This window comes from Pteronotus mesoamericanus, unplaced genomic scaffold, assembly GCF_021234165.1.
Source record: "Pteronotus mesoamericanus isolate MK-2021 breed Mesoamerican mustached bat unplaced genomic scaffold, CSHL_Meso_final contig_48, whole genome shotgun sequence".
NCBI lineage: Eukaryota > Metazoa > Chordata > Mammalia > Chiroptera > Mormoopidae > Pteronotus > Pteronotus mesoamericanus.
The window spans coordinates 2,901,464-2,973,552 of NW_026555180.1; the positions used below are offsets into that span (position 1 = coordinate 2,901,464).

At 40.0% G+C, this 72,089-nt stretch overlaps 1 pseudogene; it reads right to left on the minus strand.

Annotated features, from left to right (window-relative positions):
- Nucleotides 1-4,837: 4,837 nt before the first annotated feature.
- Nucleotides 4,838-6,050, minus strand: LOC129074242 (ribonucleoside-diphosphate reductase subunit M2-like; annotated as a pseudogene).
- Nucleotides 6,051-72,089: the final 66,039 nt, after the last annotated feature.

The following is a 72,089-nucleotide window of genomic DNA, read 5'->3' on the forward strand; positions in this document are numbered from 1 at the left end:
AATTCTTGCCTTGAGTATTATGAAATGTCTTTCTGTGTCTCTCTTTATAGCCTTTGTTTTGATATTTTTTTTTGTCTAATATAATTATTTCTACCTCAGCTTTTCTTTCCTATCCATTTGTTTGGAATATTTTTTCCAGCCTTTCCCTTGCAGTCTGTGTAGGTATTTTATTTTGAGATGGGTCTCTTGTATGCAGCATATGTGCAGGTCATGTTTTCTTATCCATTCAGCTATCCTATGTCTTTTGATTGGAGCATTTAATCTATTTACATTTAAGGTTATTATTGATAGACATATTCATTGCCATTTTTCCCCTTTGCACCTGTGTTCCTCTCTCTCTCACTCTTTTTCTTCATCTTCTTAAAGTAGTCCCTTTAGCATATCTTGCAATGTTGGTTTGGTGGACGTATATTCTTTTAGCGTTTTCTCTGGGAAACTCCTTATTTTGTCTTCCTTTTTAAATGAGAGCTCTGCCAGGTTGAGTAGTCTTGGGTGTAGGGTTTTGCCTTTCATTATTTGGACTATTTCTTGCTATTCCCTTCTGGCTTACAGTATTTCTGTTGAGAAGTCAGCTGCTAGTCTTATCAGAGCTCCCTTGTATATTTCCTCTTTCTCACTTGCTGCCTTTAAGATTTTCTCTTTGTCTTTGATATTTGTCATTTTAAGTATAATGTGTCTCAGAGTGGGCCTCTTAGGGTTCATCTTGATTTTTGGACCCTCATCCTTCCTGGACTTGTGTAACTTTTTCCCTCATCAAATTAGGGAAGTTTTCCATCATTACTTTTTCAAACAAGTTTTCTACCCCTTTCTACTCTTCTTCTCTTTCTGGTATCCCTAGTATATGGATATTATTACATTTCATGTTGTCCTTCAGTTCACTTAGCCCCTCTTCATTCTTTTTTGACTCTTTTCTCCTTTTCTTGCTCTTTCTGGGAATTTTTTTTCTACCTTGTCCTCCAGCTCATTGATTCAATCTTATTCTTCTTCCAGCCTGCTTTTGATTCCTTCTACTGTGTTCTTCAGTTCAGAAATCGTATTCTTCATTTCCTCCTGGCTCTCATGGATAGTTTCTATGTCCTTTTTCACGCTGATGTAGTTTGCAGGAAGTTCCTTGTAGTTTCCCTATAGTTCTTGGTAATTCTCACTGAGCTCATTGAGCTTCCTTTTAACCATTGTTTTGAATTCAATGTCTGATAGTTTACTTGCCTCTTTTTCATTTAGCACTCTTTCTGGGACTTCTTCCTTTCTTTTTAATTGGGGGTCATTTCTTTGTCTTCCTATTTCTTGGGGGACTTTTTTGTTTGTTTCTGCTTCTTAAATTGATCTGTTTTGACTCCCTGTATTTGTGGTATGAACTTATATGGTAGGAGCCCTGTATTATTTAGTGTTGCAGCCTCCTTGAGCTCCCAAAGTTGATGCTCTTGGGATGCCTTTTATGACATTTATGTTGGCTTCCTGAATGTAATTGGTTTTTTATTGTTGTGGGGTCATTCTTTGGTGGGTCTTTCCCTCCAACTGGGTGACTGAGGGTCACTCCACCCACGACATCTTATATGCTGTTGTGCAGGTGCTGCCAGAACAAAACTACAAGGCCCAGGGAGCAAACTCACACCCACAAAAATAACTCCCTTCTGCAATCCTACTATTAATAGCAAATGAACCAGTATTAATAAATACTGGTTAATGTAAAGAGACTAAGACTATTACAAGAAAGGAGAGCAAATATGAGATGACATACTGAAAGAAAAATTATTTTGAGAGGGTAGATGGAGGATTCCCTACACTAATAAGAGTAGAAAATTGTAGCAATGTGAAGAAAGTAAAATTTCCATCATAAATTAAAAAGGGTATGAAGAAGGTAGAATGGAGTAAGAGAAGGGAAACATATCGTATTAGGTTTGAACAGAAATTAAAAGAAAAGAAAATAAAGTGAGAGAGAGAAAGGAAAAATAAATTAATAAAAAAATAGGAACCAAAATGGAGAGAAAGACCCAACACAGCACTATCAACAACAAATGAGCTAAAATTAATATATGTGGGATGGGAATAAGGTGGGGGGAGAAAGAAAGAAAAGCTTAAGGGATATCTAAAGGAAAGAAGAGTGATTCTGAGATGACAGAGGGAGAAGGAATACTAAGAGTGAGGAACAAAAGCTGGGCTAAGACTAGGAAAAAGTAAAATTTGATATGAAAGGAAAAAGGAAAAAGGAGAAAAAAGAAGAAAGGGGGAAGAATGAATGAGAAAAAAGTAGACTGACAGGGCAAAATTAAAATGAGACAGAAAGAAAAAAAAAGTAGAGAAAGGCAGAATGAAAGAAAAAATAAAAAAACAGACTAACACAGGGTAAAATTAAAATTTGAGATAAAAAATAGTAGGAGAGGGGAACAGTAAAATTTGAGTTTTGAAATACAAAATTAGTGAAGATCTAGAGATAAAGTTGAAAAATGCAACAACTACCCTATCCACAACTAACGAGAAAAGATTGCTAAAGGTAGAAAGAGAATGTGGTTATTTTAAGAGCAGGAAAAAGAATGTGAGATGACCATTTACAGGAAAATTTGTTTTGGAGTCTGGATGGAAGAGAAATAGTAAAGCGCGGAATAGAAACAAGTTGTAGCAAGAGAGAAAATAAAATTTAAAATGAAAATAGTAAGAGGAAAGACAAAAGTAAAATGGGGTAAGGGAAGGGAAGGACAAAATATGTGAATTGAAATAAACCATAGTATAAAGTCTGGTGACCTAATGTGCATAAACTTGAACAACAAGAAAAGAATGTTAAAAAATCTATGCAGGAAAGAAAATATCACAAATCATGAAGACTATAGTGGACTTTGTCTAATATTTACTACTGATTTTTCTTTGTGGATCTGCCTCTGGTGATGTCAGATGGTGACCCCGTGCCACCTTAAGCTACCTGTCAAGACTACCAGGGATCTACTATCTGTGGGTAACTCCTTCAGTTGTTAATCTAGTCCCTCTGCACTCAGCAGTTAGGCTTAAGCATCACAGGGTGGGGCAGAGTCCTCCCAGGGGTCAGAGCTATTGCTTTCCCTCATGCTGCTGCTGCTCAGGGAAGTGGTTTGCCTGAACTAGATGGCTGGTACCATATGGGGGATGACTCAGCACAAGGATTCCTGCAGCTATTCTCTCATTCTTCTCCCCAAAGCCTCTGTCCCCAGTCTCTCCTCAAGCTTCTCTCATCCACTCTGCCCCCCATCACCCCATTGCCAGAGCCCAGAGTAAGTGGCAGCAAATGAAAATTTATGTGTCGGCCCTTTAAATGGTTCTTTGCATCTCTAGCAGTCCATCTCTGGCAGAGAGCAACCCTGCCTTTTTTCACAGCTGGATGTTATCTGTGTATTTTCAGGCTCTCATGCTCTTGGCTGAGGATCCCAGATTAGGGTTTAGACACCACACTTCTCAGGGGCACCCAACCAACTGCTTAAATATCGCTCCAGCACTTCAGCTGCTGTCTGTTGGCACCCACCAGCCCTCTCTCATCTCCACTTCACTCCAGTCACGTTGTGCTGAAGATGATTCTTCTGTCTGTCCATGGTTATAAGGCCTCTCTCTCACTATTGTTTAATTGTTTGTTCTAGGTGATTTCTCCACAATTTAATTGTAATTCCAGAATGGTCCTGGGAGGAGGTTAGTGTAACTTCCATTCATTCCTCCATCACCTTGGATCCCCTCTTTAAAGTATTTTTAATTTTTTTTTATGAATTACAAGCTAAGACTGGGTAATTATTTCAAAGTATAAACTACAGATAGAACATAAAAGGACAGACAGAGTTAAAAATATCTTCTAATGTAAAAAAGTGCATTAAATAGAAATGAAGTCCATGTAACCTATTGACACACAAATTAAACAAAATCAGAATAAACACAATTCTGGCCAATTTCAGCCCTGGTTTCACCCCTTAACAGAAGCAAGATCTTAGCTGGGTCATTTCTTTCAGATGATTTGAAAACCAGTTTACCATCCTACCCTAGATCCCAGCTATTAAGAATCTTCAAGGATCTTTCACACTAACTGAAGTTGGGGAAAACGCAGTCTGAAAGATGACACCCATGCAGGTCACCAGCAGGCAGCACAGACCACACTTCAGTGCCTGAAGATTGCAATCAGAAGTACCTTCCCCTTTATCCCATCCCGTGATACCCAACCCAGGCTCCAGAATACAAAACACAGCCCACCTGTGTAGCAGCAGCTACTACTTAGGTATGCACAGGATTGACCTTAAAGTTGATGGAAAGGCACTTCAATTCATGAAAGAAAAATAAAGAATAGAAGTGGCATGTTTAGATTACACAAATTAACTTATCTGGGTCACCTGGTAAATTCTGAGCTGGGTCGCATTAGTAGTTAACTGAATACTTTGTATTTGGCATACAAACTACCCAAGCAAGTTTCATTCAATATGGCCCTTATGTTGACAATACAAACTATGAAGTACCAGTTTTATACACAAGTAAACTTTAAAATGTACTTTGAAGGAGTGAGGCTGGCGTCTTCCAATGGCCTTGTGGTAGTGTCTGAATGCTTAACTCTGCCCAAGCAGACTGGCCTGAGCTGCCGCCCACCTGCTTGGAAGAACCAAAGTGGAACAAGATCTTTCATAAGAATCCAAGTAGCTTTCTGCTATGCTTTCATCCCAGGTGACACCAGAGCACCATTAACAATGAGGACGAACATCGTGGTAGCTACACAGAATTAAAAAGGTCATTAAAAAACATTAGGGACAATTTGCTGCATAGCTGGTTGAGACACTTCAAGTAGCTGATTTTTCTTTTGAGAAGGAAAAAAAAATCAGCAAAGAGCAGACATTCAGTTCATTTAGAAGTTAGCATCCAAGGTGAAAGAGTTCTCTTTGGGACTGGACATCACTCCCATCCTCTGATACTCACCTACTCTTCTCTTTCAAACAAAAGGATGTTTGTCTTCCTTTCCAGTGAAGTGTTCTCCATCAAGTCAAATGGGTTTTAGATTTGGAAAGCCTTGTTACAACCCAGCTCCAGCAGGAGCCTGTTGGCCACAAATTCAATGTACTGCTTCACCAAAGTACAATTCATCCCATTGAGCTTCACTGGCAAGGCCTCTGTGAGGAACTTCTGTTCTATCTTAACCGCATTGATAATGATTTCATTTACTCTCTGATCCAAATGTTTGTGTAGCAGGTGTTTGAACATCAGGCAGGCAAAGTCACAGTGCAACCCTCATCTCTGTTAATAAGCTCATTGGAGAATGTGAGGCCAGGCATCAGCCCTTGCTTCTTGAGCCCGAATATCAATGTGGAAGACCCAGAAAAGAAGATTCCTTCCATGGCAGCAAAGGTCACCACACGATCTCCATAGGGGGCCTCTTTGTCCCCAATCCAATGCAAGGCTCAGTCTGTCTTCTTCTTGACACAAGGCATCATTTCAATGACGTTAAAGAGGCACTTCCTCTTCTTGGGGTCCTTGAATGTAAGTGTCTATGAGGAAGCTATACACCTCAGAATGTATGTTTTCCATGGCAACCTGGAAGCCGTGGAAGCAGCAGGCTTTTGTGATCTGAACTTCCTGGCTAAACCGCTCCACCAAGTTTGCATTCATGATGCCATCACTCACTGCAAAGAACGCCAGGACGTGGGAAATGAAGTACCTCTTGTCGTGCTTCATGGTCTCCCAGTGCAGCAGGTTCTTGGAAAGGTCTACCTCCTCAGCTGTCCAAAAGGAAACCTCGGCCTTCTTGTACATCCTCCAGATATCATGGTACTCGATGGGGAAGACAACAAAGCGGCGGCGGTTCTCTCTCTCACCAGTGGTTCGTTCTGCACGCTGAGGGCTGGTACCTTCGCTTTAGGCTCTCCCGGCTCCTGGAAGATCCTGCAGGCGGTCTTGCTGGCCAGGACGCGGGTGCCGCTGCGGGCCAGCGGCATGTTCTCCCTGTCTGCCAGATTGAGCCCCTTGACAGCTGAACAAGGTGACAGCTGCCGCTGCCGCTGCGGGCCCAGGAGGGTAGCGAGCGCCCTGCGGGAGGAGAGCATGGTTGCGGCGGGAGGCCGGTCCTGTAGGTGAAGCTGTGACGGCTCAAGGGTCCCCCAGGTGAGGCTGTGCGCGGGTCCAGTGAGGTATTTTTTATATCTATATTCTCATAGATTTCATGACCAAAAAGAAAATTTATTTTCAAGTTTACTGCATATGTCTTTTAAGTTATAGAAATCACAAAAATAAAAAGGTCTAAATGTACATATTGGTTAACAAAAGTCTTGTGGGACTGTACTCAACTCTTCACTCAGTTTCAAATCTTATCATTCTTTTTTGTGACAGAGTCCTCCTTAAAAAATAGGTTCAATTTCATTACTTCATCTCCTATTCCCTAAATGTGGAAGAATCCTAACTAATCATGATCCCTAAAGGTATTCTAAGTAATCCTTGTTTTTAAATTATTCTTACTGATTTCTAAATACCCCTCTGAGAAATCTGAGTCATTATTGCTTAAATGGATGATTCTTAACAAGGTATTCTCTTTATATGCTACCTTATCTATTGCCAAGAGAGAGGACCTTACCTGCTTGAGATCTAAGTTTTAACTATTGTTCAGCTCCCGATGGTTATGAGATTTCAACAAGTTTCCTTTCCCCACACCTCAGTACCCTCTTCCATAAAAGCAAGGCACAAGGTGAAATGACCCATAAGAAGTTCCAAGCCAAGAAACAGTGGCAAAATTGTGGGTCAGAGACTGTGAGTCATTTACTTCCCAGGCCTATGCTTTGGGCTTGAGCTTAGTCTTCTGAAGCCAGGTTTTACAGTCAAACAGTCCTGCATTACCTCTTACCATTTGTGTTGTCCTGAGCAAGTTTCTTAACATATCTGTGCCTTGGTTTGTGACCTATAAAATGACACAATATTTATAATTACTTCATGTGTTACATAGAATTTTAAGTGATATAACATGTGTAAAATAAAACAGTGCCTCGTGTATACAATTAACATTAGTTGTTATCTATAAATCTCTCTGTTCTCTTTTTTAAAAATAATGTAGTATATAAACACAGTGAAAACAAATTTTTTCTTTGAGACATTTGACTCAATGAACATTCCCTCTCTACCCTGGTTTTCCTCCTACGCCTCTGAGGACTTCTTCTTTATTCTGAATTCTCTTCCCCCTCCTAACTTTTAGCCTCTAAGACTCCCCAAGAATCAGAGCTGCCAAACTGGGCTGTTCACCCGCTCATCACTTCAACCCTCACTATGTGAGAGACTAAGTATTTAGACTATCTCCAGCCTGAGCTACTGTCCTGATTCAGGAAGAATACCCAACACTTGACTGTTCAACACTCGTCTGTAGTAGTTCCCCCACCTTATCTATCATGTTACTTTATGAAGTTGTCCAAGATCAACTGCAGTCTGAAAATATTAAATGAAAAATTTCAGAAATAAACAGTTCTTAAATTTTACATCCATGCTTTTCTGAGTAGTATGGTGGCATCTCGCTTCATCCTTCCTGAGATATGACTCATCACTTTTTCCAGTCTCTCCACCCTATACGTGCTTTCTGCTCATTGGTCACTTAACCTTTTTGGTGATCAGATCCACTGTTGCCATATGACAGTGCTTGTGTTCAATCCTTATTTTATTTAACCATGGCCCCAAAGCACAGAATAGTGAAGCTGGCAATTCAGATATGCCAAAAAGAAGCCATAAAGTACCTCCTTTCAGTAAACAAAATATGTATGCATGTATATGAAAAAAACATAGCATATATAGGGCTCCATACTGTTACAAGACAGGGGGCCTGCTCCTGGCTGGGTCTACCTAGGGCCAGCCAGTAGTATGTGGGTTCTTGACTTTGTGCAGCAAAGATTTCACAACATAAGTCCCGGTGATTATGAAGGTATGTTTCTTAAAGCTGGAGACAGTGAAACAAGGAAGGACTTAGGATAGAAACAACAGGGGAGCCCAGGTGGGATTTTTTCAAGCTCACTGGAGAGTCAGAGAAAAAGAGTTCTTGGGGACAGAGTCAGTGATTAGCCTGGGACGAACTGCTGCTGCCCACTGTTTCCCTGGTTGCAAGTCTCATTGGAACCTTTAGAGTTTGGGAAATATGTGCCTGTCAGGGAAGAAGAAGGGGAAGACACAGGTGTGCTCTGCAGAAGGTCCTTTGTCTTGAGGCTTTTATATCTGTCTTGCAGGCAGTAATCTTAAGGGAGATCTCAGGAAAGGGTTTCAGCAGAATATTTATCAGTTTTCCAGGTGAGTTCTTTCACTGTCATGGTCTTCACTGATTTGTCAGAGCCAGTGTAAGGGGTCATGAGTCATTGCATCTGGTCCTGGTGCCCACCTGGTTTTGTTGCTTTTGGGGGCCTGAAGTTGAAATACAACTGAAGCCTAGAAGTTATCTCTAGGGAGGTGACCTTCTTCATTTGCCTGTAAACTACTCAGCCAGTTTGTTTAACTATCTGTCTCAGTTTCCTTATTCTACTTGTTCTAGCTTACTGGTCTGTCTCAGTACTATCTGCTGGTTTGGTCATCCAGTACGGGTCTTGGAACATATCCCTCAGAGATAAAGGGGGACTACCATCTTGCAAACTTGTGTCAAGTGCTACACTAGCCCCAATTTTTAGAACCCTGTAGTCAAAGTCAGCAGGATGTGAGCCCAGATTTGTATCCTGAGGCTGTGAGAGATGTGTAATCACTGTTAGCAAGCAGTTGGCTAACTGAGCTTCTGCCTTTGGCTCCTTGAAAAAATGACTCCATACCTTGATTTCCCTTTAACTCTCAACAACAGGCACAATTATTAATTCGCCCTTAACTTGCTTATCCTGTTCCCCCTCACCCCATACCTATAGTCATCATAACTTTGTTACTTTTGTTATTTCTTTACATTTGATTCTTTAAATAACCAATGAATATTTCCTCTGTGAACTAAATTTTATTTTAAAAATCTTTTTTTAAATGCTGGAAACAGCCTAAGTGCCCATCAGTAAATGAGTGGATAAAAAAACTGTGGTACATTTACACAGTTGAATACTATGCAGCAGAAAAAAAGAAAGAAGGAACTCCTACCCTTTGTGACAGCATGGATGGGACTGGGGAGTATTATGTTAAGTGAAATAAGACAGGCAGTGAAAAACAAATACTGTGTGATCTCACCTATAAGTGGAATGTAAACAACAAAACAAACAAGTGAGCAAAATAGAATCAGAGACAAGGAAATAAAGAATAAACTGACAATAACCAGAGGGAGGGAGGAAAATGAGACAAAGAAGGAGGTGTGTCATCAAAAAATATGTATAAAAGACCCATGAACAAAGACAACAGGGAGGGGAGGATTGAATATGGGAGGTGAGGGTAAGTAGTACAGGTGAGAGTAATGACAGGGGAAATGAGGACAACTGTAACTGAACAACATTAAAAAATGTACAAAAAAGAAAAAATTTTCCTCTAGAGATATGTGAAGAAAAAAAAAATTTGTTCATTCATCATTAACTTTTTATATTATAGAAGGGTGAAATTATATACATATATATTCAAATATTGATGTATTTAATGGTTTATATAAAAAGTCAATGATCAGTTCTTTCCACCAGCTGGCCTCAGGAGCCCATTTACTAATGGATTGAAGACAAAGCTCTAAACCACACAGCATGAAGAGTATGATTAAAAATATGTCACACATAAAAGTAGAACTCAGAAAAGATTAAAACTTTCTAGATGAACTAGAAAAAATCCCCAAATGCAAATAGCAGAGAAAAATGGTTATCCCCACCTTATCTCTACGTTCAGGCTGACAAAGCAATCTCCCATGACAGTACACAGCTCCTGGTGTACCTCATGTGGGTTTGGTATGCTCTGAAAAGTCATAAGCCAATTAAAGTAGGCCTAAGACTCCAGGCTGAGGGAGATATAAGCATGCCCTGAAGAAAAACACTCTCAGAAATGTTCAAACAAACATGACTTCATAAAACTTTAAAATACACAAGGACATCAATTATGAAACATACACCAGAGGGCTGGGAGAGGGATGCAAAACTAAGAAAACAGGGCTGGTAAAAAATAAATAAAATATTGAATAATCAAATATAGACTACAAAACAGATATGTATATGTTTCAAAATTTGAAAGAGAATCAAAAAACAGTAAGAGGCAAAACAACATAAAAAAATACTTAAGCAGATTTTTCTTAAAAACACAAAACTATAAGTTTAGGACAAAGTTCTGTATCAAATACAGACCTTATTTTCTTTTTTTTACTATAATTCAATTAGAAAAAATAACAAGGTAGCACATTATTTGGAAAAGTAAACATACATTTAGAAATTAGAATATACTATATATTGTTTTGGAATGCAAACTTAAACACTAAAACTATAGAAATTCTAAATTCAGGAGAGTAAAATTGTATCAGGGGAAAGCAAGAAGGTGAGAAGGGGTCATGCAGAAAACCATCAAAATGGTGATAAAACTCTATTTCCCAGATTACTTGGTGGGTTCATGGGTGAATGTTTGTTAACTTCAGATCTTATACATTACATTTCTCTTTGTAAACTTGAAGTATTTTGCATTTTAAAAATTAAAAAGTAATCAATACCCTTCTTTGTCTTGTTTTTAAGGAAAAAGAAAACTATTTTGTAGTGAAACTTGATCAGAGAAAAGTTTATGAACAATTGGAATTTATATTTCTAATAGTTTTATTTTTTTCTTTCTGCATTCTTTATCATCACTTCAGATACTCTTTTCACAGCAGAAATTGGGTTGGGTATTTTTTCCTCATAATTAATACCAAAAAAAATGACATCATCATTACTGCCATGCAAGAATTATGTATATGTGATTCTCAGAGGCAATGTCTAGTTCATGATGTGGCAATAAAGAGGAACTGTGGAGGAGGATAAAGCTAAAGGTTCCTGAGTTTTCAGGAAACAGTGGCAAAGTGAAAATTTTGTTACATTTTTGACATGTGTAAATCTGTGAAATAATCACCACCGTCACAATAATGAATATATCTACAATCTCTAAAATTTTCTTATGTCCTTTTGTAATTCATCCCTCCTGCCCCTCTCCAGGCCACCACTGACCTGCTTTTTTGTCACTACTGATTAATTTACACTTTCTCAAATTTTATGTGAATGGAGCCATACTGTATACATTCTTTTTTTCTGTCTTTTTTCACTCTACATTATTTTGATTCATTTTCAGTTGTCCATATGTATGTATCTCTATTTTTGTACTCTCTATTCTGTTTTATTGATCTATTTGTCTGTCTTTATACCAGTACCACATTGTGTTGATTACTGTAGTTTTATAATAAATCTTAAAAATGAGCAGTTCATTACATGGCAATAAGAAAAGGCTCTGATAAGAGGAGAGGTGGTAAAGGGCAAAGGTTAAATTCTTGGGAAAGGCTGTTTTTTGTTCCGTGTGTGTGTGTGTGTGTGTGTGTGTGTGTGTGTGTGTGTGTGTGTGAGAGAGAGAGAGAGAGAGAGAGAGAGAGTTAGAAAGAGAAACTGTCATCACTTTGAATAATAAAATATTTCTCCTAGAAAATATCTTTTTACATTTCTGCTCTGTTAAGCATCAATAGCTTTATTTTAATCAACAAGTATAAATGTCATTTATGTATTTCATTTTGTTAAATATAAGTGCAGCATTTCCTCTCATACAAATGAGTACATTCATATAGCCAAATAATATATTCTTTTCTCCGAATATAGTAATGTATGCAGTTACTTTCTAGATTCACTATCCAATAACAAGGAATTTGCTGAACTTTGGCAGGAAGAAGTTAATAGCTTTTTCAAGGTAACTGTGACAAACCTGGAGGCCTATTTTAGCAAGTGTTCTAGGCATACAGCATACATTATCTTCCACAAGGGTGTTTGTTTGTTTTATTCAGTTGTGTTTATTTCTTCACAAGGGTTGTACAGGGTTTTGTGAGCTTTCTCTATGAGTTAGATTGATGGGATTTTGTTTTCTGTCCCTTAAAATGACTGCTCTTTTTTCCTTTTTCCCCTCCCTCACCATCTTTAACACCTTGGGATGTTTGGCCACTGGAACTTAAATCCACATAAAGGTTCTACATTGAGTTACTTCAATCACAAACAAGTCCATCAAAGCAAAACTATTTTCTCATCAGCCTATTAGCAAACAAAAGGTTGAAGCCAAAGAGTAGTCATCCCCTTATTCCAAAATGGCTTATATTCATCACATAAACATATCTATACTTAGCTTTAGTTCAGGTAAAGTTATCTCTCCCCTTCTGTCCTCTAAGTTTTCTAAGTGCTTCTTTAAAGAATTTCACTCGATACTCAGTAAATTCCTATTGACAAAATACTCTACTCTTTGTCTGCAAAAAAAAAAAAAAAAATCAGTCCTGGAACTAGAGAGTGGAAAAACATCTTGCATTGGAACCACTCCACCTCCCTTTTCTCCAGCATTAATTTGACTTCAGCCTCTTCTTTCTTCCCTTTTATCCACCCTGTTATGCTAATAAATCCCAGATCTAATAAGCAAAAGCTCCATTTCCAGACGAGCTAAAATTGCAAACATGCTTCTTTGTGCCCTGTTCTCTGAGTTCATATATGGTATGCAAAGTAGAATTTTTAATGTTATTTTTAGAACAGGCCAAAATGTTATTTAACTAATTAATTAGGAAATGAATAAGGAAGAAAAAAAAGTTGCCATAAATAACACTGTGGAACATGGGTTCATATTAGGAGCTGGGAATGAGTATCAAGATAAAATTGTCAAGAACTTCTGCTCCTGGGAAGGATGTAACTACACAAAAGATATATTAGATTTTGCTACGATAATTGGAAAAATAAATGGATAAATTTAAGACACTATATTTTAAATGTATCAGAGAGCTGTGAAAACAGCAAGGAGTAGGAAAACTTTTTTTATAGAAGAGCGAATAATTAGAATGTGAGCTGATGTCTTTCTCTGAAGACATTTACCAATTCTGGCTACAAGCTGAGGATTGAGCTTAGCCCAGGCAGAGGACCTTTCTGAGAAGAGAGAAACCAACAAAGCAACTAGTGGTCATATGGGAGTACTCTGACAGATTACACACATGAGAGATCTCTAACACATGACAAGTTTGCAAAATGGGATGTCTCTTGAGGCCTGGATAGGACACACAGCTGGGGAACAAGGCTGAAAGTCTTTTAAATGTGGGGTAGGGCAAAAGTAGGTTTATAGTTGTTTGTATGGAAAATACTAAATAATTAATAAATAAGAATATAAGAATAAACTGTGTTCCATGTACTCACAACTGTAAACCTGCTTTTGCCCCACCCTGTACAGAGCGAAATCTTCTAAAGTCTTGAAGTGATTACAAATCAAAACCTCCTAGAAAGAGAGGTCCTGCCTCAGGCACATAACCGGATTTTCAATCTATGTGGACTGAACACTAGAGAACAAGGCTATGGATCTACAGAGAGCATATGGAGATATCTCACAATATTTCAAGACCGAGGAAACAGACTCACAAACCTCTCTATGAAAAGTCCAGAAAAGCCCCAGCCATGACACAGGGGTAGAGCAAGGGCTAATGTGTCTCTTTAAAAGTATAAATACTGTTTGAATTGATTTTATCAACATCTCATTTCATCTACCTAACAGGGAAAAAAACACTCTCTGATAAAGGATAATATTATCTGAAGCATGTATGCTCTTCTTATGCATATTGTCTGGCAAATAACAAATATATGAAGAGGCAAGAAAACATGGACAATAACCAAGAGGAAAAGAGCAGACAATAGAATCAATTCATATATCATTGTGAGAAATTATGACTAGCAGACAAGGATTGTAGTGCGCTAATAAACAACAAAAAAGATAAAAAATATAATGAAGGGGACTCTTTGAAAAGTAACCCATTAGATTAAAACTAAAAACTTTACTATTTAAAATAAAAACTCAATCAATGTGTTAACAACTGCTTGTATGCCACAGAGGATAGGGTTAGTGAATTGGAAGATAATTCAACAAAAAATATCTAAATTAAAAAATAGTAAAACTAAAGCATAAGAGACACATGAGATATATTCAAAAAGTCTAATATATGAATAATTAATCTTAGAAGGAGAAGGAGAGAGAGAGCAAGTCAGAAGCAATATTTGAGAAAGTAATGGCCAAAAATTTTCCAAAACTGATGAAGCACATATTCATGGAGCTTAGCAAGCCCCAAGTTGACAGGAAAATAATATTTGGTCTAATGGACTAGTTTGTTACTAAGCACCTCAAAGTAGAACCTTTATAAGAATTTAGGTTCCTATGACCAAAACTCCTCATGGTAAGTGGCAGTGAAGGATGGGAAGAAAGGGTAAACGATCATGTTTTCTTTAAAAAGTATAAACCAAAGACAACCATATATGGACCCATCAAAGATCAAAAAGGAAAAGAAAAACATAAATGTAAAGTCTACTAGAGCAAAAAAAGACATATGACCTTCAAAGGAAAACTTACAGCTCTCTTAGGAAGCCTAAAAAATATAAGACAATGATATAATATATTTAAAGTGTTAAAAGATCATAATTGGAAAAGTAGAATTTTATGCTCTGCAAATATTTTTCAAGACTAGCTCCAGATATTGAATACAACAAGAAATCCAATCAACTATTTCAACAGGTTCAAAGAAATAAAACAAATATAATCAAATAATTTTTAAGTTATTGATGAATAAACAGATATGGAAATCAGAAATTATGGAAAGTTTAAAAACAGATTAAAAGAACAGTAGTTGAAATTTTCAACCTTTTCAGGTACCCCTCGCCCCCAAGCAGATTAGTAATGGGATGAGAAGAAATCCATAAGAATGTAGAGAAAAAAATATAGAAAAATGAGCAAAGCCCCAGGAACCCATCAGATAATACCAAGTTGCCAATATACATGTAACTAAAATCCCAGGAAAGGAAGAGGAAAGGGGTAGAAAAATATTTGGGGAAATCATGGCCAACAGCTTGCTTATCAAATGTAATGAAAAATATTAATTTACTGATTCAACAAGTTCAACAACTCCACACAGAACAAACACAAAGAAAACCACACTTAATGACGTCATAGTCACCCTACCAAAAGTGAACAAAATATGATACATTACATACAGGGAGATAAATGATAGATTAACAACTGACTTCTCCTCAGAAAGTATAGAGGCCAAGGACATTGGAATAACATGTTCTAAGTGTTGAAAGAAAAATAAACTGTCCCCTAGGAATTCTATGTCCATTGAAACCACTCTTCATAAATAAATGCCATTATTTTTAGTTAACAATTTCTTGTGCTTAGAATATGCAAAAGCCCCAACAAAATAGAAATAGTACATGAATTTAGCAAGGTTATTGGATATGTGGGCAATATAAAAATCAATTTTATTTCTATCAACAATAAATAAAAAATTTTAATGATAACACATAAAAGTGTTCTCTAAAGTATGGAAATAAGTCAGTGTATGAAGCTTACCCTCCTCATGCAGCAGCCAAATGTCTTGAAGTTCAGAGTAGGGCTAGGTGTCCTCAGAAACCAGTTAGCATTTGCTCCTGTGTGCTAAGTCATGCGCTTGTCCTACAGAGCTTACAGCCCCATAGGAGTTGGCCCTCCTAGACCTCATGAGGCTTCTGACATCATTCCTGTTCTCTCATAAACTGGCACAAGTCCAAAATCCAGCCTTGACTACAGTTTCTGGGAGGAAGTTGTCCACTTCCAAAGCTTCACTTTCACCACATGATTAGTTATTAGAAAACATTGAAAAACTCTAACAATCTATGAGGGTAGCCAGCTAGACAATATAATAACCTGAGCTATTAGTTCTCACATTTATTGACCATAGAACTATCTTCAACATCTCCCAGCACTAAATCTCTCTCTGAAGACAGACTCATTGATGGTATGCTCACTTAAAGCATTTAAAGAGAGAGGAATAGTTTCTGTGACTTCACAAAGAAGGATAGGACTCTGTCATTTTGTCAGAACAAGTTAAACAGGGAAAAATCAGGAAAACCAGCACCTCTGTTATCACCTGCCTTGGGCTAAGAGTATGGAATAGTCATGGCATCATTTCCAAGAAATAACTTTTAGTCTACTCTGATTCCTAAGTGTTTATATCAAGTAAATCAATATTGTCTAAAAATGAAATTTTTTTTGATCCATAGCATTCTAAGATGCACTACACAACTTTGACTTCAAGATAAACAAGACAGCCCTGGTCAGGTTGCTCAGTTGGTTAAAGCATTGTCCTGAACACCAAAAGGTTGGGGGTTTGATTCTGTTCAGGGCACATGCCTAGGCTGTGGGTTCAAGCCCCAGCTAGGGAGTGTATGGGAGGCAATTGAATGATGTTTCCCTCTCACATTGATGTTCCTCTCTTTCCCTCCTTCTCTCTCTAAAATCAATGAAAAGTATCCTTGGGTGAAAATTTTTAAAAAAAGACAACAAGAAAATCATTTTTGAGAAGATGAAATTAATACTTTCTTCTCTTGTCTTTTCTAGAAAAATAAATGAAGCAGGGAAAAAATCCAGAAATAACACTTAAAGATAAGCTTAAAATGTCATGTGCATCACAATGCACAAATGGGAAACAAAGATAATTATAAATCCAAAAAGAAATGAAGGAAAATTTGGAGAAGAAAAAGAAGGGAGAGGAAGAAAATACATGAGTGAATTGCAAGGTGGTGGGATGTCTGATCCACATGTACTGATTCAGAAACTAGCAATCTGTGTAGTCCAATGATACTGAGGTAGGTTGAGGTTTGAAAACCACTGAATTGAAACACTCCATGACTCATAATTCAACTTCTTTAAAGATGGGACTGCATCTTCTCTGTTTTGTACACTCCCAAAATGTCACTTACAAATGGGTCATTAATAATGATGAGTGCCTAACTGTACATTGAGATAACCAAGAGAAGAGACCCTGGAACTGCCCTTGGTCAGTGAGCCCAAATTCCCTAGCAATCTGAGGCCCTTACAACCGCCAGGCTAGCAATTCCCTGCAACACAAATGCTCCCGCATGTTCACTGTGATTTGCACATGAGAATCAAATTATCATTCATGTCTAATTCGTCTGGATTTCTCATCAGATGTGGCAAGATCTCTGGTTTCCTTCCTTGACTGGAACCTAGATTATTCACTGGAAGCTGAGGTCCCTCAGTACCATGAGTACCTCAATACTCATTCTTATTCTGTTATGAAAATGCAGCACTGGCTGAAACGATTATGGATAATGTTGCTAGGAACATGGGTGAACAGGTTTTAGGTTTTTGTTGGTTGGGGGAATTGCTGAGTCATAGGGTAACTCTATGTTGAACGTTTTGAAAAACTGTTTTACAAAACGGTTGCATCATTTTATTTTCTTGCCAGCAATGAATGAATGTGCCAATTTCTCCACATTCTCATCAGCATTTATTATAACCTGTGGTTTTTCCTTTTAGTTATTCTAGTATATGTGAGACAGTTTCTCATTGTATTATGATTTATATACCTTAATAACTAAAGTTGAATTTCATTTTTATGTATTTATTGATCACAACTATTTGGAGAAATAGTTGTTCAAATCCTGATCCCATTGTTTAATTGGGTTATTTATTTTCTCTTCATAGTTTCTGAAGGTTAAAAAAAATAGGCTATTTGGGGGGGATCTTTTAAAATATAGTCATTCGCATCTCTAAATTTTCACCTAAGTACTGCTTTAGTTACATTTCATTAGTTTGTGATATATTTTTTGTTGTTTTTGTTGCTGGGAGAGCCGCACATGGCGCTCCTGGATCTGAGGGTTACTGTCAGGGGTCAGCTGAGGAGGGACCAGGGCTCTGAATCCTGCAGAGCCCATCCTGGGGTTGTCATGGATGGGAGGAATAAACACAAGTCGTTGCAAACACTTCTCTGTTTGCCAGGAGAGGGTACATGGCTCACCTCTCTAGTGGAGAAGGCCCCAAACCATGCCCCCCCAACCCCCCAACCCTGTCCAAAGGCTTTTATTGAGAACCAAGTGCACAGGAGTATGGATGCAAAACTCATCAACCAATGTCAAAAAGCTATGTTTACAGAAAACAAATAGAAATCATAGATAACAATTGGAGGAACACAAGAGATCTGCCTCAGGTCAGGATCTATGAATAGTGTAAATCTCCTTCCCATTTTGAGTGGGTTATCAAAGCTTTTAAGGAAAGAACAAAACATACTTAGAGGAACTTACTTCTAGGCCTGATTGTCCCTGGGAACCTCCCAATCTAGTTTAGAGCAGTATTTGCCTTTAGTATTGTTTCAAGCCTGAGCCAGGTGGGTGGGGCAGAGCCACCAATAGATAAGGAGACTTCTTTCAGATAGAATGAGGACTCCGGCCGTGTCCAAGCCGAGCTGAGGGGTGCAGGCACTTTTACCCTTTCTCCATGTCCCCTCAAGTCCTTGTCTCACTACCCATAACGGCCGATATCTGTCAGGTCATCTCTTTTCATGAGAGAACTTAGCCATCATCAACAACTAACCATCACAGGGCCAAGCAGGGTTTCATCTCTTCAGTGACCTGTTTTCCCGAGGCATCCTTGATTATTTCCAGCCTTACAGACCTCTTGCCTGTTGGCAGGGTTACAGTCCCTGAAACCAGATGGGACATTTCCCACCATTTTTTATTTTCTTTCATCTTATTTTCTAATTTATCTTTTTATCTCTTCTTTGATTCATGTGTTACTTAGGAGTATATGTTTAATTTCTGTACATTCATGAACTTCCTAAATTTCTTTCTCTTACTGATCTTTAATTTAATTCCATTGTGGTTGGAAAACAAACTTTATATGACTTTAATCCTTTTAAATGTATTGAGGATTATTTTATGGCCTAACATATGGTATATTCTGGATAATATTCCATATGCAGTTGAGAAGAATGTATACTTTGCTGTTGTTGGGTAGAGTGTTTTGTGCATATCTGTTAGGTCTAACCCATCAATGTAAAATTCACAATGTCTACCATCCAATCAAAAACTATTAAGAAATCAAGGAAACAGGAGAACATAACCCACAATGAGAAAAAAATCAGTCAATCAAAACTGACCCAAAAATAACACAGATCATAGAATTAATAAAGAGGGATCTCAAAAACAGTTATTTTGATTATTTTTCATATGTTCAAAATGCTAAAGTTCATACATATTTAGTAGAGACATAAAATAAAATTTTTTAAGATTCAAATCACAGTTAATGAGATGAAAACTAGTATGCTTGAGATTTTAAAACACACACACACACACATACATTGAATGGGATTAATGGTGCATTCATCATTTCAAAAGAAAAGATTAGTAAAATTAAGGACATAGCAAGAATCTATCCAAAAATACAGGAGAAAAAATTAAAATAAACAAAGCATTGATGAATTGTGACCAATTAAAGTTTCAAACATGCCTATAATTGTAATCACCAAAGTGTGTGTGGGGTGGGGGCCGGGGAGTAAGGCAGGGAGATGTATTAGGAAAAAATATGTGAAGAAATAGAGAAAAAGATGGCAGAGGAGTGAATGGGAGTCACGCTGACCTGCTTCTCCCAAGACCAAACTGGAATTGCGACTAAATAGTGGAGTAATCACCTGGAAAACAATGGAACGATAGTGGGAGAGGAGCCTTGGAGCCGCAGACAGTGGATTCAACTCTCACAGATCCCAACGGGTGAGAAGTGCGGTGGAGGCTCGAGAGGGTGGGCTGGGTGCCCACAGGCACTAGCACCAGAGGGACATTGAAATGGCCAGTTAGCTCCCCCAGAGAAGAACAGGGTCTGAATCATAAACAGGGACCTCTAAACTACAGCAGCTAAAACCAGGAAAATACAGACAAAACGCAACCCCGAAAAGCTTAGGGGTGCTCTCTGCCAGAGATAGGTGGCTAGGGATGCAAAGAGACATTTAAAGGGCCAACGCAAAAATTGCAGTGGCAGCCACCCTCCTTGATCTCTGGGTAGAGGCAGCAGCAGAGTGGGCTGGTGCCTGGGAAAAGACTGGCGAGGAAAACTTTGTGAAGAGAACTGAGACAGCGGCCGGTGGAGCCCCGGTGATAACGCACCTCCCACTCTGCAGCTACCATCTCGCTCAGGCATAAGGGGATCAATTAACCTACCTCTTGTGTGCTCCGCACACAGCTTGTGCACATGTGAGCTGGGGGGCTAAGTGCAGACTGGCTGGGAGAGCCCTGAGGAAAGACTGGAGATGGAGGAATTGGGGAAAGAACAGGAAGAGGAACCGGGGAGTCCCAACTCCCCCGTTCCCTAGTCTCCAATCTGGGCAGGCAAGGTATGCCCCCAAAGAGGCAGAAGCAGGGAGCGCAGGAACCAGACTGCCCGCGATTGAAACGCAGTGCACACAGGTGGTGGATCCTTGGGCGAAGGGGTCACAGAACTGCCCAGAGACCCCTGAGGAGAGACTAGAAACGGAGGCATTGGGGAAAGAACGGGAGGAGGAACCAGGGAGTCCGGACTCCTTCTCCTTTCCCTAGTCTCCATTGTGTGGGAAAAGGACACACACCCAAAGAGACAAAAGCCGAAAAGTACACAACCCAAAACCAATGAGCCCAAAACCAACCAGCGCAGGCGCGCACACTTGCGCCAAGTGGCCAGCAAGGGTTGGCAAGTGTGTGTGTGGACCTGCGTGGGCTGGTGAGGGCTCACGTGGGCTGGCAATGTCTCCCACAGGTTGGCATTGATGGGGCCTGTGAGGGAGTGCACAGATTGGCAAGCGCAGGTGTAAATCGACCCACGCGGGCTGTGAGTGCAGAGCAGGCTGCATAAATAGTGGATCCCGGGCCGAAGGGATCACAGAGCTGCCCAGAGTCCCTGAAGGAGAAACTGGAGACAGGATTACCCAGAGAGTCCTGCAGCTGACTTCCTCACATTTCTATAGTCTCCATTTGGCAAGAGCAGGCAACGCATCCAAAGAGCCAAAAGTGGGGAAAGCACAAAATAGAAGACCTTAAACTGACCAGTGCTGGGGTGCCCCCTGGCCTGGGGCTCCAGATGTGTATACAAGGTCGCGATTAAGCCCCCTAGGCTGGGGCAAGCACTCACAAGCCCAGGCGGCCGGGGGAGCACGCTAAAGGAGCCAGTGTGAGAGTGCAGAGCGGTCCACAGCAATAGTGGATCCCTGGTTGAAGGGGTCACAGCGCTGCCCAAAGCAGAAGTCAGACACAGATAGTAGACTCCAGGAAGGCTCAAACAAACAACCCAAGGTCATATAGGGTCAACAACTGACATCATCAGAGGCAGGCCCAGAAAGAAAAGTAAAGGAAGGAAGGAAAGAATAGATAGATAAATAAATAAATAAATAAATAAATAAATAAATAAATAAATAAATAAATAAGTAAATAAATAAAAAGACCCACCTGCTACCATAGAAGTTTAATCCACAAAGTCAGGAAATCTAGACGGCCCGATTGAAGCAAAAGCAAAAATAAATAAATAAGTAAATTACTTAACAGACTCTCACAAAAATGGGAAGAAAAAGAAGTTCCCCCCAAATGAGTGGAAAAAGGGACTCCACACAGAGAGAGCTAAATGAAATAGAGGCAAGGGAAATATCAGATATTGAATTCAAAACAATGGTTCTAAGGAAGCTCAATGAGCTCAGCCAGCTCAAAGATAACTATGAGAAACTGCAGAGAAACTATCAGGATCTTACAACAAACTATATCAGCCTGGGAAAGGACATAGAATCTATCAAGAAGATACAAGACGATATGAAGAATACCATTTCTGAATTAAAGAACACAGTAGAAGAAATCCAAAGCAGCCTGGATGAAGCTGAGGATTGAATCAGTGAGATGGAGGATAAGGTAGAAAAAAGCTCCCAGAAAGAACAAGAAATGGATAAAAGACTCAAAAAGAATGAAGAGGCATTTAGGGAAATGCAGGACAACCTGAAACGCAATAATATCCGTATAATAGGGATACCAGAAGGAGAAGAAGAGGAGCAATGGATAGAGAGCCTCCTCGAAAAAGTAATGATGGAAAATTTCCCCAATTTGAGGAGAGAAAGGCTCTCATGGATCCAGGAGGCACAGAGTACCCCACTCAAGAGGAACTCAAGGAGGTCCACTCCAAGACACATCATCATTAAATTGGCAACTATCAAAGACAAAAAAGAGAATCCTCAAGGCAGCAAGGGCGAAGGAGAAAGTAACGTACAAGGGGGCCCCGATGCAGCTAGGAGCTGACTTCTCAACAGAAACACTACAAGCCAGAAGGGAATGGCAACAAATATTCCAAGTAATGAAAAGCAGGAGCCTAGAGCCAAGGCTGCTCTACCCAACAAGGCTCTCAATTAAAACAGAAGGGGAAATACAGAGTTTCCCCAGACAAAAGAAGGCTAAAAGAATACATCTCTACCAAACCAGCACTCCAAGATATGCTAAAGGGACTGGTTTAAGAAATGAAGGAAAAGAGTGAGAAAGAGAAAAACACAGGTACAAAGAGAAAAACTGAGTAAGTTTCTATCAGTAATATCTATCAATGTAAATAGACTAAATGCCCCAATCAAAAGACACAGGGTAGCTGAATGGATAAGAAAATATGACCCACACATACGCTGCCTACAAGAGACCCACCTCAGAGCCAAAGACCTACACAGATTGAAAGTAAAGGGATGGAAAAAAATATTTGAAGCAAATGGGCAAGAGAAAAAGGCTGGGGTTGCCATATTTGTATCAGACAAAGTAGATTTCAAAACAAAGGCCATAAAAAGAGACCTAGAGGGGCACTATATAATACTTAAAGGAAGAATCTATCAAGAAGACATAAACATTGTAAACATATATGCTTCCAATAGAAGAGCCCCCAAGTTTATAGGGAAACTGTTGGATGACTTCAAAAAAGATATAGACAGCAACACATTGATAGTAGGGGATTTCAACACCCCACTGTCAAAAATGGACAGATCTTCCACACAAAACATTAATAAACATATTGTGATGCTGAATGACACACTGAATCAAAGAGACTTAAATGACATATATAGAACCTTACATCCCAAAGAAGAAAAATACACATTCTTTTAAAAAGCTCAGGGCACTTTTTCAAAGAGAGACCACATGATAGGACACAAAGCAAACCTCAGCAAATTCAGGAAAATTGAAATAATACCAAACTTTTTCTCGGATCACAAGGGCTTGAACCTGGAAATCAACCTCCAAGAGAAACTTCAAAAACTTGCAAACTCATGGAGACTGAACAGTAGACTATTAAACAATGAATGGGTCAATAATGAGAGAACAGAAGAAATCAAAAAATTTCTGGAAACAAATGAAAATGAACAGGCAACAGTCCAAAACCTATGGGACACAGCAAAGGTGGTCCTGAGAGGGAAGTTCATAGCAATACAGGCTTACCTAAAAAAGATAGAAACATTTCAAATAAAAGGCCTAACACTACAACTTCAAGAGCTGGAGAAACAACAACAAATAAATCCCAGAGCAAGCAGAAGGTAGGAAATAGTCAAGATTAGAGCAGAACTGAATGACATAGACATGAAAAGAACAATTCAGAGGTTCAACCAACCCAGAAGCTGGTTCCTTGAAAAGATAAATAAAATTGACAAGCCTTTAAGCAGACTCATCAAGAAAAAAAGGGAGAGGACCCAAATTAATAAGATCAGAAACAGAGGAGAAATAACAACTGTAACCACAGAAATACAAAGCATCGTCAGAAACTACTATGGACAATTATATGCCAAGAAATTGGAAAATCTTGATGAAATGGACAAATTTCTACAAAAGTATAATCTTCCATCACTGAAGGAGGAAGATACAGAAAGACTGAGCAGACGGATAACACTGGGGAAATTGAAGCAGTCATCAAGAAACTCCCAGCACACAAAAGCCCAGGGCCTGACGGTTTCAGAGGAGAATTTTACAAAACATTTAAGGAAGTGCTAACCCCTGTCCTTCTCAGACTATTCCAAAACATCCAAGAGGAGGGAAGACTCCCAGACTCTTTCTATGAGGCCAGCATCACCCTGATCCCAAAACCAGATAAAGACCCTACAAAGAAAGAAAACTACAGGCCAATTTCGCTGATGAACATAGATGCTAAAATCCTCAACGAAATATTGGCAAACTGCATCCAGCAGTACCTTAAAAAGATTATCCACCACGATCGAGTGGGATTCATCCCAGGCATGCAGGGATGGTTCAATATATGCAAGTCAGTAAACATGATACATCACATAAATAAAAGACAAAAACCACATGATCATCTCGATAGATGCAGAAAAAGCATTCGATAAGGTACAGCACCCATTTATGATCAAAACACTCAGCAAAATGGGAATAAATGGGGCATTCCTCAACGTAATAAAGGCCATATAAGAAAAACCTACAGCCAATATCATACTCAACGGGCAAAAACTGAAAGCTTTCCCACTAAGATCGGGAACACGACAAGGATGTCCGCTCTCACTGCTTCTTTTCAACATCATATTGGAAGTCCTAGCCACAGCGGTCAGACAAGAGAAAGAGATAAAAGGCATCCAAATAGGAAAGGAGGAAGTAAAGCTATCATTGTTTGCAGATGACATGATAGTATACATAGAGAACCCTGTAGACTCTACAAAAAAAACTCCTCAATCTAATAAGTGAATTTGGCAAAACAGCAGGATACAAAGTCAACATTCAGAAATCAAAGGCATTTTTGTACACCAGCAATGCAATAGAAGAAGAAGAAATCAGGAAAAAAAATACCATTCAATATAGCAAGAAGAAAAATAAAGTACCTAGGCATAAATTTAACCAAAGACGTAAAAGACCTGTACGCAGAAAACTATACAACATTGAAAAAAGAAATTAAGGAAGACACAAATAAATGGAAGCATATACCGTGCTCATGGATTGGAAGAATTAATATCATCAAAATGTCCATACTACCCAAAGCAATTTATAGATTCAACGCAATCCCTATTAAGATACCAATGACATATTTCACAGAAATAGAACAGACATTTCAAAAATTTATATGGAACCATAAACGACCCCAAATGGCCTCAGCAATTTTGAGAAAGAAAAACAAAGTAGGAGGGATCACAATACCGGACATCAAACTCTACTACAAAGCCACTATACTCAAAACAATCTGGTACTGGCACAAGAACAGACCCGTAGACCAGTGGAACAGAATAGAAAGCCCAGAAATAAACCCAGATCTCTATGGGCATCTAATATTTGACAAAGGGAGCAGAAGCATAATATGGAGCCATAATAGCCTCTTCAACAAATGGTGTTGGGAGAGCTGGATGGCTACATGCAAAAAATTGAAATTGGATCATCAGCTGACACCATACACAAAAAGGAACTCAAGATGGATAAAAGACTGAAATATAAGTCACAACACCATCAAAGTCCTAGAGAGACCATTGGCAGGAAACTCTCAGATATCCCACGCAGCAATTTTTTCACTGATATGTCTCCTAAAGCAAGGGACATAAAGGAAAGAATAAACAAGTGGGACCTCATCAAAATAAGAAGCTTCTGCACGGCTAAAGTAAACATCAGCAGAATGAAAAGAGAGCCAATTCTATGGGAAAATATATTTGCTAATGATACATCAGATAGAGGTTTGATCTCCAAGATATATAAAGAACACACTCAACTCCACTCTAAGAAGACAAATGACAAAGTCAAAAAATGGGCAAAGGACCTGGGCAGATGCTTTCCCAAGGAAGAGATACAGAGGGCCCAGAGGCATTTGGAAGGATGCTCAGCATCACTAGCCTTCAGAAATGCAGATCAAAACCACCATGAGGTACCACCTCTTACCGGTCAGAATGGCCATCGTAAACAGACCAACAAACAACAGGTGCTGGCGAGGCTGTGGAGAAAAGGGAACCCTAGTACACTGTTGGTGGGAATGCAGACTGGGGCAGCCATTGTGCAAAGCAATGTGGAATTTCCTCAAAAAGCTGAAAATGGAACTGCCTTTTGATCCAGTGATTCCCCTGCTGGGACTATACCCTAAGAACACCAAAACGCCAATACAAAAGAACCTCTGCACCCCCATGTTCATAGCAGCACAATTTACACTAGCCAAGTGTTGGAAGCAACCTAAATGCCCATCAGTAGATGATTGGATCAAAAAGTAATGGTACATTTACACAATGGAATACTACGCAGCAGAAAGCAAAAAAGGACTCTTAAATTTCGCGAGCATGGATGGAACTGGAGAGCATTATGCTAAGCGAAATAAGCCAGGGGGCGAAAGACAAATACCATATGATCTCACCTCTAAGTGGAATCTAACCAACAATACACAGATGCAAGGAAAATAAGACCAGCAACACTGAAAGGAAAAGAAACCAACAGAGACAAGAGGGAAGGGGAGGGCGGGGAAAACAGAAGGGAAGGGGAAAGTCAAGGAACATATAGCAAGGACTCATGGACAAAACCAGAGAAGAGTTGAGGGAGGGAGGGGCCAGGGAAAGTGGTGGGGGGTAGGTAGAGACAAATGTATTTGAAAAAATAAATTAATTTTTAAAAAAAGTAAAGAGAAAAGAAAAAAAAGGAAATAAAGGTCAAAAATTCCCCAAATATGATGCAAACTATAAACCCACAAGTCAAAGAAATATAGTAAATTCTTAGAACTAGCAACATGAAAAAAAAAAAAACACTATACCAAAGCAAATTATAATTAACTTGTTTAGAATCCATGATAAAGAGAAAACTTAAAAGCTGCCAGAACACAGAGGAACAAAGATAAGGATGACAGCAGATATCACCAGAAATGATGTTAGGTAGAAAAACTTTGGGCCAATATCTTTAAAGCACTAAAAGAAATATAAAAAGTGCCACCCTACAATTCTTTATTCAACAAAAATGTCTTTTGAAAATGAAGGGTAAATGAAGTTGTTTTCAGACATACAAAAGCCAAAAGAATTCATTGCAAGGCAACCTATAGTACATAAAATGTCAAAGGAAGACTTCCAAGCAAGAAAGAAAATTACAACAAACAGAAACTTGGATTTACATAGAAAAATAAAAACCAATAAAAATAGCAACCCCATGGGTACACACATAAGATATTTTATTATTTAAGTAACTTAAAAGATAATTGTTTGAAGCCATAATAACCATGTATAGCACAAAGGCTGGGTGGAGAGTAATGAAAGTGTTATAAGGGTCTTATACTGTACATGAAATTGAACTTTAGAAAATTTAAGACATGCACAACACATCTCTTTGTGGTGCAGACCATGGCTGACATAGTTGGGAACCTCTGTCACACACTGTAAATACACCAAGAGATTTATTGTCTTAAAGCCAATTTTACCATCCTTTGCTGGTTGAAATTTATTATTTTTATTTTGTACTTATTTTTTAGAGAGAAGAGAAAGGAAATAGAAAGGGAGAGAAACATCAATGTGCAAAAGATACATCAATTGGTTGTCAAGCTGAAAACAAAAATATGGAGGGGAACATTCACCCAAAATAAACAACTAAAGACTACCTGAAGAGGAGATACTTAAAGAAGAACAGGCAGAAACCACCTCGTGACCAGAAGAAAGGGCAGGGATGCAAAAGGGCCAGCTCCACTCTCATGGACAGTGGCTGAGCCACCTGCATGGCTGAGGTAGCCTCTCCTGGAGAGGAATGAAACCTAGACCTCGAACCAGGCTCCCAAGCACAGAGTTTTAAGATTGCTCACCCACACAGCATCCATTGGTGAAAGACTATGGGTTTTTTGCCTTCTGGAGAAAGACAGAGCCCTCTGGAGACAAAGCCACCTTTTTTTCTGTTTTTTTTTTTTTTTTTTCCTTTCTTATGTTATAAGGGCCAATGCACAGGATTTGCATTCCCAGCCACTCACTTTTGCCTCAGGCAAAGGGAAAGTTGCCCATACTGCAGTTGCACAAGGAGAGTCTGGAGAGGGAGGTTTGGGGGAGAGGCATCAGGGAATGGTTGCTGGGTGTCCAGTGCCAGGATATCACAGCATACTGCAGCAACCATTTTTCTTGAAAAGAGCAAGCCCCTCCCATGGGAAAACAATTGCCCCGCACTGTGGGAAAACCACTTGCCCCAGCCTCTGAAGCCTCTTAGCCCCAACCTCTGGAATCCTGCTTGCCCCAATGAACATTTTTTTTTTTCTTACTTACTTTTAACCAACCTGCATCTTATCCCCTGCTGAGGAGACAACAACATAGACATACTCAGGGGTGTTAGAGACTAGCTTTAGGGCACAGCACAGCCACTACATACACTTTTCTGAGAACCAGACCGGCATTTCCACCTCACCAGAGAGCCTAGGAATGCCCTCCAAGTTTATGGCAGACCCAGAATCTGGACTTTGGTTGCCCAACCTGCTATCCTACTAGGGGCTTCACCCTGCCAAGTTCAGGGAAATAATCTGGGACAAATTCAGACATGTGAACACACCCACCATCTTCCCTGAAGTCTAAATGGCACTTCCCACAGGAGATCCAGGGGTCCCATTTTCCCAATCCATCAGAAGCCCTCTCAGAAACAGACTAGTCAGCAGTTAGATTAATGGTAGGACTGCAAGCAGAGGCAGGTAGAGGCAGTACCTGCAGTAGTTTTGGTTGTTAGTTGACCTATGCCTGGGCCTTGTGCTGATAAATGGTTAGCCAGGCAGATCAGTGAGGACCATCCCAGATGCAGCCAACCATGAAGGAGTCAGCCATAGACAGTAGACTGGTCATAGCTTTGCATAGGCTGCCTAGAGCTAGATGTGGACAACATCTCACATTGTCTTACATCAACTTCAGATAACACCCGAGTCGTATCCAGAAGGAGAAGCCAGCAGACAAGCACTAAACTCTGCTGAAACAAATTCCACTTCTTTGTTTCTCATTATTTGTATTGTTTTTTCTTTTGCATAGCTTTTTAACATTTTTCTTAAATTTTTCCCCTATTTTTCACTATTTTTTTATTTGAAATCTCATATTTTACTCTTCTGTTTACTTACACCATACTGCATCCTGCCTTCTCTTTCTTATTTTCATTATAAATTTTATTTTTCTCCTTCTTCAAACTTTTCTGGCAATTCCTTGTTCCTATTTCTTACTCCTATTATTCCTCCTCCCTCTATCCTCTCAAAATCATTTTTTCCTTTGGTCATCTCATGTTCTTTTTTTCTTTCTTATAATACTCTTATTCTCCTTATTATTGCTCATTTGTCATTGATATTGCTCTTGTTGTTGGAGGGGTATTTTTGCTGCTGTGGGTTTTGTTTTCTATGTTGTTTTGTTTTGCTCTGTTAGCACCTATAACAACAGCATACAAGATGCAGTGGGGCTTGAGACTTTCAGTCAGCCAGCCACAGGGGAGAACCCACCAACAAACAGGTCAAGAACAATCAAAACCCAAATACAATAGGACAGTTCACATAAACTGCATAAAGAACATCCCTAGAGAATCCAGCTTAAGAGATCAAGGAGAATGCATACTGAGTCCCACAGGACTCCTACCACAACAGACCACTCCACGAAGACAGTGTATCAGAACAGATCAATCTAATATGTAGAAACAAACAAAAGAGTACCTCAAATGGGGGAAACAAAGAAACAACCCCCAATCAAAAGGAATGGAGGAATCCCCAGAAAAAGAGCTAAATAAAATCAAAGCAAGCAATTTATCAGGCATAGAGTTCAAAGTATTAGTTATAAGGATGCTCAAGAAACATAGAACTACAAGAAACTTTGTGGGAACTCCAAGGAACTTAGTAGAAACTACATGAACATGAAAAAGGACATAGAAACTATAAATAAAAACCAGGTGGAAATGGAAAAACAACATCTGAAAATGAAGAATACACTAGAAGGAAATAAAAGCAGGCCAGATGAAGCACAGGAAGGAATCAAAGTTAGAAGATATGGTAAAAAAATAAACCCACACAGTCAGAAAAATAAAATGAAAAAAGACTTAGTAAAAGAAACAAGAATAGTTTAAAGGGAGTTTGTGACAACATAACAACAACGTAACAATATTCACATCATAGAGATACCAGAAGGAGGAGAAAGGGAACAAGGAATAGAAAATCTATTTGAAGAAATAATGACAGAAAAATTTCCTAATTTGGTGAAAGAAAAAGTCACACAATTTCAGGAAGTAGAGAGTCCCTATCAAGATGAACCTAAAGAGGTCCACTCCAAGACACAGCACAATTAGAATGGCAAAATTTACAGTCAAAGAGAAAATCCTAAAGGCAGCAAGGGAGATACAGCTAGTAACACACAGGGAGCTCTGATAAGGCTATCAGCTGATTTCTCAACAGAAACACTACAAGTCAGAGAGGACTGGCACTAAATGTTCCAAGTAATGAAAATCAAGGACCTGCAACCAAGACTACTCTTTTATTGCCAGCAAGGCTCTCATTTACAATGCAAAATAGAGAACTACCCACATTTTTAAAAAGGCTAAAAGAATACATCTCCACCAGTATCAGCATTGCAAGAGACGCTAAATGGACTTCTTTAACGAGAAAAAGAAATAGAGAGAGAAACACAAGTATGAAGGGGAAAATGGTAATAAATAAGTACCTATCAATAACCTTATATGTAAATAGTTTAAATGCTTCAATTAAAAGACACAGAGTACTGAATGGATAAGAAAACAAAACCCACATATATGCTGCCTACAGACACCCACCACAGAACAAAATATTTACACAGACTGAGAGTGAAGGGATAGAAAGAAAAATATTCCATGCAAATGGACATGAAAAAAAAACTGGCATAGCAATACTTATGTCAGACAAAATAGATTTCAAAACAAAGACCATAATAGGAAACAAACAAGGTCAAGGTCACTACATAGTACGTAAGAGAATATTCCACAAGAGGATATAACCAATATAAACATATATACACTCAATAGAGGAGCACCTAAATATACAATGAGAATCTCGGAGGACTTTATAAAAGAAATCAACAGCAATACAGTCGTGGTAGGGGGTTTTAACAACTCAATGTTAACAATGGGTAGATCTTCCAAACAAAAAACCAACAAGCATATAATGGCATTAAATGACACTCAACATCAAGTGGACTTGATTGATGTTTACAGAACAATTCACCCCAAAGAAGCAAAATATACATTCTTCTCAAATGGATATGGAACATTTTCAAAGATAGACTACATGGTAGGACACTAAACAAGACTTAACAAATTCCAAAAAATTGAAATCATATCAAGCATCTTCTCGGATCACAATGGCTTGAAACTACAAACCAACTTCAAGAAAAAAACTTAAAAACATTCAAATACTTGGAGGCTGAAATACATATTATTAAAAAATAAAAGAGTTTAAAATGACATCAAGAAAAAAATCTAAAAGTATCTGGAAAAAAATAAAAATGAACACACAACCCAAAATCCATGGGACACAGCAAAACCAGTCCTAAGAGAGAAGTTCATAGCGTTAGAGGCTGACCTAAAGAAGACAGGAAAATCTCAAATAAACAACCTACACCTACATCTGAAAGAACTAGAGGAACAACAACAAACAAAGGCCAGAGGGAGTAGAGGGAAGGAAATAATCCAGATCAGGAACAAGAAAAGGATGTTCACTTTCACTACTCTTATGGTGCATAGTACTGGAAGTCCTAGCTACAACAATAAGAAAAGAAGAAACAAAAGGCATCCAAATTGGAAATGAGGAAGTAAAACTGTCATTATTTGCAGATGACATGATAGTGTACATAGAAAACTCTACAGCTCCACCAAAAAACTACTTGACCTAATAAGTGAACTTGGCAAAAGCAGGATACAAATTTACTATTCAGAAATTGATGGCATTGTTGTACACCAACAATGATCTATCAGATAGAGAAACTAACAAAAATGCCTTTACTATAGCAACAAAAAAATAAATTACCTAGGAATGAATTTAACCAAGGAGGTAAAATACCTGTACTAAGAAAACTACAGAACACTAAGAAAGAAACTGAGGAAGATACAGAGAAATGAAAGCATATACCACATTAATGGATTGGAAGAATTAACATCATTAGAATGTCCATTCTATGCAAGGCAATCTATAAATTAAACACAATTCCTTTTAAAATACCAATGACATATTTAACAGATCTAAAACAAATACTCCAAAAATTTATATAGAAACAAAAAGAACCCTGAATTGCCTCAGCAATCTTGAGAAAAAGAACAAAGTTGGAGGGATCACAATACCTGATATCAAACTATACCACAAGTCCACTATAACCAAAACAGTCTGGTACTGGCATAAGAATAGACACACAGATCAATGGAACAGAATATAGAGCCCAGAAATAAACCCATGGTCAATTAATATTTGACAAAGTGGGCATGATCATACAAAGGAGCAAAGATAGCCTCTTCAATAAATGGTGTTGGAAGGGAAGATTGAGAATGGAAGGTAAGAGCAGGGGAGAGTAATAAGGGGGAAACGGGGACAACCGTAACTGAACACAAATAAAACAATTCTTTTTAATTTAAAAAAAATTGTGTTGAGAGAACTGGACTAGTACATACACCAAAATGAAACTAGACCACCAACTTACACCAAACACCAGAATAAACTCAAAATGGATAAAAGACTTAAATATGTCTTGATACCTTAAAAATATCTCATACAGCAATATTTTTGCCAATATATCTCCTAGATCAAGGGAAATAAAAGAAAAAATAAACAAATGAGACTACATCAAACTAAAAAACTTCTGCATGGCTAAAGAAACCATTATCAAATGAAAAGGGAACCAACTGTACAGGAGAACATATTTGCCAATGATACATTGAACAAGGGTTTAATCTTCTGAAATATATAAAGAACTCACACAACTCAGCACCTGGAAGACAAACAATCCAATCACAAAATGGACAAAGGACCTAAATAGACAATTCTCCAAGGAAGACATAAGATGGCCCATAGACATATGAGAAACTACTCAGCATCACTAGCCATCAGAAAATTGCAAATTAAAACCACAATGAGATATCACTTCATACCTATCAGAATAGCCATAATTAATAAATGAACAAAAACAAGTGCTGGATATGGAGAAAGGGGAACCCTAGTACACTGTTGGTGAGAATTCAGACTAGTGGAACTGCTGTGGAAAAAATATGAAATGTCATCAAAAAATCAAAAATGTAAATACCTTTTGACCCAGTGATTCAACTGCTGGGAATATACCCTAAAAATCCCAAAACACCAATTCAAAAGAATTTATTCACCCCTATGTTCATAACAGCACTGCCTACAATAGCCAAGATATGGAAACAGCCTAAGTGACCATCAGTAAATGAGTGGATTTAAAAACTGTGGTACATTTACACAATGGAGTATTACACAGCAGAAAAAAAGGAACTCTTACCCTTTGCAACAACATGGATGGAACTGGAGACTATTATTCTAAAAGAATTAAACCATTCAGTGAAAGACAAATGCCATATGATCTCACTAATAAGGGGAATGTATTGAACAAAATAGTGGTCCAAATAGAACCAGAGGCATAGAATCACAGAATAGACTGACAGTTGTAAGAGGGGAGGAGGATTGCTTGAAAGAAGGTGAAAGCCCATGGACATTGACAATAGTGTGGGTATTGGCTATGGAAGTGGGGGAAGGGCTGAGTAGAACCCTCCACATCAAGTATGGGAGTGACGGTGAAGGGGGATAAAATTGGGACATCTGCAATAACATAAACAATAAGACAGAAAACAGAAAAAGCCTGATGTTTCTGGCCAAGATGGAGGAGTGGGCAGATAAGCTTTGCCTCATCAAGGAACCAAAAGAAGAATAACAATCAATTTAAAAACAAAAAGCAACCAGAACTGCCAGAAAATCAAACTGTATGGAATTTTGACAACCAAGGAATTAAAGAAGGAACATTCATCCAGACTGGTAAGAGGGGCAAGACAGGCAGACAGAGCAGAAAGGACATGCAGCAATAGAGTAACTGGTGGACGAGGTATTCCCACATTCACTTGTGAATAAAACCTGGAAGGAACAACTGGGGAGTAAAACAGATCATGTAACCCAGGGTTCCAGCACCGGGAAATAAACCTCAGAACCTCTGGTTGTAAAAGCCTTTTGAGGTTGTGGTGGCAGAAAAAACTGCCGGTCTCACAGGAGAGTCCATTGGAAGGGCCCACAGAGTCCTAGAATGTATATGAGCCCACCCACCTGGGGATCAGCAGCAGGGCAACACCCAAAAAGGTGCCATTCACTTCCAGAAAGCAGGGGAAGCGACAAAGTGTGGCAAGAGCCAAGCAAGCAGCATTGTTCACTAATTGACCATTTCCCCACATAAAGCACTACAACCCTGCAAAGTGGGCTGCCCACCATGGTGAATACCTAAAGTTCTGTCCCTTACAACATAATAGATGCACTGAGACAAAGAAATATGGCCCAAATGAAATAACAGATCACAACTACAGAAAAAGAACTAAGTGACAAGGAGATAGACAACATATCACATGCAGAGTGCAAAACAGTAGTAAACAGGATGCTCATAGAAATGATGGAGTAGAGTCACAAAATAAAGGAAGAAGTTAAAGCTACACTTCTTCCTTTAAGTGAAATAAAGAAAAATATATAGGGAACCAACAATGGAGGGAAGGAAACTAGAACTCAAATCAATGATTTGGAGCAAAAGGAAGAGATAAACATTCAACCAGAATAGAATGAAGAAAAAATAATTTTTTTTAAATGAGGAGAGGCTTAGCAACCTCTGGGACAACTTTAAATCCTCCAACATCCGAATCATAGGGGTACCAAAAGGAGAATAGGAAGAGAAAGAAATTGAAAACTTATTTGAAAAAACAATAAAAGGAAAGTTCCCCAATTTGGCAAAGGAAATAGACATACAAGCCCAGGACGTTCAGGGAGTCCCAAACAAGTTGGACCCAAAGAGGACCACACCAACACACGTCCTAACCAAAATGCCAAATGTTAAAGATAAAGATAGAATCTTAAAAACAGCAAGAGAAAAAGAGTTACCTACAAAGGAGTTCCCATAAGACTATCAGCTGATTTCTCAAAAGAAACTCTATAGGCAAGAAGGGGCTGGCACAAAATATTCAAAGTCATGAAAAGCAAGGACCTACATCCAAGATCACTCTATCCAGGAAAGCTGTCACTTAGAATGGAAAGCAGATAAAGTGCTTCCCAGATAAGATAAAGTTAGGGTACATCATCACCAAGCCCTTATTATATGAAATGTTAAAGGAACTTAGCTAAGAAAAAGAACATGAAAACTATGAACAGTAAATTGACAACAAATTCACAACTATCAATGACTGAACCTAAAAAGAAACTAAGCAAATAGCTAGAACAGGAACAGAATCATAGAAATGGAGATCACATGGAGGGTTATCAGCAGGAGGAGGGATTGGGGAGAATGGGGGGTAAAATACAGAGCATAAGTAGCACTATTGGTAGGTATAAAACAGACCTACCTGTTTTTGGTAGAACGCAGGGGGTGGGGGTGTTAAGAATAGCACAGGAAATGGAGAAACCAAAGAACTTATATGTACAACCCATGGAGAATGCTGGAGAAAATGGGGGTATTGGGCAGAGGGGGATAAAGGGAAGAAAAAAATGGGACAACTGTAATAACATAATCAATAAAATATACTAAAAAAACAAATTTTGTTATGAGATATTAATGACACAGTCTCCAAATATCATAGTTTTTTCACAAGATCAATTTGCATAACATTATACTTATTTATCTTTTGATCATTTTCTCCAGTCCTTGTCTGTCTTGAAATAAAATGTGTGTCTTGAGCTCTAAACTCAATAAAAACTACCTCACAGAGCCTGGCACAAAATAGTTAATTAATAGTAGTTGTTGTTATTCAATTTCCTTAAATTACACAGGGCCCTTTCTGAAATTTATTTTTGCTTGGAACTCAATGAACCTTCCTATGACATTACATCTCTTCCAATACTAGGAGCCACAACAGTCCCCTGAGGTGCCATGTTGGACATCCTGACCATGGAGGTGACACAGGCATAGACACAGCCTCAAGGAAACCAGGAAGGGTCTGTTAGGGCAACCTTAGACCTATTGACCCAACCAGCTGAAAAGGAGCCTTGAAAAAAATCATCTGGCTACCCTACCTATTTTTCAGATAATTAGTCAAGGCAAATTTTCCTTAAACTAAAGTCACCTTCTATTTTCAATATGATAAAATACAAATGAAGAGCTTCCAATGAGTGGAATCTTGGACTTCATCCACAGGATCCTCTGAACCAGGTTTCCCTTCTCCAGGGGAAGAAGGAGAGAGAAGCAGGGCCAGCCAGGCCTCCAACCCCAGAGGTAAGTGACCAGAGACTCTGAGCCCTGTTTTGGGGTCCCCTTCCATCCCAGCTCACAGCTCTGTTTCACTTTGCAATGATGAATGTCACACACACATTTTGATGTTTTTTAAGGGCCTTCAAAAAAGTTTTAAATTGTTGCCAATTATCGTTGGTTATCAGGCTAGAAATTCTTTAAATGAAATGTTGAACAAGGCTGGGCTTCGAAGCTACCCCACGCAGATGTGTGTACTGGTATATTCTGTGTTTGTGAATGTAACGAGAAATATTCTTATACATATTATAAGTGTGCTACATAGATTGGGAAATATCAAACTCATTGCAGATTTTCACTCAAAAAGCCAAGGTCTTAGTGTCATTGAAAATTTAATGAAGTACCAAAGAAAAAAAGTCTATGGTGTTCATACCTGACACACAAAAAGAGGTGCTCAACAAATACTATGCAATGACTGAATGACTTCCTTCTTGGATCTGATGAAAATAAGTTGACTTTGTTGGGCCCCAGATTATCACAAATGGTGATAATCATATCTACTCTGTGGAATGGTGATACAGGCTAAGGTGAAATGCTTTGTCAAGGAAAAGACTCCTGTGAATACAAGACACTTGGAATGGAAGAGGAGGCCAACTTTGGCACCTAGCTACATCTCTCATGAGCCATCTGGAACTGCACCACCTCCCTCCACTTTGTGCACCCCCAGAATGCACATCTTCCTTGTCAGCGGGTTGCCTTATTAGCATTCCCATTCAGCAGGCTCAGCCAGTTTTGTGGTTGGTCCATGCCAGGCTCCTTTTCTGGAATCAGTTTTCAGGCTTAGGCAGGGTTTACCCTCCCTTTAATGTCAAATTTCAAGTCTCATCTCTCAAAGAAGCCTTCAAACCATTCTCCAGATCCACCTCTGTCTCCCGTGCTTCTTGTGTCCACCACCCGCCCTCTAAGGCAGGTTGCGCTGTCCTACAGAGGTGGCAATGGCAGCACTGAATCAGAAGCCAATGTGGCCACCAGGTTAACTGCCAAAACACTCGTCTTAAAAGCTTTGACTTTAAGTCTGGCCCTTGAGAGAGAAAATAATTTTGTTTTTATATTTGCTTTTATCTGTGGAATTCAGGAAACCCATTCTTATCTATCAAGAGCCAGAAGCCTAGAAACCTGAGACATTTTGTTCAAGAGAAGTGCTCTTTCAAACAAGCAGGTAACACAAAAAGTACTGAGCAAATATGACTAGGTTGGGGGCTGCAGTGGGAGTGGGATGGGAAAGACCAAAGCTGAGGAGGCAGCTGTGTCTTGATTTCCACACATACCTCATTCTGAAGTCCCTCCTCATACATGGAGCCTGTGGGTGGACAGCAAGTGGGCTGGGGTGTCTGAAAGATGGCCTGAGAGAAGCCTCAGAGAACCAGTAGCTTCGACGAGCTACAGAGGGTCTCTGAAAAGTTCCAGGGCTAGCCCCACAAAACACTGCCTCATGAGACAAGGGACAAGTCAGGACACTTGCAAATCAACAGTGTAATGCCCAATACCAGGTGAGTGGGCATGACAGGGCAGCTCTCAGTGTGGGAAGAGCAGAGAGGATGGGAAGGAGGCAGACAAGAATCTTGAACTAGTTTAAATCCTTGAGTAAACATGTGTAAGACTGACAGGACCTGAGTTACCTTGAACTGGAAAGACCATCTTTTTCCACCATCTGTAGAAGTAAGTTAGGATCAGTTACAGAGAAAGAATGTCCATTTTGGCATAATTGTGGCTGTATGTGCACCTGCTATCCCCCAGCTATCCACATCACCTAGGTGACCAGCCATTTCAGTTTGCCCAGGACTGTCCTGGGTTTAACACTGAAAGTCCCTTAGTCCAAGAACTTCTTCAGTTTCAGAAAAACTGGGACAGTGGGTCACCCTATGTGGTACTAATGTAGCATCTTCCCAGTATGTCCCATTTGATTTTAAGAGAGTAAGAGCAGGGACTGTATTGATATTCAGATTGTGTTGACATTCACCCAACCAGCAAAGGTGAATACAGCTGTGTGATGGAGGAGAAGTGCTCTTAAACAAATAATTAAAATACCGTGTGATAGTCCTGGCCAGTGTGGCTCTGTTGGTTGGAGCATCATCCCAAAACTTAAGGGTTGTGGATTTGATTCCCAGTCAGCTCACATGCCTGGGTTACAGGTATAGTCTCTGGTCTAGGTGTGTGGGGGAGGCAACCAATCTATATTTCCCTCTCATATTGATGTTTCTCTCTCTCCCTTCCTCTTTCCCTTCCACTTTCTCTAAAAAGCAATGAAACAGGTGAGGATAAAATTTTTTTAAATACAATGTGATAAAGGAAGATGTAAATTAGTGCAATGAAATAGCACTGCATACCTACATGAATGGCTAAAATGCAACATGTTGACAATACCAATATTGACAAAGACATGGTTGGTGTGAATGTAAAATGTTGCAACCATTTTGGGAAAAATGCTGAAATCTCCTTATAAAACTAAATAAACACCTATCCTTTGACCCAGGAATTCTGATCTTAGATAGCTTCTCAAGGAAATAAAAACATATATCTACAAAAAAAAAACCCAAAAAACAAAAACCTTGTACTTTATAGCAGCTTTCATCAAAACATCCAAAAATAAGCCTGGATGAAGGAAAACTGGCAAACAAATTGTGGCATAGTTGTACTAAGGAACAGTGCTCATTGAAAAAGAGGACTGACTTCTAGTGCACACACATGGGAAAATTCCAACCACCTTTTGCTCAGCAGAAGCAGCAAGATGCAGAAGAGCACAAACTCTGCACTCTGTTTACGTGACACTCCAGGGAAAACAAAGCTGGTCCATAATGACAGCCAATAGCTCAGTGGTTTCACAGGGCTGGTGAAGGATGCTGACCAGGTAGGGTACACAGGAACCTGTTGAGATATTGGAAATATCTTATATGTCGCCTGTGGTGTTGTTACATGAGTTTACACATTTGTCAAAACCCATCAGACTGCACACTTGAAATGGGTGCATTTCCTTGTTTATAAATTACACCTAAAGCAGTTGATTTTTAAAAATCAAAACAAGAAAATATAATATGATGCAATAAGCACTATAACAAACATGCACACAAATTGGCAAGGGAATGAAGAAAGTGTCTGCTGCCAGGCTGGGGCTGAAAAATTAGAGAGGAGGAAGAAGCACACCCTTGCCAAGACCTGTGTGCAAGATGAGCAAGAAAGAAAGTGAAGGGTGGGCTGCAGTACTGGCATGGGCAGAGAGGTGGGTGGAAGAAAAGTAAGAATGGAAGGGCAGGTCTGGGAGAGTTTGGGAAAGTCTCATGTTCCCTGCATCAGACTTTGGGCTCTACATCTGGGTGAGTGTTACTCAATCCTGATATCTTCATTCATCAAAAGAGCAGCTGGGAAATGTAGTGCAAGCAACGTGTTACTTATTAGGACTTGTCCCTGTCCCTCCTGTGCAGGTTGTTGTTTTTTCTAAGGGAGGGAGGAGAAGGATGGGTTGGGGGCCAGAAGTGCTCATGGGGGGATGCGTCCTCTGAGTGGGACCTCCCCCAGCTGCAGGGTTGCAAACAGTCAGGGGCCACTGCTGTTGATGATGGTTGGGAAGGGACTGATTAGTGTATCCTTCAGAAGGACGATATGGCTGCAGAGGGCGGATGAGGGTTGGATGAAACGAAGCAAGGAAGCCAGTTAGTGAGCTGGGACAGTGGACTCCAAGGCATAACAGGATTCTGGGTTAAGACAATGGAGACACAGGGAAGAATACAAGTTTAACATACATTTTAGGAGTGGGTACAACTGCACTTTGTGAGACTGAGAGCACTAGGAATTTGGATAAACTGTGAGTGTTGACTTGCAATTGTCCATCCCATCACTCAGGACAAAGTGGAGAACTGGGCATGTGGGTGGGGACTAAGTGATGTTGTATCTGATAGCAATATCAACAGTAGCCCTTGTCCATGATTTCCTCCGCTCTTTACCAAAGTCACATCAAAACTTTCCCTGAGGGTCTCTGCAGGGCACATTTATGCTCTATCAGGCTTCCTGAAAGCATACCCTCTTCTCAAATATACCTCTTTCCTTTCCCTTTACCTACTTCAGACTGGAAATGAGAGCAACAGATCAGGGAGAGAGATACCATGAGCAAGAGCCCTCCTTACCATCCTATATAATCATATCACCTACTCTCTCTACACACATGGTTGGCCCTAGAGTACTTGAATAATTCTTTATTGTACAAACTTAGCCTAAGGGAGAGGTGGGGACTAGTTGAAAGAAGGTAAAGAGATTAGACAAAGAACACACATAATCTGACCCATGGACAGGGACAACGGTGTGGGGATTGACTGTGAGAAAGGGGGGCATGCTGGGGAAAGAGGGAAAAATCAGGACAACTATAATAGCATAAACAATAAAATATTTAAAATAACGGAAAAGAAATTCAATAAAAATTCCCTCCCTCAGGATTGGGCAATGGGTCCCAACAATTAGAAACCTGCATCTCTGTAGGTAACTGAATCATGGGGCTCTTGCTTCAGAATGTGTATAAATAACACCTGGCACACTGGAGAGTTATAGAATTGAGTTCTCCCAATGCGCAGTTTCCTGGAAGCAAGACTAGAGTCCAAACCGTCTTTTCACTGTGTCTACATTATTATTATCCAAACTTCCCATGAAGATGTTAAAAACGCATACAAAATTCTGGGACATTGATAAGGTATGACAGTAGTGTTATATTTACAATAAAATGAAGTTCTTTCTCTGAGAGAAAAAGAGAGCTAGACACAGTTTACAATCATGCTCTAGAGGAGTCTAAGAGCACATTGTTTTTATTTGGGGAGTGGATTGGGTTAATAATTCCTGAAGAAGTGGGTTTGGGAGCTACAACGTGGAGTCATTATCCTGAGCCCTGAAACGTAGGGTTGGCAGCATGTATGTCAGACAGGACCAGACTCCAATGGGACTGGACTTAGGATTCACTCAGACTTCTCAGAAAGAAGTAGCTTTCCTCTCCTTTGACTCAGCATTCCTTTCAGCCCTCAGCCTCCGGTCCGAGGGAATGTTGTCGCACTGATTGCTCCTTACCCTGTTGTCCTCAGACACCCTCCTTGACAGGGCCTTAGGCCCTTCCGGGCTGGTGCAGAACCCCACACTGCCTGCTGAATGGGTACACAGCTCATCAGAGCCCCTATCCTGGTCACAGTCCAGTGAGGAAAAAGGGGCATGTACCCCTTTCTGGAGGCCTGATTCTCCCTCTGGAATCATTGTGGGGTTTTTTGTTATTGTTGTTTTGCCAAATAAGAAGCCACCAGAAACAACCAGTATGGGCTTCTCAGCAGCCCCACATTTCTGCTGTGCAGGTCAGTGACAGCAGCAAAGTTGGGCATTGGGTTATGAATTAAAAGAAGAATAGGAAACTTCAGACTTTCTGAGTTAGTAGTTCTATCTGTTGAAGAATAATAGTTGGGCTGGCATATTAAGGAAAAGAAGAAATCACATTTTTTTCTTTTTTTTTTAATATTTTATTTCTTTATTTTAAAGCAAGGGGAAAGATGGGAGAAAAAGAGGGAGACATTGATGTGAGAGAGAAACATCAACCGGTTGCTTCTTGTAGGCACCCAACCAGGGACCTCGCCCACAACCTAGTCATGTGCCCTGACTGGGCATCAAACCAGCAACCTTCTGCTTTGCGGGATGATGCTCAACCAGTAAAGGCAGGAAATCACATTTCTGAGGTACTCTGGGCTTATTTACTTAATACATAATTCTTGTTTATGTTGTGATTACTAGTTTCCTGGACCAAATGGCTAGTTCAGAGGCAGAGATTCTCCAGGCAGTGGGAGTGACGGAATCAGAAGGCGGTCTGCAAGTGACTCTGTCTCAGACCCAGCAGAGCTACTACTTTCCGGAGATACTGAGCCAATTATTTAGCCTTTCTCTGCCTCAGTTTCCTCATCTCTAAAAGACAAATGCTGAACAGTGGTAGAATCTAAGGCACAGGATTCCTGAAGAGACTATTGCTAATGAATTCCTGAGCTATATTTAATGAAAAAAACAGACAGATTCCAGTCCTTGTGGAGAATGAAGGGGAAAATACAGAGAAGGAGGTCAGTGGGGTGGGGCAGAGATTATGGAAAGGCAGACAGATGCCCAGGGCCCTAAATTGAAAGCCACGTGCATACTGTAGGCACTAGCAGAGCACCCTTCAGGCACCTGGGACTAGGTGGTGGTGCTGGTGAAGTGTTGGCCAAAGCAGGGCAAGTGCACAGCAAAGCCCTTAATTAATATTAGCTGCTCTTAAGAGCAGTAGCAAGAGGAGGCAGAAAACACTCTAAAATGAAAATATAAATTCTCAAAAGTCGCAACAGGTACGGGGCCATTTAGTGCTGGAGCAAATAGTGGGACACACCTAGGAGCACTGGTTCCCAGCTCTAGCTGCATTTGAAAAAAACTGGAGTTGGGGGCCTGCATAGATAGCCAGCCCCAGAGGCTTTCATTCGGTTGATCCTGGGGGAGACTCAGCATCATTACTCTGGCACACACTCCAGGTTGAGGACGGCTACCCCAGGGCACAATGATATTTGAATCACAGCATCAATCTCCTAATTAGAATACACTACATGCCAATCATTGTGCTGAAGGCTGTCCAAGAATGATCTCATTTCCCTCTCCCCTGATTCTACAGGGACAGTAAAATGATCATCCCCATTTCACAGATGAGGAAATGGAAACTGCAAGATTTTATGTAAATCTCTCAAAGCACGCAGTTAGTTCAGACAGTAACTCATGTTTTTAAGGGGTCGACTCAATTATCAGGAAAAAATCAAATGTGCACAATGATCCGTGCTTAAGAACACAGGGCATGGTATAATTTATTTTATAAAGATTAACAAAATAGTTACACATTTACAAAGTTAGCTATCAGAGCAGTGAGCTGCAATTCCTGGAAAATTCACTGAACAGCACATTCCTGAATGATGCCTAGTAAGTGCAATGTGTCTGTTCTGCTTGACAAAGATGAGTCAGGGGAAGGCAAGATCCAGGGGCTTGTCAACAATGACACACCAGAAACTGAATTCAGCAGCACTTAAACAGTGGTCTTCTCACTAAACCACAAGGTGAAGTTTAAGAGGAAATCTAAGTTTGCAGAAGGGAATTAGCCAAGTCAAAAAGGAGCTTCTAAATCTGGGAGGCCACACAGTAAAGAAAATGCCAGAAAGATAGAAGCTTCTGGCCACAGTGTGCTGATGCAGGACAGATAATTAAAGAAGCATTGGCCACCGCCCCCAAGCAAGGTTACAAAGTGGGAGGGGCAGAGAGCGGCCCAGCTCTTCTGGAGTGAGAATGGTCACTGGGGAAGTGGGAGTACATTCTCTTCTGCCAAGTTGTCACTGCAAAATCCCACCTTGCTACTTACTACCTGTGTGACTTTATGCAACTTATTAACCCTTTCAGAGCTTCTTAAATGGTAGCTAATGCTATTGTTATTCAAAAAGGGCTGAGTCCTTATAGGATTATGTAATGCCTAGCCCATCCTCTTTTAGCACAGGGGTGGACAAACTTTTCCTATAAAATGCCAGATAGTAAATATTTTAGACATCGTGGGACAAGAAGCAAGCATATATATGGCCTGGGTGGTGGGCACACTGTTGTTCCAGGTGCATCTATTGGAGACAGTCTCAGGGAGAAGAGCAATCTGCTGAAAGGAGGGAGCCTAGGGGTCCAAAGCAGTGGGAGGGGTGGCAAAGAGAACTGGCCCTCACTGCCAATTTCTCTTTGCCCCATGACACTCTCCTCTTGGAGAGTCAAGCAATCTCCCCTTGGGCAGTGGACAATAAGTGAAGTTACAGGGTGTTCAATTTCCTGACTGGGAACCCAGCATGTGCTAGGAACAGAGGGGAAGGAACACCTCAGCTTGGGCACACCATGCTTACCTGGTGTCCCCAGCACATACAAAAACAGGAAACAGGCAATACTTGGCATGTGGGCCACGTTTGCTGACCCTTGATGTAGCAGGAGAGACCTAAATTTAAACCCAGTGAAAGTAGGGGAATAACCACTGAGAATGCCCTCACCAGCATTCTCCTAGTCATGGATTATGAAACATTTCAGTGGGTCACTACCAGCATTTTTGAACAAATGGAACAGGTTTTCAATTGCATCCATGTGCATATGTCAAATGTGCAATGTTAAATGTATATCCTATTGAGGATTGGGCTCTAGGCACACATTTTGGCTTTTGTAAAGCTCAAAAGACATTTTCTCATCTAGTTATCAAATATTCATGAAACGCTACCCTATCAAAGTTTAGGCATAACCTCTGTTTTCTCTGAAACCCACTATCTTAGCACACAGGTAGGAAAAAAAGGGAGAAATCTAGTGTACTGGCATGTAGGACAAATGTACATTCCTGGGAGGACACTGCAGAAGGGCAGGCCTCTACTAGAACAGCTCCCACCCTCATGTCTCATACACTCACACAATCACAACATCTCACAGAGCCTCCAGGCCAGTGGTTTTCAGACTACGCGCTGAGGAACATTATGGTTCCTTGTGCCTTGGGAGTCCCCGGGGGAGAGGTTCTCACCTTCCCTCCCCAACTTCAGCTGGAGTTGCTTTGCATCTTCTTTTTTATATTTTGAGATGATGTAAATTTCTTCTGAAAAAAGGGCTCCAATTCTAGAACGTTAAACAACCAAGAGACATGAAAGCCATCTCTTTTATTCAACTCATTTTATACCTGGGAAAGTCTGAAGTACACAAGAAAGGACTAGCAGCATGAATTAAGACTGGCCTTCAGATCTCTACTCCCGCATGTACAGTGGTACATCTACCCCAGTGAGATGCAGACCAAGGAGAGTCCAACCCTGCTCTGGAAATGACTCCCATGGTCATGTTACAGTCCAACCAGACAATATTATAACAGTGAGCTCAAAAAAGGGAAAAATCAGAAGAGAACACACACTGTTCTAAATATTCATTGAGTAGTTTCTGCCATTTGTCTCCCAGAATTATTTATCATTGTTTGGACACAGAGTAGTTTTGAGGTCTTGGACAAGTCACTTCACTTCTCTGAATTTTGGTTCCTTAAGTCTTCTCTGACTCTCTATCCTGAGTCTTCATTGGAGAAAAGGGAATCTCAGGCCAAATTCTCCAGGTGATCATTATTTAATTCCACAGCTATGGCACACCCTCGGAGAGTGCCAGCATTTGCCACCTGCTGCCAGTCTGGACAGCTAAACAAAGCTTCTTGGAGAAGTTGTGGAGATGGAGAGGGTAGCTCAGGATTCTCTCTTCCTATGTCTGCTCAGCCCTGCAGAGAACAGGGAAGCTCCATCTGAGGCTGAGAGCATTAACTTACTACGGTTGTTGAAGTAACTGCTAGTTCTCCCCTGTAGTTTAAGAGACCCTAAGATGTCACATCGTTGTCCAAGGGTATAGAATTGGGATGGGGAGAAAAGGGAGAAAAAGAGGCGGGAAGGAGAGAAGGGAGAAAGGGAAGGATAGAGCTTGACTTTTGAAGCTTGAAGGTGTCAGTTATCACTTGTTGACTGTCTTCTGTGACAGGAGCTTTACATAACTTTTCTCATGTAATCCTTCCAATAACAGTGCAATACAGACATAATAAACTCATTTTGCAACACAGAAAAGTGAGAACCAGAGAGGTTAAAGAAATTATTCTGGTCACAAAGCTATTAAATGACACACCTGGTCTTCCAACTTGGTTTGTCTGATTCCCACATCTTTGCTCTTCCTTCTCTCATGATGTCTCAGGGCCAAGGCTTAGACATGTCCAGAATATTCACCACTCAATGTTGTACATGGACAGGCCAGAGTAGAAGGTTCTCACCTTCACCACTGAAAGTGAAAGTGGACCATGAGGAGAGCAGGTGTTCGAACTCAGCTAGAACATTGTTGTCTCTGACAAGAAAGTGACCATCCAGGATGCCTCCAACCTCTGTCATCTTGTGATCAGATGTGTCCAAATCTTATCAAGTCTCATACACCATAAGGCAGGGCTGTTATTCATAAAGCTACTGATAGCCCTTTATATTTTAATAAACTCTTTACAACTTTGAACTGCTTCCTGAAGAACTAAAATATTTTGTGAATAAGGCTATTTATAAATGATTCTACCATAGTGGAAAAAAGCACAAATTTGGAACTGAAAAGTCCCTTTATCTCTCTCAATCTTTGATTGCTCATTGGCAAAAATGGAATAACCACCATAATGTCCACACAGGTCAGCTCAAGGGTCAAATGAAGCAATATGTCTGGATTTTACAAGTCCCTATACAGTAATTATTAGTTTTTATGCCTTCAGGCAACCTGTCATTCCATTAAACTGAAGGCTGTCCCATTGTCTAGAGAGGCTGTAAGTGAGGATAGCAGTGCCTCTAAAATTCTATGGGTTTTCTCATTTGTTCTTCACAGCAACACCATGGGGAACTGAGTATGACATACTGTTCCCATTGTACAGGTGAGCACCAGGAAGTGTAGTGAAATCAATTAAATGTGCAGCAGGCAGGCTTGGCCCATTAGGGGAAGCTCCAGATCTTGAAATTACAGACAGAAGAGCCTCAGGACCAAGGGGCACACATGTCATTGTCAACTCAGTAGGCTCCTGGTGCCCCACATGAGTCAATAAAGTACACTGAAGGCCCAGAGCCCAATGCTCAGCTAGCATTTAACTCTGAGGAGGAGAAAAAACTTGGAGGAAGGGGGGAAAGAAAATGGGGCTTAATTCATTTGGGGAAAACATCCCAGACTCAAAATATTGAACTATCACTTTGGTTGTGTCCTGGGAATTCTCATGCACAAAGAAATTAAGAAGCCCCCACAGTGAGAAGCTGGAGAGCCCCACACCTCCGGTGTTAGCCCACCTGTTCACAGGCCAAGAACCACCTTCTACCAACCTTCCAGGAATTTCTCTGTAACCCCCAGGAGAGGGAAGGCCTTGTACTCACAAGTAAGCAAATTTCAAAGGGTTGTCTACAAGGGAAAACTGACCATGTATATTAGAAAAGATGTCAAAGTACATTTGATAACAGGAGGAGTGACTACTCAGAAGTACACAGAAGACTAGTTAAGAGAAGATCTGTTGAGAGATCATGAAGACTCTTCCAGAGAGTAAAACTGTAAAACTGTAAATTTTAGGATGTGTGGTATAAGGTTCTGTTGAATATGGAAGGACTGGTTTCCTAAGGAGGATGTGAAAATAAATTACCCCAAATTCACAACTGAAGTTGTGTGCACATGAATCTGAGGTTGTGAGTGCCCAGAGAAAGAGTCAGGGTTCTAGTTGGGTCCCAACTAGCATGTGAACTCAGGTGACACCTCAGCTTCTCTACCTACAAAGAGAGCACAGGTCTATCAAAATGAGGTGACATGAATGGAATCCTTTCACTCCTCTCAATGGTTAAAGTGGTATGTTATTTATTTTCTCCAATTATTTTTTTCCCATTCTTAAAAAAAATCTCACGAAAAGGGGAATTTCAAGTAACACCATTATCACTGAGTAGTGAGCATAGCCTTGAGAAAGCAATGTCTCACTTGGGTTCTCAAGGGGTTTTCCTAACTTGGAAGGTGACCCTGGTGAGTCCATCCCCTCATTTCTGAACAGGAAAAAGAACCACTTGCCACCACAGCTTTCAGATTGGACAGCATGATGTTGAGCATAGATCAAATAATTCAAATGATCTCCACATTTCACTTGAATGCAATTAATCTTTACTGATGAGAGACACAGCAAAGGCTTTGGGCTTTTTCAAGAATGAATTCCAAGCCTTTTATTTCAACTTAGCTTTCTTACATTTGGCTCTGGGTATCATAATAACACCAAAAAAAAACTCAGAAAAGGAGAAATCTCAAGAGGGAAGAGGACTCAGATCTCCCTCCCTCTGTTAAGCCTGTGGAGAGATGTCCTACTGAGTTCTGAACTTACACTGAATGTGTCTGTACCTATCTTTGATTTCATACAGCACTATACTCTCAGAAAGTCAAGCACCTGAGGGAAAGTAGCCCCTAAACAATTTACCTACATAACAGCCTTAAAAAATAAACCATAATATTCTTCTCACTATTTTTAGAAATGAGGAAACAGTAATACAAAGACAGAGGCACACTATTTGAGTTGTAGAGTGGATAAGGGCATGCCAGCCAGGCCTGATCAGATTATACTATGCTCATGGCCGCAGTGATTAGTCCAAAGACACCTTCCCTGGACTTCTTCAGCCAGAAATATCAAGGAAGATGATCTCTCATTTGGATTTCTGTGCAAATGCAAGGTACACCATGAGGGGCCAGTGGCTAACATGCCTACCATAAGAAAGGAACCCGTTTGTCCAAGAGACACAGAAATAGGATACCTTGACAGTCCCTGGATCAATCCAGCCATGCCTGAAACTGATAGGTTCCTGGCTATTACTTGACTGTTTTATGAATCAATAGATTTCCTCTCCTATTCTCTCTCTCTCTGTCTCTCTCTGTCTTTCTCTCTCATATGCCACTTTGAGATGGGTTTTCATTTGCAAATAAAAATATTTACTAATACAAATGCTTAGGTTATAAGGAGTAGGATTATCTGTAAAAACTTTTATGCTTTTATTCTTCTGTATATTTTGCCCATGATTCAGAAAAAAAAGTGACCCAAATTAAAAAACGTAAACTAGAAATCTTGAAATATTATAACCTTCAGAAATATGTTGATTTCTCATTCAATCTAAATTCGAATAATCATTGGTCAAATATTGTCAAAATAGGGCTTTTCCAAATTGGGATGTTTACCAGGATTTTGTTTTTTGAATGCTATCCAAAGGAAATACTTCAAAAGTGAAAATATCAGTGGACCCCCCCGCACCAGCATTTCAAGAAAAGAAAAAATTGTATTATACTGGAGCTATAAAAACACGTCCAAGAAACTAAAGTCAAATGTTTTCTGAAAACTGTAATTGCTACTTTGCACTCAGTAAGATGTTTTACTAATAAAGAGTTTGTTAAACCATGGATCTAATTTCTAGCCTGCTGTTGCTGGTAGGCCAGGGTTCTCATATCATCCTCAGTTTACTATGAAGAATATTAGATATTATCATAATCACAAGCTGAACAACACTATGGGGCAGACACTGTCCTAGGCACAGTCCTAACTATGACATTGCAAGACACATATGCTGGTAGAGAATCCCTAAGAGGGTAAATGTAATAGTTCTGTGCTCAAGATCCTACAGCTATTCAATGAAGGAGCTGGATTAGAGACCCTGGTGTGTGTTCCCAGCCCAATTTACTGTGGGTCTCAGTTGGAAATGGTAATAAAACGCATTTGGAAGTGTATTATCCCCTAATCATTGGCATTCTCACCCCAACACCTAAGAATACAGTCAAGGCCACATGATGATTATCCTCCATGGTGAGGTGAGATGTGAGCCTGTTGACAGTTCTCAGATTCTAATGCCCTATGATTATAAGTTATAGAATGTTGGTTCTACAGGGAGTTCATGGGTCACTTAAGGACACTCTTTTTTAGAAGGGAAAAACAGAGGCCCAGAATAGGGAAGTGATGTGCCCTGGTGACAGAGCTCAAGGTCCAAACACAGATCTCGCTCACCTGCCCAAGAACTTTGCCTCTTACTTTTCTATCTTCCCATGCTTGCCTGTATTCTGGTGCCCAACAATGTCAGGACCATTATCACATCATGGTTAGTCCTGCAGGGTGAGAGATGGGCAGACTTGATGGAGGTCAAAAGGCCAGAGCTTTGCCTGATGTCAACTCTCCAAAAGTCTGGAAACATTTTTGCACTTGTGAAACAGTAAATTTTTTTATTTTTCTTTTATTTTTAGAATTAGTTTTAATGTTTTTATACACAATACTTGATATTTTGAAAGCCAATTAAGGAACATGTATAGGGGACACATGGACAAAGCCAAAGTGGGGAAGGATTGAGGGAGGGAGATGGGGGTAGGTGAGGCAGGGGAAAGTGGTGGTAGGAAAATGGAGAAATTTTACTTTATACCTCCTAGGTTTGAATATGTTACTTCAGGGTAAGAAAAATGTTATTTTGTATTTTCCCCTAAAACTCCTTACATTTTACATATTGATTTTTTAAAATTTTATTTTGATTTATTTTTTGAAATACATTTCTCTGCCTACCCCCCCACCACTTTCCCTTGCCCCCTCCCTCCTTCCCTCCCTCAGCTCTTCCCCTTTGGTTTTGTCCGTGAGTCCTTGCTATATGTTCCTTGACTTTCCCCTTCCCTTCCTTTTCCCCGCCCCCGCTCCCTCCTTCCCTCTTGTCCCTGTTGATTTCTTTTCCTTTCAGTGTTGCTGGTCTTATTTTCCTTGCATCTGTGTATTGTTGGTTAGGTTCCGCTTATAGGTGAGATTGTATGGTATTTGTCTTTTGCCCCCTGCCTTATTTCACTTAGCATAACACTCTCCAGTTCCATCCATGCTGTCGCGAAGTTTAGTAGTCCTTTTTTTCTTTCTGCTGAGTAGTATTCCATTATGTATATGTACCATTACTTTTTGATCCAATCATCTACTGATGGGCATTTAGGTTGCTTCTAACACTTGGCTATTGTAAATTGTGCTGCTATGAACATTGGGGTGCAGAAGTTCTTTTGTATTGGCGTTTTGGTGTTCTTAGGGTATAGTCCCAGCAGGGGAATCACTGGATCAAAAGGCAGTTCCATTTTCAGCTTTTTGAGGAAATTCCACATTGCTTTGCACAATGGCTGCACCAGTCTGCATTCCCACCAACAGTGTACTAGGGTTCCCTTTTCTCCACAGCCTCGCCAGCACCTGTAGTTTGTTGATCTGTTTATGATGGCCGTTCTGACCGGTGTGAGGTGGTACCTCATGGTGGTTTTGATCTGCATTTCTCTGATGGCTAGTGATGCTGAGCATCCTTTCAAATGCCTCTGGGCCCTCTGTATCTCCTCCTTGGAAAAGCGTCTGCCCAGGTCCTTTGCCCATTTTTTGATTGGATCGTTTGCCTCCTTGGAGTGGAGTCAAGTGAGTTCTTTATATATCTTGGAGATCAAACCTCTATCTGATGTATCATTACCGAATACATTTTCCCATATGGTTGGCTCCCTTTTCATTTTGCTGATGTTTTCTTCAGCCGTGCAGAAGCTTCTTATTTTGATGAGCTCCTACTTGTTTATTCTTTCCTTTAAGTCCCCTGCTTTAGGAGACATATCAGTGAAAAAATTGCTGCGTGGGATATCTGAGAGTTTCCTGCCAATGTTCTCCTCTAGGACTTTGATGGTGTTGCGACTTATATTTAAGTCTTTTATCCATCTTGAGTTCCTTTTTGTGTATGGTGTCAGCTGATGATCCAATTTCAATTTTTTGCATGTAGCCGTCCAGCTCTCCCAACACCATTTGTTGAAGAGGCTATTATGGCTCCATTTTATGCTTCTGCCCCCTTTGTCAAATATTAGATGCCCATAGAGACCTGGGCTTATTTCTGGGCTTTCTATTCTGTTCCACTGGTCTACGGGTCTGTTCTTGTGCCAGTACCAGATTGTTTTGAGTATAGTGGCTTTGTAGTAGAGTTTGATCAGACAAAGTAGATTTCAAAACAAAGTCATAAAAAGAGACCCAGAGGGGCACTTTATAATACTTAAAGGAAGATTCTATCAAGAAGACATAAACATTGTAAACTTATATGCTCCCAATATAGGAGCTCCCAAGTTTATAAGGAAATTGTTGGATGACTTCAAAAAAGATATAGACAGCAACACACTGATAGTAGGGGATTTCAACACCCCACTGTCAAAAATGGACAGATCTTCCACACAAAACATTAATAAACATATTGTGACGCTGAATGACACACTGAATCAAAGAGACTTAAATGACATATATAGAACCTTACATCCCAAAGAAGAAAAATACACATTCTTTTCAAAGGCTCAGGGCACTTTTTCAAAGATAGACCACATGATAGGACACAAAGCAAACCTCAGCAAATTCAGGAAAATTGAGATAATACCAAACTTCTTCTTGGACCACAAGGGCTTGAACCTGGAAATCAACCTCCAAGAGAAACTTCAAAAACTTGCAAACTCATGGAGACTGAACAGTAGACTATTAAACAATGAATGGGTCAATAATGAGATAAGAGAAGAAATCAAAAAATTTCTGGAAACAAATGAAAATGAACAGGCAACAGTCCAAAACCTATGGGACACAGCAAAGGTGGTCCTGAGAGGGAAGTTCATAGCAATACAGGCTTACCTAAAAAAGATAGAAACATTTCAAATAAAAGGCCTAACACTACAACTTCAAGAGCTGGAGAAACAACAACAAATAAATCCCAGAGCAAGCAGAAGGTAGGAAATAGTCAAGATTAGAGCAGAACTGAATGACATAGACATGAAAAGAACAATTCAGAGGTTCAACCAACCCAGAAGCTGGTTCCTTGAAAAGATAAATAAAATTGACAAGCCTTTAAGCAGACTCATCAAGAAAAAAAGGGAGAGGACCCAAATTAATAAGATCAGAAACAGAGGAGAAATAACAACTGTAACCACAGAAATACAAAGCATCGTCAGAAACTACTATGGACAATTATATGCCAAGAAATTGGAAAATCTTGATGAAATGGACAAATTTCTACAAAAGTATAATCTTCCATCACTGAAGGAGGAAGATACAGAAAGACTGAGCAGACGGATAACACTGGGGAAATTGAAGCAGTCATCAAGAAACTCCCAGCACACAAAAGCCCAGGGCCTGACGGTTTCAGAGGAGAATTTTACAAAACATTTAAGGAAGTGCTAACCCCTGTCCTTCTCAGACTATTCCAAAACATCCAAGAGGAGGGAAGACTCCCAGACTCTTTCTATGAGGCCAGCATCACCCTGATCCCAAAACCAGATAAAGACCCTACAAAGAAAGAAAACTACAGGCCAATTTCGCTGATGAACATAGATGCTAAAATCCTCAACGAAATATTGGCAAACTGCATCCAGCAGTACCTTAAAAAGATTATCCACCACGATCGAGTGGGATTCATCCCAGGCATGCAGGGATGGTTCAATATATGCAAGTCAGTAAACATGATACATCACATAAATAAAAGACAAAAACCACATGATCATCTCAATAGATGCAGAAAAAGCATTCGATAAGGTACAGCACCCATTTATGATCAAAACACTCAGCAAAATGGGAATAAATGGGGCATTCCTCAACGTAATAAAGGCCATATAAGAAAAACCTACAGCCAATATCATACTCAACGGGCAAAAACTGAAAGCTTTCCCACTAAGATCGGGAACACGACAAGGATGTCCGCTCTCACTGCTTCTTTTCAACATCATATTGGAAGTCCTAGCCACAGCGGTCAGACAAGAGAAAGAGATAAAAGACATCCAAATAGGAAAGGAGGAAGTAAAGCTATCATTGTTTGCAGATGACATGATAGTATACATAGAGAACCCTGTAGACTCTACAAAAAAACTCCTCAATCTAATAAGTGAATTTGGCAAAACAGCAGGATACAAAGTCAACATTCAGAAATCAAAGGCATTTTTGTACACCAGCAATGAAATAGAAGAAGAAGAAGTCAGGAAAAAAATACCATTCAATATAGCAAGAAGAAAAATAAAGTACCTAGGCATAAATTTAACCAAAGACGTAAAAGACCTGTATGCAGAAAACTATACAACATTGAAAAAAGAAATTAAGGAAGACACAAATAAATGGAAGCATATACCGTGCTCATGGATTGGAAGAATTAATACCATCAAAATGTCCATACTACCCAAAGCAATTTATAGATTCAACACAATCCATATTAAGATACCAGTGACATATTTCACAGAAATAGAACAGATATTTCAAAAATTTATATGGAACCATAAACGACCCCGAAGAGCCTCAGCAATTTTGAGAAAGAAAAACAAAGTAGGAGGGATCACAGTGCCGGACATCAAACTCTACTACAAAGCCACTATACTCAAAACAATCTGGTACTGGCACAAGAACAGACCCGTAGACCAGTGGAACAGAATAGAAAGCCCAGAAATAAGCCCAGGTCTCTATGGGCATCTAATATTTGACAAAGGGGGCAGAAGCATAAAATGGAGCCATAATAGCCTCTTCAACAAATGGTGTTGGGAGAGCTGGATGGCTACATGCAAAAAATTGAAATTGGATCATCAGCTGACACCATACACAAAAAGGAACTCAAGATGGATAAAAGACTTAAATATAAGTCGCAACACCATCAAAGTCCTAGAGGAGAACATTGGCAGGAAACTCTCAGATATCCCACGCAGCAATTTTTTCACTGATATGTCTCCTAAAGCAGGGGACTTAAAGGAAAGAATAAACAAGTAGGAGCTCATCAAAATAAGAAGCTTCTGCACGGCTGAAGAAAACATCAGCAAAATGAAAAGGGAGCCAACCATATGGGAAAATGTATTCGGTAATGATACATCAGATAGAGGTTTGATCTCCAAGATATATAAAGAACTCACTTGACTCCACTCCAAGGAGGCAAACGATCCAATCAAAAAATGGGCAAAGGACCTGGGCAGACGCTTTTCCAAGGAGGAGATACAGAGGGCCCAGAGGCATTTGAAAGGATGCTCAGCATCACTAGCCATCAGAGAAATGCAGATCAAAACCACCATGAGGTACCACCTCACACCGGTCAGAACGGCCATCATAAACAGATCAACAAACTACAGGTGCTGGCGAGGCTGTGGAGAAAAGGGAACCCTAGTACACTGTTGGTGGGAATGCAGACTGGTGCAGCCATTGTGCAAAGCAATGTGGAATTTCCTCAAAAAGCTGAAAATGGAACTGCCTTTTGATCCAGTGATTCCCCTGCTGGGACTATACCCTAAGAACACCAAAACGCCAATACAAAAGAACTTCTGCACCCCAATGTTCATAGCAGCACAATTTACAATAGCCAAGTGTTAGAAGCAACCTAAATGCCCATCAGTAGATGATTGGATCAAAAAGTAATGGTACATATACATAATGGAATACTACTCAGCAGAAAGAAAAAAAGGACTACTAAACTTCGCGACAGCATGGATGGAACTGGAGAGTGTTATGCTAAGTGAAATAAGGCAGGGGGCAAAAGACAAATACCATACAATCTCACCTATAAGCGGAACCTAACCAACAATACACAGATGCAAGGAAAATAAGACCAGCAACACTGAAAGGAAAAGAAATCAACAGGGACAAGAGGGAAGGAGGGAGCGGGGGCGGGGAAAAGGAAGGGAAGGGGAAAGTCAAGGAACATATAGCAAGGACTCACGGACAAAACCAAAGGGGAAGAGCTGAGGGAGGGAAGGAGGGAGGGGGCAAGGGAAAGTGGTGGGGGGGTAGGCAGAGACAAATGTATTTCAAAAAATAAATTAAAATAAAATTTAAAAAAATGTCCATACTACCCAAAGCAATTTATAGATTCAACACAATCCCTATTAAGATACCAATGACATATTTCACAGAAATAGAAAAGACATTTCAAAAATTTATATGGAACCATAAATGACCCCGTAGAGCCTCAGCAATTTTGAGAAAGAAAAACAAAGTAGGAGGGATCACAGTACCGGACATCAAACTCTACTACATAGCTACATATTGATTTTTAACTTACCTGAATATTTTTTGTATAATGTATGAAATAGGACTCTCTATAATTGTTTTATTTCAAGTAGTGGCAGTCCATGAACCTTATTTGTTGAATAAGCCTTATTTTCCCCATTGATTTGAAATATCAATTTAATCATATATGACATTGTTAGACATATACATTTGTTTCTAGAATGCTGATTTTATTTCAATGATCTACTTCATTATTTCTGTGCTGGTGTCATGTTTTAATTGGTGGGACTTTATGAAGGATTTAATTTTTTTAATATTTTATAATAGACCTTGCATTTAAAATAATAAATAAATAAAATCAATCTGCATTTTAAGAAAAAGAAAAAAGAAACTCCTACCTTTTGCAACAACATGGATGGAACTGGAGAATATTATGCTAAGTGAAATAAGCCTGTTGGTGAAAGGCAAATACCATATGATCTCACCTATAAGTGTAATCTATTCAATAAAATAAACTAATGAATAAAATAAACCACAGGCAAGGAAACATGGAGCAGACTGAAAGTGACCAGAAGGGGTGGGGAAGGAGGACAATGGTGGAAAGGAGAAGGGACTAGACAAAGAACATGTATGATTGGCCCATAGACATGGACAACAGAGTGGGAATTGACTGTGGGAGCTGGGGGTGGGGGTGGGATGGGTGGAGGGGGTAAAGGCGGAAAAATTGAGACAACTGTAACAGAATAAACATGATTTAAAAATTCTTTAAAAATCAGTAAAAAGTATTTGAACAATAAAAAATGAATATTTTGAAAGCAGAACTTAATTTTGATTCATTTGTGTGTATAGTTGATATAGATATACATACATACAAATACATATATAGAAAGGAAGGAAAAAGACAAAATAGATCATGTGCCATAAAATAGCAGTTAAACTCTCTGTTTGTCCAGCCCTACCTTACCCCCAGCTCTGGCCAACCTTTTGAGCATTGCTCACATCTCTCTCTGTAACTCATGTTGAAGATGTAGCACCCTTTTTGTTCAATGTGACTGCTAAAATCACCTGCAGAAGTAAGTAGCCATGTTCTCTCTCAGCAGGAAAACCCAAACCAGCCAGACTGATAGAATTCCTTTCAGGTTTTCTGTCCTTTAGCTGAATTCTTTTCAAATGATTACAAACTTAGAATAAGTGAGAGGGGTAAGTAAGAGGGGAAAGCAGGAATTTTATCACAGCTTCAGGTGCAAATTAGAAAGGTTAGGATTAGAAGATCCACCTGGTAAAAAGGAATTTATCATCTTATGATAGAACAGAAACACCCTATAAAATGGCTCTCCCTGTGGAGTGCTCAAGAGAAAAGAACTAATAGATCTTCAGTTACTGGAAGGGTCAGGGACTTAAGGTACAATGAAGGCCAAGACACAATCCTACAGCAGATTCATGTGCAAAGGGGAGAGGAACCTTTCCTCACCTTGCTCTCCAAAGTATAGCTAGTGGAAGATTCTCACCAGGCCCTAAGTAAATCTGGCTGCTTGTCTCTTAAAAGAGGCATATTGGTACCGACTGTGTGGGGTGGTTCAGAGGACTTGTTACAGTGCATACAATGAATACAATGTGTTTGCATGGGTGCCTGGACCAGAGTAGGCAGCCAAGAAATCCAAAGTCCACATATGAGTGGCTGAGTTCTAGGTTCACTGCATTCTAGGTTCACACAAGATTCCCTGATATGAAAGCCTGAAAAGCTGAGAGGGAGGGTCAAAAGGACTGTTGGCATACTGTAAAAGACCTAACACAGCTGTACCCCCAATTAACAAGCAGTGAAACCTTGTGACTGGTTCTGATAATGCTATTACTCCCCCTCTCCATACACCTACTTCCAACATGGAATTAAGTGTATTAACTAAATAGTTAATTTGTCTTCCCTTTCAGGTAACTAGAATATTTAAAAAATTGTTTTGGTGCTTGGCTTACCGATGGCCCTGGGTGTGGAAAACTGAGAAAATTCTCCTTCTATTGGCATGGGAGGAGCAATGTGAGAGTTCAGAATGTCCTCACATCTTTATAAGGTTTGAACTCGGGAGAAGCTAACAATTCTTGACATACAGATCACCATACACCACACACACACACACACACACAGACCAAACCAGCCCTCCCAGAGACTACACAGTGGCCTGTCAATTCCTGGTGACTTTCTAGAGCTCCCATCAAAGCAGATCCTAATAATCACCCAAGAGATGACAGCATTAATAAACAAGGAATCAGGAGGCTTGTTCCCTCCCACTCTAATAACTTAGTTGACAGCTGAGTTAGTTTAACAGAAGGGCAAGCTGCCATCACCTCTGAGTTCTAGAGGCCTCTCCTCTCCATCTGAATCACTTTACTAAGCAGAGAGCATCCATTTTCACATAGCCACATAATCCCTGTCCCCAGATCCTGTGTAGAGTGTGAGGAGGGTGGGTCCCCTCTCCAGTAGACCAGGGATTGTGTGGCTCTATTGCTTCTTTTAACAAACCAGGTAGGGCAGCACAGCCCATCTCTGAATGTCCCTAGATTGACATTCTGAGTATTTACTTCCGCTTTGTGTAGTTTTTCTGTTTCCTCAATCTCTTTCAGTAGGCTCTTTACTTTACTGTCATGCTACTTGCTTCAAGCAGCCACTCCTCCTTTTTAAAAGAGCTGATTTGAATCCTCTCTGTTTGGGGAGGCCAGATACACGAGTGTCAGAGGATAAGCAGGCTCTTGAAGAGGACCCTATAGCCTCTTTTGTGGAAGAGACCAAAAAAATGAGGAAAGGAGCAAATCCCTCAGATACCACAGCCTGTGAGCATGTGCACCAGAGGGGACACTGGAACATGGGAAACAACAGAGAAGAGAGCTGCACGACAATAAGGAGGGTCTTTCCACAAGTACACTCAGTGTGATCGGCCCTGGCAGCATTGTCTGTGCCTATGTGTGGGCCGTCTCTCAGATCTTGCTCCCCTGTACTGAAGGCAGCGTTTGATGGCACTTTGTGGAAGGATGTTTCACATAAGTATTTAGAAGAGCCTAGTCTAATGGAGGAGCACCCAGCTCAAGCCCAGCTATGTCTTAGACATCACATACTAGCTGCACACCAACCCAGCATAAAGTGGGTACACACAGTCACAGCAGAATGAATGAAAGTGAATGAGTGAGTTAGAGCACTAGAAACACAGTTAATGCTGCTTGTAAGAGTTCACAGATAAGACTCAGTCCTTTAAGAACAATCTTTGAGTAATACTCACAGTAACTACAGTGTCAGCTGAATTGAAAGTGTGAAACAGAATGGATTGTGTGGTATATAGAAGCCATCAAGGTCAATCAAATAATAAGATCAGGCAAGATAGACACACTGCCATAGGACAGCAAATGTCACTCATTCTCCACAGAGGAAGTATTAGTAGTAATTGTCAGGACACTGTGTGTACATTTGTTCATTATTACAATTGGATATACATATATTCATGTGCACTTTTTACCATCTGGTTCTCAAATAATCTTCTTGTGGTTATAAAGTCTTGATTCCAAGGACTTCCTTAGGTGTCAGTGGGGAGGCATAGCTGAACCAAATGGTGGCAACATCTGTAGCCCAGGGTACACAGAGGGCAACCTAAGAGATAACCTCAAAAATGAGGCCAAGTCTTTGGACGTTACAACATCTGCATGCAGTAGCCAGCCTACAAGATGACTTCCCTTTACCAAATGATCTTCATCTTCTAGCATTCATGCCCTTGTATCTTACCTAGTAAATAAAGACTGGCCTGCAGAAATGACAATCGGTAGGTGACTTCTCAGGCTAAGTCATAAAAAATATTGCAGCATCCACATGGCTTTTGGGATCACAAACTCTGATGGAAGCTGGCTACTAAGCCATGAAGAAACTCAAGCTGTCCCATGAGGGATGGACTTGGAGAAGAGCTAAAGTCCTGCCAACAGCCAGCATCGACTTACCATCTATAAGTCACCCTGGAGGCAGATTCTCCAGCCCTAGTCAAGCCTTCAGATGACAGAAGCCCTAGCTACAACCTCTTGAAAGGCCTAGCCAGTACAGCCAAACACTCTTGACTTGCTGCCCTCAGAGGCTGTGAGCTAATAAATGATTATAATTGGTCAAACAACTAAATTTTCAGAAATTTGTTAAACAGCAATAGACAACTAATATAACACCTATCTTTATCATTTAGAGGGTGTTTTTCATTTTATTTTAAACTCTTAACTCTGCTCTGAATAGTTGAGAATGGTAAATAAATGGTCCATGTATTCACTACCCCAGTACTCCTCATGTTTAGAAAACATAGAAGTTAAATTTTTGGAAAATAAAACCAAAAAACTAAACAACACAATTATCTTCTCAGAAAATGGAGGCATAGGTAAATATGCTTTGCTTCCTTATAAAACCAAAAGAAGGATAACAACCAATAAAAAAAAAAAACAGAACTGCCAGAAAATCAAACTGTATGGAAGTCTGACAACAAAGAAGTTAAAGAAGAAACATTCATCCAGACTGGTAGGAAAGGCAGAGATGGGCAACCAGGGCAGAGATGACTCACAGCAAGGCAGCAGCTGGTAAACCAGGTGGACAAGGTGGCAGCTGAGGGGCCAGACAGTCCCACATTCACATGCAGATAAACCAGGAGGAACAACTGAAGAGCAATACAGATCACGTAACTCAGGGTTCCAAGAGGGGAAATAAAGCCTCAAAACCTCTGGCTGTAAAAATCTGTGAGGGTTGCGGTGGCAGGAGAAACTGCCAGTCTCACAGGAGAATCCATTGGAGGGTCCCATATGGTCCTACAATGTACACAAGCCCACCCCCCTGGGAATCAGCACCAAGGAAGCACCTGAAAGGGGAAAAGTCACTTGTGGGAAGCAGGGAAAGTAACTGAAAGTGGGACAAGAGCTAAGAAAACAGCATTGTTCCATCTCTGACCCCTCCCCCACATGCAGTGCCAACCACAACAAAGTGGATTGCCCCACCCTGGTGAACACCTAAGGCTCTGCCCCATACAAAGTAACAGGTGCACTGAGACAAAAAGAAATATGGCCCAAATTAAAGAACAGATCAAAACTCTAGAAAAATAACTAAGTGATGAGGAGATAGCCAACATGTCAGGTGCAGAGTTCAAAACACTAGTAATCAGGATACTCACAGAAATGATTGAGTATGGCCACAAAATAAAGGAAGACATTAAGGCTATACAAAGTGAAATATACAGGGAACCAACAGTGAATGGAAAGGAACCAGATTTCAAATCAATGATTTGGAACACAAGGAAGAAATAAACATTCAACCAGAATAGAATGAAAAAACAAGAATTAAAAAAAAAAAAAATGAGGAAAGCCTTAGGAACCTCTGGGACAACTTTAAATGTTCCAATCTCTGAATCATAGGGGTGCCAGAAGGAGAAGAGGAAGAGCAAGAAATTGAAAACTTATTTGAAAAAATAATAAAAGGAAAGTTCCCCAATTTGCAAAAGAAATAGACATATAAGTACAGGAAGCTCAGAGAGTCCCAAATAAATTAGACCTAAAGAGGAACACACCAAGACACATCCTAATTAAAATGCCAAAATTTAAAGATAAAAATAGAATCCTAAAAGTAGTAAGAGAAAAGAAGAGAGTTACTTCAAAAGAGTTTTCATGATACTGTCAGCTGATTTCTCAAAAGAAACCTTACAGGCAAGAATGAGCTGGCACAAAATATTCAAAGTCATGAAAAGCAAGGACCTATATCCAAGATTACTCTATCCAGCAAAGCTATCATTTAGAATGGAAGGGCAGATAAAGTGCTTCCCAGATTAGGTCAAGTTAAAGGAGTTCATCATCACCAAGCCCTTATTATTTGAAATGTTAAAGGGACTTATCTAAGAAAAAGAAGAACGTGAGAACTATGAACAGTAAAATGACAACAAACACAATTATCAACAACTGAACCTAAAAAACAAAGAAACAAGCTAAGCAAACAGCTAGAACATGAAGAGAATCACAGAAATGTTTATCACATGAAGGGTTATCAGTGGGGAGGGGGCGGGAAACAGAGAATGGAGAATAAGAGACAGAGAATAAGAGCATAAATGGTAGGTACAAAATAGACAGGGGGAGATTTAGAATAGTATAGGAAATGGAGAGGCCAAATAACTTATATGTACAACCCATGGACATGAACTAAGGCACATGGGGAATACTGAATGGATTGAGGGTACTGGCCAGAGGAGAAGAAAAGGGAGAAAAAAAAAAATGGGACAACTGCAATAGCATAATCAATAAAATATACTTTAAAAAAAGCAGAACATAAATAAAACTGACATTTTATTGAATCTAAGGAAAAAAATATGTTCCCATAATTAACCCCATTTTATCTATTGGCCTCAAATTGATGTTAACAATAACTTCCAGCCTGTTGAAGTTGTACACTGAAGGAAGAAATGACTATTTATTTAAGCTCCTCAACTTCAGTAAACCATGAATATTTCCACTCTGGAAGTGTTTTGTGAAGGATGCTAGCCAGCTATGACTCAATGATGGCTTTCAAAACCTGATTGGTATCAATGACCAGCATGAGGACAGCTTCTAAAAACAAGGCCATTTAATGAGAAATCACAGAAGACTTCATGTACCCTGACCAAAGATCAACTGGCTTTCTTCAGCTGTTGGCCTGGATCCCAGTTTTTGGCTTGACTTAAAAGGATTTAAATAGTCCCACCCATCCACTCAAACAGGAAGAGCTGTTGCATCTATTTGATCTACTGGAAGTGATTCACTATCCATTTCTGGTCCTGTTTGGAGACAGGGAAGCTTGTGTGATTGACCTTAGATATTTCCATTGTCTTGGCTATCTGTGGAACGGGATTGTTGGTTGCAAAACACCATCCAGGTGTTGTGGCCAACTTAAATATCTTACATGGAAATTGTTTATAAGTACAGGCAACTTCCTAAAGTAGTTTAGACTTTAAATGAATCCTTAGAAGGAGCCAGAAAAGAAGTTAAAAGGACGCTAATTCAAATCCTTTGTTTTGCAAATAAAAAATGTGAAAATCAGCAATGTTTAGTGACATATGACTAAGATCACAGAGTTATTTCTAATGTAGGTAGGGAAAGTCAGCAAGTGGAAGAGGAATATGAGCATTTAGTAAAATATTGCTTTGAAAATAGTATCATTCCCATCCCAGAATGCCTGTCCTATTCCCCAGAGAAAACTACAGATAATATTCTCTTACACTTTCAGATATATTCAAGGATGATGCACCATCAGTATACATGTAGGTAAACTTGTCTTACACAAGTCAATGAGTGTGGGTGATCACTCTGGTTCTATCCTCAAATAATCTCCACTTGCAAACATTGATGAAAACATGCCCAGGACTACTTGTGTGGGCCAGACACCACCAGGGCCCACACCCATGTCACACATTCACTCATCTACCATGCCCTTCATCAGGGGCCAACATGCTGCACATTCATTCTTGCCTACAGAATACGGCCCAGCTCAGATTACATGTGCTGCCTACCTAACATTGGGCTAAATGTACTTAAACACAAAAGCCCTGAACCCTAGTTGTAATGAAGGGCATTTAGTGACGTGACCCATAAGGGTGTGTGTGGTACTTGATAATTTACCAAACTGGAGATAATTCTTTTTGGCTTGGACACCATTCAGGAAGTTATTTCCCCTGCCAGGAGAAGTTGAAAACACTCCTCTGTTGGCTGCACCCAGTCCATGAAAGCAGTCACAGGGGCCTGGATGAAGCAGAAAACAGAAAGCCTACAGCCACTAGCAGGTGACCTCCAAGGTGCAGTAACAAAGCACAGTCGCCCTCCTCAGCTACATCATTGACAAACAGTGCTACCAATTGCCACCTCACCATTTAATTGGCTCCTGGACAATGATCCCAAATTGAGCTGTCTCAAGGCTCTACTTTTTCTTCATGCTCTACCGTAATGAGAGTTCTGCTCTTGGAAACTCATCTCATGCAACAAAATAAATGTCAAAACTAATAACCAGAATAAATAAAAATACACATTTCTGCCTTTACTACTATTTACATCAAAACCAATTTAAAAGCAATCTAATAAATGTTTCTTTGGGAAGATGCTTCTGCCAGGTTGGACATACTGAGGTTTCTTACATACTATATTGAGCAACTTCTGGACTAAAGTCACATTCTTTATCTTCTTTTCCATTTTTCTCCCTATAGTATGCAGATCAATTTTCACTACTTTAAGAAATTGAGAATCGAATCACATTCAAAATTTATGTCTGCTGTGTCAAAAATTGTACTGCTATTCAATACTACAAAAATTTGATAATATGTGGTATGTAGGGGTAGGACCATTTTCATGGCCAAATCTACTTCTATTCAGCTAGCCCCATGATCTGCCATTGCAGGTCATCACCTAAGTAACCACAGCGCTGAGTTAATGGTCCTGCAATCTCTCTCATGACCATAACACCTCAGCTAAATTCTAACATCAGCTTTGAAGACAATTGTTGAAAGGTAAATGCTCTCTACAATGGCATTCCATGAACTTTACCAGCTAGTAAAATCTCAGTACACATCCAGATGGAACTCATGGTAAAATGCGCAGAAGCTGGGCAGGAGTTGAAGATCTTAGTTCCCTGAACTATTTAAACCGCAGTGAAATGGGTATAGTAAGAACTGACCTGCCTTTTTTTGCACAGGTGGTTGAAGGTGAATTGAGTTCGGTTTAAACTACATAAAAGTATGGGCTCATTACTTTCTTGCCCCTAGACAGGCTATAATAAAGAAATAAGGAAAGATCAGGAATTGGAATACAGGAGGCTTGCCAGCTGAGCAAAAGTTCCAAGAGAAAAAGGATGCTCAGAGAAGAGGTGAAATAACCCAGAGCAGGCTGGTCTATAGTGGCTCCAGGTCAAGGCTATGAGTCACTGTGGGGATTGTTTTACCAAGGGTGACCTCAAAAGGTTCAGGATGTTCCCAGTGATTTCTGAACACATGATACTATGATGCTCTCTCCCCACCTTCTTCCAGATCCTTGACCAACGACCCTCCCCCACCCCCAGTTTGTGCCACTTCTGGAGACATGTTCCACGAAGTCACTCCCTGCTCTGCAGAGTCATGTATTAAGTTTTATTTCTTAAATTTAAAAAAATTATTTTTAATTTATTTATAATTTATTGGGGTGACAGTTAATAAAATTATATAGGCTTCAAGTGTACAATTCTATAACATATCACCTGTATATTGTATTGTGTGTTCACCACCCATTAAATTTTCTATACATCCCATGGCATGTCCTGCTTCTGCTCCAGAACAGGGGAACAGAATCCAATTTTACTCTAAAATATATCTTTTTTTAAATAGCTTTACAGATATGTATTCTCCAGGCCTGCCCTCTTACACCCTCCCTAATCTGTTCAATAGGTAAAAACCATTATTGTTTTGCAAAGAGTAACTGAAGTTATTGCAAGCAAGGAGTCTGGATAGCATACATCGCTGTCTGCTGAGAAGAGCACTGTGCCTGGAAGAGGGCTTCAGGCTGAGCACAAAGGAGAGGGACACAAAGGTAGTCATAACTCCCTGAAAAATGTGGAAATCAACCAACAAACTGAGAAATCACTGTAATTTAAAAGCCTAGACTCATAAAGACCTAGAGTTGGAAATCATCGCTGATGTCATCTAATAATAACTGCAATTTAAGGAGCATTTATTCTGTGACAGACACTCATTATATATTATCTCATTTAATTTAATCCCTTAAGCAATGTTATATAAGATAAGCATCCTCCTCCTCCTCCTAGTTTACAGAGATTTTAGGAACTTGTCCATAATCACACAGTGAGCAAATGGCTAAGCTGGGAATTGAACGCTGGCACCTAATTAGCCACTACACACTCTCTTTGGTCTGAAGCGTTCTGGAGCGGTCCAAGGAGGAGGTGGGATGGCTGGGAGTAAAAGACGATTAGGAGTCTAAAATTGTTACCAGGCCTTTTTTGGTGTGTGTGTAGAAAAAACAAATCCCAGAGTACAGGGTGTTGAGGAGACATGAATAAAACCTTTCAACCTTGGTATCTCAGATACACCTTCACACAGACATTCTAGTAAACTACTCTCAGTGAGTGTCTGTTAAAGAAATTGCTATTGAGTATGATTTTTATATTAAAATTTCAATTAAAATTAATGGTCTGCACTCAGATTCTTCAAGGATTTGAGGAAGCTCCCTGGCCACATAAGAGTGTGTTGCTTAGCTGCCTGTTTGTTGCTAAGAACCTGAAAAGTTTACTCAGGAAAGGCCTGTCTGCCCAACGCCTAACCATACTGGACAGGATAGGCTCACAGACCTCCAGGGCAGCATCACCTCAGTGCCATGTTCCAAAGCCCTCTAGTCATCTGGAGTCCAGTCATAAACTCATAGGCTGAGGGATCCCAGGGCTTGGCACCATCGAATGGCATCAGAACATTGAACATATTCCATTTATATGTTTGATGTGAGAAAACAAACATCAGAGACTTGAGGGGGAAATAAGCCTGTTATTCACTTCTCTGCCCAGAGTGTGAATTTTGAAAAGCACTTACTGAGTGAATTCTACTTCCTGGGCTTAGTAGCTTATTGACCTTGAATTTCTCTAAAAGACAAATGTCTCCCTACCAATGTCAAGAACTGTAAATTTATAGTACTTTCCTGAAGATATTTTACCTAAAGCCCTTGAAAGGCACTTCATTTGGGCTCCACAGATTCATTCCTAGGAATTTGCCATAAAGAATAGGTCCTCACTTAACATCGTCAATAGGTTTTGCAACTTCAAGTGGAAAGATGCAAAACCAAACCAATGTTACCATAGGCTAAATGAAATAAACAAGAGTTAAGTTCCTAAGGCATCTCATCAACATTATAACTAAATGATGTTATTCAAGGACCTGCTGTAACTGGAGATGTGTCCTAAGATGCAAGCATGTTTATTGTAGCTTTGTTTATGATCATTAAAATTAGAAACAACTTAATTTCCTATGGCAGGGGCTGGTTAAATAATTTTTAGTATGTTGACACAAAAATACCTTTCTTGTACATATGTATTTATTGTTGTGGAAAGAATAACTCAGACCCTATTTGAATCTTTTGGTATTTTATATGTGTCGCCTCTTCATGAATGACTTCCATACATTTCTTAAGATATTTAGAGTCATTTTATTGCCTTTGTCCCTATAAAAAAAATCAGATGGCACCCTCTAGTATGTTCTAGTAGGTTGAGTAAATTTAATTTAAATTACCTTATGATTATGTAGACTTATCACACAAGTTTTTGACTTGCCTGAGTGGAAGTCCCAGGTTTTAATAAACTAACTCTTCTGAAAGGTATCATCTCCCCTGGATTTCTGGCCCTGCTTCAGACGTGTTCCAGATCTAACCAGATGACTTCAAAATAAAGCCAGTAGAAGAGCAGGCATTTAGCAAGTCTAGACAGGAAAACTGGGGACCAAAACCAACTTTCAAGATAAACAAATACTTCTCTGTGGTCAAAATTGAGGGATTACACAGGGAAACCTCTAACTTTGCAATGACTCTCAGTTTTTCCAGATAATGTCAGCTAATGAACTTCAAGAAGGTCTGGCAAAGCAGAGTAGTGCACAGGAAATTATAGCTGTACTTCTCTGGGAGTATTTTATGATTATACTTTTCCTTAAAATGACCCCAGACAAGTCATCTATACAAAGATACCCAACCTATCTATTACAACCCTGAGAAGAAATGCGACCATTTACTGTGACCATTTCTTGAAAACATTCTCCCATTATCCTACTGAGTCAAAGGGCAACAAAGCCATGGCTGTCACAAACTATCATCCTGTGTTTACACAAAATCGAGTTTCAGTCATATTTGAAAAGTGGAGTGAACTTTGGGTTACCATATCTTTAAAAAGACAAGATGAGGCTCAAGTAAGTTCTCAGAAGCAAAAATGATTGATTGTGGAGGTGTATACTTGGTGTGGGGAATGAACACTGTACTAAAAGACAGGAAACTGGGGTGACAACCCCAGCCACTAGCAATGGGTATGGCCTGGGTGGTCTTTCCCCTTTTCTGTTCCCTGCAAAATTGAGAGGATTTGATTAGGTAATAGCTGAAACTTCCTATGGGCTTAGGAAGAGCCTTATTTTCTTTTTGATGGAAAGCATGACCTGAGAAGGTAGCTGACTTGTTGAGGATCTTCAAAAAAGATCAAGACACTGGAGATGTTAACATCATCATGAAAACCAGGCAAGTGTGTAGGATGAGGCCACCCTTCCAGGGCCCTTGGGAAACTGACCAGTGCCCTCTCCCAGCTGCAGACAGCCAGCACTGTTAAAAAGGCACCAGAAGGATCCCAGGTCAGTTTAGATGCAACACGAAAAGCAATTATAGCCAATAGAAGAAGGACCACAACCTGGCCAAAGGCAGCAATCCACAGAGCTTCCCCTGTCCTTCTGCTAGCCCCCACCAACACAGAGCTGGGAGTCCAAGGGAAATAAAGAGAGTGTGAGGTGACAGACCCATCATAAACACAAGCACACAACACATACACATGTATGCACACACATTCACAACAGTGGATAATTGTGAGATTAAAATTTTAAAGTGAACAAGACTAAATCTAAAAACTCGGAACCAAACTGTTCCAATAACCTACTGGTATTAAAGAGTCATGGGAATGGACTGAAAGTCACTAGGGGGGTCCCACCCAATTCAAAGCAGGCTCAGCAGTTCACAGCTGGCTGTGGTTATTGAAAAAAAATGAAATCAGATCATGCCTTTGCCCTCAAAAGGGGAGATGCTTCACTAAATTAATTACACAATTAGTTAAAGAAAGTGTCTTTGTTTCAACAATACATATTTGACCTAGGTCACAAAGAACTGTGACAAAGGTGCCTGCAAGCTGAAGGCCTTTTCTGAATTGGTCTCCTGAACCTCTTTGTGGCATGGGATACCAATGTTTCCTGCTGGAATTCCTCCTATAGCCTTGGAGTAAACTCTGAAAGTCATCTCTGCCTTCTAAGCACCCAGCTGAGTCTTCTCAGATTACCCAAGTTTTTGTTGTGCTTTCTGTTTAGCTTTCTCTCAGAAAGCACATCCACAATCATTGCTTTATTTATCAACCCCTTATGGAAATCTCCTCACAATATGTAGAGTTTCTACTGCTTAATATGCTTATGTCTATAGATTAATGCTAAGACTCATGTCCACCACTTACAATTCAATGCTGAGAATGGAGTGTGCTTTTCACCTGGGGGGGCAAGTTCTTCGCATGCAAATTTCCAAAATTCCAGGAATGGATCACAGAAGGAAAAAGATGCCCAAACTTCCCAATGGTTTCTAAGTGTGCATATATTAGAACTTAGTCCAAACAGCTGAATTTGAGCCTAACATTTAGGCCTAAATTTAAAGATGACACATCTTCTAGGAAGGGAAGACCATAGTGACTACAGGAAATAGAAAGTGGTAGTCGTGTTCCAGTTTTCTATTACTGAGTAAGAAATTACTCCAAAACTTAGAAACCTTAAATAACAAGTGTGTGGCTTTATCTCACAATGTTGTAGGTCATGAATACAAGCAGTTGGGTGATTCATCTGTTTCCTGTGCTACCAACAGAGGTTACTTGCCAGCACTCAGCTGGGAGATGGCTGGTCTGGTGGGTCTCTGAAATGTCTGGCACCTTGGCAGAGACAGTTAGGGAAGGCTGGGCTTAGTTTATATGCTCACGTGGATTGTTTATCTGAGGCCTCTTCAGCATGGCCACCACAGAGAAGCTGGACACCTTTTACAAAAGCTCAGGACTCTAAGAGTAAGTGTTCCATTCAAGCCACCCAGCTGCAAGCTGTGGGGGTTCCTAGAGAAAATCTTGAGAGTTCCAGAAAGTCACTTCTGCCTCAGTCCATTGGTGAAGCAAGTCACTAACACCAGACTGAGTTTAGGGAAGGAGATTTAAATGCTACTTCTTAATGAGAGAAGTAGAAAAAGAAGGTGCAACCATCTTTAATCTACCAGAGACTCTATTGACATCCCTTTCACAACTTTATGCTTAGGTTCAATCCTCAATGCCACCACTCACAAGCACCCAGGGAGACCATAGCCTTTATTGGAGATACTGCACAGCAGAGATTTAGCACCTTTTTAGGCCCAGACTCTGTTGGGGCCAGGGTCTGCCCATGGGGCACTTTTAACAATGACACAGAGAAGAAACTTGAAGTTCTGGAAAGGGTTTCCAGATAAAGGTAGAGACAGGACTGAGGTTTCCCTTCACCCTTCTCCCTGCCTTGAATGCAGGCTCTATGACTGGCACTCCAACAGTCATCTCGTGACAATGAGAAAATGTAAAAAATTCAAAAGTCACTAACTCTTGCATTGTGGAGCTATACTTCTAGCAATGTGAAAAAAATAATTGTTTTTGTTTAAACCAGCCTCTATTCATTTTCTGTCACTGGCAGCCAAGTGCCTATAGATATAGAGCTAAAGATATTTAGTCACCATTCCTGTGTCTCATGCGTCAGTGGTTCCCACAAGCTAGTGTGGTTGGACAAGCATGCACAACCTATGAAAATGTCATGCCCACCTTTGTTCCGCAAGCTCCTGGAAAGCAAGGAAATGCTGTGTCATCTATTGAGGGGTCTCCTGCAAAACGCTCACCACACACAGCATCTTGCTCATAGGAAGTGTTTAATTTAATTTTTAAAAAATAATTTGCTTCTAAGAGGAAAGAAATATAGAATCTGCTTTGGACGATTGGAGAAAAAATGTAATTTAAGAAATATTGGAGTCAGTTTTGTCTGAGCATGGGGAAATCAAGAGGCTCACAGTCCCCCAGCTCCTCTCCCCACCCTGACTCTATCACCAGATGCTCTATATTTGAGAAATAGGGGAACAGAGAAAGGAAGACTGGGAGAAACCTCTTTATAAATTTTCTCCCCTGAAAGACTGTAATTTGGAGGGTGTTATAGAAAATTTTTATTTAAAAAAAAAATGCTAAAACAAAAGCATCACCCAAATGATGTCTCACCAGGATCCTTTATCTCCAGGAGGTTTCTGAAATCGACTTTGACTTTGAAGATAAGTCTCCTGAATTTCCTCAGGATGGATGCTGCTGAGTAAAAGCCAACTAAAAAAGACAGCAGATGTGAATGTCTACCAAGAAAAGTATAGTCAGCACCTGATAGAATTCCCAAATGACTGTATTCTAAAAATATTTTTCTTAGTTTCTGAAATAATTTAATTATAGGCTTTTATTAGTCAGAAGCCAACAAATAACTTGTGTCCAACAGTGATATTCTCTCGGATGTTTAAACAGGAAACTCTAAGTCTGCAGGACAGAAAACATTCAGAACCATGCCAGTAACTTATAAAGTTACCCTCTGTTCACACCAAGTTTCCAGTGTCCCCCACTTTGTTGAAAGAGATGTTAAATCTAAAGCTAAAGGAGGGATTTGGGGATTCTTTTCACCATGAGATAAATGAACTAAAGGCAGAAGATGAAGCTGGCAGAGCCTGGCAGCATTCGATCTTCAAGAAAGAGGACGCTCGGATCTCTGCGTGTAGGAGTGAGTAAATCCTAGAAAAGGACAGAGAAAAACCTTATTAGTCCTCAGAACATCCCACCGCCCAACTCATGAATACCAAGGGCTCCGCTCTGGCGCCCCCTGGCGGCTGGCTGTGTGATGTTCAGACTTCCAAGAGAGAATCTGATTGATTCAGTGTGTCATCCGTGTGGCATTTGGGGGTTCACTCAGGTGTGAGCTTTTTCCCTGAGGGCCTCTGCGCATGTCTACCATGTGGTTTTTCTCCTGTGATACTTTGCAGGATGCTTTGAAGAGATAAAGACGATATCATACCCTGAAGCTGCTCTAAAATTACTTATAGCCTCATAGAGGAGAAAAGAGAAAAACGTGTGATTAACGACATGGAAAGTTAAAAGCACTTAGTGCTACAGTGAAGGCCCAGATAGAATTCAGGACCAGAAGAGATCATCCCTGTCTTTGGAAAAGTGCTTTGTAGTGGAGGTGGCATGAACAGATCCCTAAAGTAGAAGCAAGATTCGGAGAGGAAGAAAAAGCATGAGGAAAGCAAATGATCACTGGGCAAACTCTTCCTCTTACCATCTCTTTAGTGCAGAAGCTGTTCATTCATTCAACAAGCACTAATTGATCACTTACTATGTAAGGACTTCCTCTTTTCTGAATGTCTTTGAACAGCTGCTAGATTATCTGGCTGTGATATAAATGTTCT